Below are 60,948 nucleotides of genomic sequence, written 5' to 3'. Positions count from 1 at the left end.
TTATCAATTTCAATCTAAAACAAGAGACATTGCATGAAGTTTTTCCATTTAAGATGTGTATATGTTGATTTGAAATATTTTGTTAAAATAATTATATTTCAATAATACTAATATAATTATTAAATCACTTGACTCATTAAGGATGAAATTGTTGAGCTACTTTGAAAGTGTTGCATTTAAATCGTATTTTTAAGTTAAATTAAAAGAGGTTAGTTGAACAAAAGTCAAAATTGCAGTTCTAAATGTGGTACAATATAGCAACTACATTTTAGTATGAATGTATTGGACTTCAAATTAATGAAAGATGTAAAAATTAAATATAAAATAGATTACACATATCTAATTATTTTCTATCTTTTATCAAACATTATTTTTCATATTATTAAGATTCTAACAAATTTAAACCAATACACTTATATATATTTGATTTTATTATAATATAATTTTTTAAAATAAAAGCCTATTATTCTTTTAGTATTTCATCATTCCAATAAATGAAATTAATTCCATGGTTGTTTGTTCGTTCCTGCCCTATCCTTCCTATTTGCAGGCCTTCCATACCATACCATAAAATCTTAGGGCTAGGCTGGGGGGGCATAAAATTCTAAGGTAGGGTTAGGTCCTCATCCTTAATTAGGATGAAGGTTGTTATTATAATATCATCATCACGACAAGAACAAGAAAGAAGCCATCCAGGATGTTTCAACAAGAAAGCAACGTTACCGATAGGCAGGCCATGCCCGCCTAGGGCATATTACGTATAGAATATCCCCTCCCTCCGTAGAAACACATCGATCACTGGGACAGGAGAATCTTAAACGGGATATAATTGGATACTTAAAAAATTGCATCCATTGATCTACTAAAATAAATAATAAAGTGACATAAACAAAGTTTGCACTATTATTTCCCACTCAAAGTGAAATAGTTGAAAAGATTCTATAACTTACACTAATATTATAACTTACAAATATATTAATTCTATCTTAATTCATTCAGGGAGGGGGGAGATATCACATAAACATACACATAAAATAACTATTTACAATATAAATTTTAAAAATTGTAGTTAATTGAGTAGATTGATAATAATGGGCAATTATAATTTTGTATGAATATTAAAAAAAAAAGAATTGTAGGAAAAATGGACTAGAAAAATGAATGCATTTGTAGCAAATTGTGAGATGACATGAGTTGATTTGTAAATTTTCTTTCGATTGGTTGAATTTAAATTTAAATTTGGTAATAAGCTTTGTAGTTGATTGATGTTCTTCAATAGTTCTTTGGTTGAAGTCCTAAACTTTTGTCCTCTTGTTTTGATGGCTTCATCTATGAGCTTTGCACCTTCAACTATGGTGCTTGCAAGTTTTCATTGAGAAAGTGAAAAGCTATTAGGCAAATATCACGTGATAATAATAACTTGTTGAAGAGATATGTGACACATATCTCTTTGTTTGATGAAAAACTTTTTAATGCATTTTTACAAAGTATTTATATTATAAAAAGTATATTTTATTATCAAAAGTTAGTCAATTCTTGTGTAGTTGGGACAACTAATATATTTTTAGTTTAAGTGACATGTCTAAAATAATAGAATTCAAGTTTAATATCTTTTCAAAAGGTAATATGTAGAATGTGAGTTATTCTCCAATCTTGAAAGATTGAATTTTATGTTTCCTATCTTTGCCACCTAGCTTGAATAAATAATACTTCAGTAGTGATATTATTTTTAGGATTCGACTTTGTAATTTTCTAGTCAAACTCATTGAACCATGTTTTATGAGTAGTGGTTCACGAGATCCATTCTCTTTTCAAAACTGATGATCCAACTAGCACTCATTCTCAAAAGAGATGACTTCTTATGAACCATACATTTAAAAATATACGTTATTAAGTTTGACTAAAAAATTACACATTGAATCTTAATTCAATATCATATTTTAACTTCTTGTGTATAATATCTTTTACAAATAAATAATTAAATAATACTAAAAAGAATTGCTGAACACCCATAAGTTTTGTTGATGTAAATAGGGTTTGTTTTACAAATATCTATTTATTTAATTATTGCATAAACAAGATCTCATAACTCGCCCACCTTGGGCAATCACTGTACCAGTGTAGAACCACGCTCCACCATTAGCTCTCTCCCCCGTTTATATGTAAATGTAGCCACCAAGTTGTACAAAATAGTACTTGGTCCACATTCTTATATTGAAGTTTCCTGGCAATTATAGTTTTATTTGTTTTTATTTGTTACACACTGACGCCAATTCCTGTACTTTTATACCAATTTTGCAATGTGGGGAACCCACGACAGAATTTCAGTACTGCTATCCACTGACAATACGACAATCATCTATAGAAGTTTATGAGTTGTTAATCCTACAAATAGGAGCGCTATGAACTGGCCAATCACTCATCGTCTTTGTTTTTTCTTTTGATTTTGTGAGAGAGTTTTGCACAAAAGAAGTTTGAATTGAAGAATCAAAAGTCTGTTGGTTAGCGAGTTATGGAGATGGAAAAAGGGATATATTTGGGTACATGCTTGCTGCAGCATGCATTGCAGAGCATATGCATTGATTCAGAGTGGGTTTATGCAGTCTTTTGGAGGATCCTCCCAAGAAACTTCCCTCCACCCAAGTGAGTTCTTCCAATTTCCTTTCTTTGATTGCCTCATATCATCAAAGATTTAAGATTATAATACAAATCAATTGGTAATGAACAAAAGTGGAGGAAATTAACCTTCTTTAATCTTTTATGTATATCTGATATCTTGAACTAGACCCCATATATGTGGTAGAGCTTAGAATTAATCTTGAAAGGTTTTGTTTTGAACAGATGGGACACTGAAAACGGAACCTGTGACAAATCAGGAGAAAACTCAAGGAATTGGTAAGCCCATGTCAACGTTAATATATGTCCCAATTTCTATCTTATCTCATCCACACAACGAAATGCCCATGGCTTATAATTAGTCTACTTTAACAGGATGCTTGTTTGGGAGGATGGGTTTTGTGATTTCAGTTCTGGACTACAGCCTGGATTATTCTTCAAAATGTCTCATGAAATATATAACTATGGTGAAGGGTAAGTACTTGTATGTTGTAACCTTCTTTCTATTCCAATGCCTTTGAAGTAAGGAACACAAGTTTCATGAGAAATCAGGAGTTCGAGGTATATTTTTATTAATGTGGTAGTTCAGTAGGGTGTACATTTGTAAAGGTCTCATCTTTGAACATTTTTATATTTAAAATCTAATAGATTTGGTTTACACTATCTATATATACTTTTTCCTCGATTTAGGATCACACTCATGGTGAAGGTGATTCATCATCATAAAGGGAAAAGTGATTCAAAACGATTCATCATCATAAAGGGAAAAGTGATCCAAAACATCTAAAAGAACAAGATGCTTTTACATCTTAATCTAATATACTGTAAAAGTTTAATGCAAACTGTTCCCATTCTTTCTGATTCGAGTCATTGCCATTAACGTTTCTCTTTAGCCAAAGAGAAGTGGCAACTTGGGAAAAACTCAACAATTCTTTCAATGTTAGGAAACATAAATATAGTGACCATCTAAAATTTGAATATCCACACGAGGGCATCCAAAACACTAATTTTAGTAACTAATTAAGGCTTTACTGATCAAGTTTCTTATACTAATTAATTGTTCCATTGTGAGTGCCACAGAATAATGGGTAAATTAGTAGCAAACCAGGGTTATCAATGGATTTACAGGAACCAAATGATCCAGTCTGAAATGGAAAGTCTAAAGCGCTCTCTACACTTTGTAAGTTTCATTTATGTATTGAAAAAAGTTGTTAAACTCTTGTTAAATTGAATAACATAAATTTTACTTGGGAATGATAGCATCCTAGGACGTGGGAGTCTCAGTTTAACTCAGGAATCCAGGTAATTTCTACATTGAATTTTGTAGAGTAATCAGATGTAGAATTAATCTGAAAGAAATCATAAACTATTGGTTCTTTCAACTGTTACAGACTATTGCCCTAGTTGCAGTAAGAGAAGGGCTTCTCCAGTTGGGCTCTACTCAAAAGGTCATTATAACATGAGCTGATCATGTTAAAAATTCCTTATGACATTGACCCAAAAGGTCATAATGCTGTGAGATGGCATAATATTATTGAGCAATTTTGACAAGTTCAATAATGATATGCATTAGTTGCCTTGGGTTGCAGGTCATGGAGGATTTGAAGTATGTAATTTTCCTGCAGAGAAAGTTTAACCACTTGCTGAGCATTCCAAATGTGCTTTCACCACACCTATCTTCTCAAGGGATTGTGTCAAAGGATTCAACAAAGAGTACCCAACATAATGGAGATACAAAGTTGCCAAAGCACCCAAATGCCCCAACGAACTACAATCATCTACAATATAGAAACTTACGACACGAATTCAATCAGGACTACAATTACCAAACCTCTAGTGGAAGTCCGCACTTGGCCTCTAATCAGCATCAAGACTCACATTCTCTAGGGTTTATTGAACCAGATATTGTGGCCCCTTCAATGTCAAGCCTACAAGCACTACTTTCTAAGCTTCCTTCGGTTTCTCCCTCTTCCTTGGGCATTCCATTCAATATGCCAGCAGAAGACATTATGGATGTTGACTTACTAGATGCACAAATAAACACATAATTACAGAATTATATGATAACCTACAACACAAGTTTTAAAGAGCAGTTTGTTTGAGATCGAAACTCTTACCATCTGCTCCAACCTGCATATTTAAGTGTTGAGTTTAGCTTCTTGTTTGTAATGATGATCTTTAACAGCAGGCAAAAAGCTTGAAGTCTCAGTTTCAAGCCAAGATCTTGCCCATTGCTCAGCATAGTAACTGGATGACATCTTTGTTTACATCGATGAATAAAATAGGTCATTTGCTTTACACTTTGCCAAGAAGGGGATCTTCAGAGCTTTTAGTGGATTGTGTAGTTTCCATAAGAAAAGATATGAATGTGCTTCCCCAAATGGACAAGGTCATGATAATTTATGGTTACAGGAAGGAACACACAGAGACAACGTGAGGGTTTATTGATAAAGAGCATACTTTTTGCATTTCAGACTCCGAGAATGTATATTTTCTGTTTTGTGGGCAATAGTTCAAGATCATATTTTTCGTTTCTAACTATAACAACGTATATTTGTTTTGTACGCTGTAAGTCCTTTGCTTTCAGCATGAACTACTGTATTGCTGCTGTATTTGATTTTAGTTTATTTCATTTGGTGCTGTTTTGTTGTTGGTTACCTCTTCTTTTGTATTTTCTTATGTAATTCATTTCTTTCTTCTAATATATTCTAATATAGAAAGAATGAAACTTTAAATAAAAAGTGCACAAAATTTTATTGTTTAAAAGTACCAATTTAACATTATAATGAAGTTGGGAGGAAACAATTCATCTCTTCAAAAGCTAACCTGTGGTAAGTTCTAGGAATAGAGTTATATGAGCTGAGCCAAGAAATTAAAAATAGCTTAAGACAAAGTCATATGGGCAACACCTAGGAACAAGAGTTGACAAATAATAGGGCCAAGTTCAGTAGTGGAACACCTTCAAGCTGCTAGAGCAGTGACGGAAGGAGGCACAAGGTCTCAGTCATCCTTCTTTCCACCCCAACCAGTTTCGTGCATTGGTTAGGGGTCTGGAAGTGTAAATCCATCAACATTATCTTATTCTTCCTTGTCTTCTCTCCAAGGGGAGATTGACAAAGCAAGCTGAGGGAATTCTTTGAATGAGGAGGGTCAATATGAGTCATCGCCACCAACCTACGCTCCACGGAGTTTCCGGGACGGGGACGTTTTAGGCGACGAGGACATGTTTCCGGTACGGGGACGGGTCAAAGCCAAAATTTAGGGGATGGGACCTTAGGGGATGACAATTAAAAACATAGGGGATTTTTTAATATAGAGAGACAAAATTCAAGTATGCATATCATTACATTGATAAACCATTCACCATAGACATTTTAGAAGATCAATACATGGAAAATTATCAAATGACAATTATTAAGTACCTCCATTATAATATATCACATACATACATAGTAAAATCAAAATGCCTAAAGTTTCTCCAAGTATTATGCATGAAATCAGAATGGAATAAAGAGAAATGCAACTAATATAGTAAGTAGTAAATAGAAATACTAAATGCAATCTTTCCTCACTGCTGCTACTGCTGTTGTACATCATATCTTATAATGAGTAGAAGAGTTAGTGTTTTAGTGTTTTAATAGACAAATATGGTTTGCACATTTTTATTATGTTTTTAAGACAACTACGGACTTGCACAAAAAGTAAAATTTATTGTTTTGCCTTTACCTGACTAGTTGGAAAAAAGGGACAAAGCCATCCCCGGTACTTCTGGCTGTCCCCAAGTTTCCTACCTAATTTTTTTTGCCATTTCGGGGACATTTTCAAATTTGGCAAAAGGGGGACAGCTTTGGGGATGGCAAAAATCTGTCCCCGCATCCTCGGGATAGGTACAAGCCAAAAAGCATAGGGGACGCATCCCCGTGGAACACAACCACCAACTACTCAACTGATGGTAGCTGGTGGTGGCCAAATGGGTGTGATCAACACTGCCTAGCTTGAGGAAGAACTTTGCGGGCATGAAAGAACAACAGAACCTTGTGACAAATGATGACGAGGAGGAGACTCAACAAGGCAAAGGCTGAGAATGAAATCACCTTGGGTGCTGGAGTTACTTCTACCATGATGTTGATCATGAGAACTAGAATGAGCACCATAATTTGAGGCATTTGGGGGAACTTTGGCCACATTGCAAGGTGTATTTCCCCAATGCTGAAGGAGCTCCTATAAATGGAAAATCTCAAGGGCAATTTCATCAACCTGTACCTAAATCTATAACATAACATTATTGCAAATCAATTATTGTATTTGAAAAAAGAACAATATTTCTTTCTTTCTAAATTACAAATCAAATCATCATTCTAAAAGTATGCCAAAGTTTCAAGAATAAAAACGAGAATCTGGGATTGTAGCCTAAGAGGACCATTTGCCAAGAAAACATAGCAATGCGAAAGGGCAAAAAGAAATCATGAATCCAAGCCCAGTAATTTTGAACTCTTTGGAAAAACCAAAAGAGATGTATGAAAGATTTCTAGGATGATGACAAAAGGGACAACGAGGATTTGGAATAACCAAATGGTAGAGACAAGAATCCAAAGATAAGCCTTGAAATATAATTCATTGGCTAAAATATGCAAATTTGGGCTTTGTAATACTTATACCAAATGGTCATAATGAGAATACTTATAAGGCACTATCTTCAAGTAGAATGAGAATACTACAAGTTCCATATCTGATTCAAAACTTCCACCATTGGTGAATGGCTAGAGAGCCATAGATAACATTTCCTTGGTCAGTACTATTGGAAAGTTGTAATTGGATAATGTCTCTAGTCCTTCCACCATGGTGTATGACTTGACATCCCAATCTTATGCAAAAGCTTTAGAGGCAAAAGAGAAACACATAACTCAAACGTATTGTTGGTTTTTGATTTAATAGATTTGCATTTGAAACTAGGGAAACAACAAATAACATATTACCTAGGGTTTAGCTACTTCCCATGATTGGTATACCCTATGTCTTGGACCAAATAATGAACTTGATAGATTTATGTAGCAAGTAATGACCATTAAAGAGATCAGATTTCCACAATCCATTGAATAATATATTTGTTTCTGGATTTGATTGTGTAGAGATTTTTACCATCAAATCCAATCAAATCCAGAAACAAATATATTAAGTAATGACCAACTTTACACTTCATCATGTCAATAATTCTTTAATCATTTTGATTTATAAAATGTGTTCATGCTAAGACATGATTGATATTGCTTGATTTCTTCAACCTAAAGACTAGTGCCTTAATCCATTGTCAAAACAAAGTCATATTAGTCATCATTTAGATCTATTTAATTGACTTGCAATTAAATGTATCAACTGTTAATCTTCAAATCCTATACTTATCATATCCCTTTCATACCCTAAATGATCCTATCATTCCATGGAAGAATTTACTTAATTCTTTGACTTAAAACAACTTTGAAATGATACACAACTCATTAAATTGCATTTGAATAAAATGAAACTTATTCATTCATTCTCAACATCACAAAAACATGAAAATGGAGACATAATTATGAGACACGGATACCCAACAATTATTTCTTGTATTAGCTTCTTTGAAAATAATACATAGTTCTAACATGATATTCAATGACAAATATATAACACTAAAACTATACTTTCATTAATGTCAAACTTCTATAGAAAATAAGTTGAATACATCAACACTTAGCACAAAGTCTAGGACTTCCTCAAAATGATATGTATCAAAAAATAAGAATTTAGACCCTTCTTCCAAGCCTTGGGAATCCTTTTATACAAGAAGGACTGTAACAAGCTTCAAGCTAGAAAGGGTTTACACATGTCAAAATACAACTTGTGACAATGTTGTTTCATAACAACCAAAATTGCAACAAGAGAGAAATATGAAGATAGCCAAAATTTGGACAACTGTCATTGAAGGCATTCAACATCAACTTATTTATTTGCAACATGAGAATACCCACAATAGGTGAACCACAAATATAAGTTATCTCATTGAATTAGTTGTCCTTTCTCTATTTGCTAGTGGAAATTCTTTTAGCTTGTTCAATCGCTATCTCCAGATGGCAATGCCTTGATATTAGCTATAACCTCCCATATGGTAATGCCAGTCTCTATGTTTGGCTAGGTGGCTCCTCTAACAGTGTTTGGCTCATTCAAACATTTGTTCCATTTTGAATCTATTATAGCTTTAACCTCCGCAACTTTTTTATTCATATCCATTTCAATTTTGTATAGGATATCAATCATATCATATATTGTTGCCACATTAGTTTCATTGTTACAATAAGAAACAAACCTCTTAGTCTTCTAAATATCCTCAAAAGAGGTGGACCACTCTTGCCATTCTTTCAGGTTGTCCTCATTATCAACAATTTTTGGTACAAAGCTAGGTGTACCTTTAGTAATGGTCTTCATCTTATTTTGGATTATTTGCATTTTCCCAAGAAAAAGCCATCCAACTCCTTAACTTTATTTATTAATTTCCTAGTTGGAATAATAACTTCTTTTGGCAATTTTTTTTTTCTGTGTTAACATTGGAACAAGTTTATCAAAGAATTTCATATAAGGACCCCATTTAGTGAACATAGGGGAAAGAAAAGATAGCGCCTCTGAACATTGGTACTCAACACCTTGCAGTGAGATGCAACTGCTACGGATGTTCTGTGAGGTTTTCTTCAGGACACCTATCTTGTGGGTAAGCATATTTTCCATTATCCTTATCTTTGTTGTCTTATCTATTTCTTCTTGATCCACATCCATGTCCATTGGTTGACTTGCCATTATACTCATGTTTGACACATCTTCATCTATTTGTGTCTCTTTACCATTTACCTTTGTAATGGGTCTGGTAACAACCTTAAATGTTATTACCTCATATTACAAAATAGCATTCCTTTGCTCCAATACATAGGTCTTCTTCATTTCCTCATCATATTGTTTTCTGGTCTCTATATATTTTCCATTGGCTTGATATAATTTCTCTTCTAGTAAATCCATTTTACTCTTTCCCATAAGTGACATTGTATTCATCATATTAAAACTTTGATCTCTAGAAGTGGAATTGAAATTCCAAAAAAACATATTCCATTGTTGTGAATCTCTAACATCCATCAATGTTTGTTTGTCAGGTTCTTGAGCAATACTCCATATCATCATTGTTTGGACATCAATGTTAAAACCAGATCCCTTAAGCTCTCCACTCAAACTGACATCTTCAAAAGATATAGATCGTTCTTATCTCCTTATCTGGTTAAGCATGAAAGATGAATTCATTTCCCTACCAGGGAACAATATCATTCCACTTCTACTCACTCACTCTCTAGATTCTTCTACAGTGAGGGTTTCACTGTTAGGATCATATTCTTGTAGTTTTCCCACCAGTTCAACCACCTTTTCATCTGAATCTCTTGGCTATAATTGCAAAGTCAATTCATTTTGCTTTAATTTTAAAATAGAGCTTTTGAATTATTCATTTGTGATGAAATCATCATCATGCATAAATTCTTGAGCTTGTATGACTTTGTCATCAATCATCTTGGCTTCAAGCTCAATTTTGTTAGGGATCTCCTCATTTCAGTGGATTGCCTCATCAAAAATTTGTGTTAAATCATCAAAGTATTGGCTCCTCCTTGGCATGATTTGGAGAGCCTTTTACCTAACCTTATTTGGCATCTCAATAAATTTTTGTTCCTTTTTGCCTCCTTGGGCCCATGTTGATCTTTTTGGTTGCTCCTCTTTGTTGTCAACCTCAAGCACAATATCTCGCTTAGGAGAGTCAGGCTCCAATCTATCTCTCACTTCTAGAGGCAGCTGGGATATTATTTCTTAAAAATTCTAGGTGCATTTATTAGACCTATCCAAATATCTTTCTTCATGATAAAAGCCCTTGAATGAAGGGCTGACCCTTTTCATCTTCTTCAATTACCAGTATTTCTCTCCATTTCACAGTTCTATCCTTGCATACTTCAATTTCCAAACAATTAGTGATGACATCCTCCTCCCATATTTGCTTACTTTGGGGCAAATTGTATCCCCTCATTTGTCTCAACCCTATCTTGACAACACCATTGGGATCATATGTCCTTGCAAGTCTAGTTGGCAACTTAAACTCCCTAATGAATGCATCAAGTTCTTCAACTACATATTTGCCTATATTAAAATCACCCACTTTGAAATTTCTACAAACAAAAGTCCCCTTTTCGGATAGCGGGCCCAAAATATTCCCTATTCATCAAAATCAGTTGCCAGAAAAACTCAATGATTCCCAATCTTTCAGGGACATACTTGGGTAGAAGATGAGGTGGTTGTAAGCATCCATAAACCCTAATTATAGAACAATTTTCAAATATAAAAATTCTTCCCCAATCATATCCCAATTTTCTATCCTCGTCATAACACCTAGATGGTTTAAGCAATTTCCTCACAGCCCTTGGGACCCTCTTAGTTACATCACCAACATATTTAAAATAGGATACATAAAATCATTGTAAAAAGAAAGAGAATTTGCATAAGCGTAATATTTTTCCATATCCTTGTCCAACATTGTACAGGTAGATTTTCTCCCATCTCGTCTATATCTTTAATGAAATTTGGGTGTATATACCCCACATTCTTGTACAAGATCACATGCGTCAACAACAAATACTGGTGAAACTTAAAATTCTTCAAGTCTCCCTATTGTGCAACAAAAATATCATTGTGGATGACATTTATTATATGGGTGACAAAATATGTATCCAACATTTGTAAGTTGGTTCTGTATATCCAATGCCATTATATACATAGAACCAAGAGCATTCATAGTCACATCCAGTTCCATTACTTTGTTTAGAGCGAAGATAGTGTACTGGAGATATCTTTTGAAGTATTCAAGGACACGAAATACCCTACCTTCTTTGGAATCTCGCCCTTATCCTTCCTAAACATAGGGATATGTTTCCTCATGACCCTTCTAGTGAGAAAACTCTTTTGTCTTGAAAGTTGCTTCAAGTTTCTCCAACTCAATAATACGAGTCATAGGTCCTCCTAATCAAAAAATTCTATGAAGGTCTCCCTGTCCAATGTACACAATATACACCTATCTTTCATATGAAATATGTGGCTCACTAGATTATATGCTTTAATTAAAGCTTTTAATAGGTCTACATCCACAAAAACCTCTAGCACAATTAGCTTACTAGATTCCTATACCAAGGATTTGAAATTGGAGGTTTACACACCTTCTTGTTGTAGAAGATCTAGAATAATTCATTTCCATTTTTTTGGCAATGTTGCATTTTTTCAAAATAGTACAGGTCCTTCAAGACATGTAAATTTGTAGATTGTGCATTTGAGAAACCCAACAAGAAATACACTCACTCATCTACAAATGGACTAGGGCTTTTCATCTTTCCTTGCACAGTACTGGCCAAAACTCTTCAACCTCTATCTTAGCAATTAATTTTCCCTCTTCTTGTGTCAATTCTCTATAATTCAAATATTTCAGCAAGATTTTTGTGCAATTCAAACACTTTATCAAGCTCTCTACACAATTTCCTTCTTTGCAATATCAAATCCACTAAGACTAGTGACAAGGACTTTGTTACATCAACCTTTTAATGGTTTCTATGAGTTAAAAGTGGCATTAATGAAATTTAAGTTGACATGCATGAAATCTTTCAAAAGTCTAGAAAACACTTGCATTTACACTTTACGACATTCATACTACTAGTCATCATTCTACCAGCACCCATAAAAATAACCTTTTTCATAAATAACCCATACTTTTAAGAGCACCAACGTAATGAAAAACCACTTTCTTCCCTATCTCTACTTCTCATTAGTTATCAACAACTTAATAGCTCAAGTCATGATGGTGCAAAGACTCAACAACTTTAACTCCTCCTAACATTGTGAGTCTTTCATGCCAATATATTTTGCTTGCTATGATGTTGTGTGTAGACCTTATCTCCACCTCACGACTCATGTTTTCCATCTAACCTTTAGGCTGCTCCTCTTAATACCATAAACACATAACAAAAAAAAATAAATAACAACAATTTGTGAGAACAAAATATGAGCTTCTTATAATTGTTGCAAATGTGGAATTAGAGAATTTAGAATTACAATATGCTAACCCACATGGGTGCCTTCATTACAGTAATTTGCAAGACAAAGATGTTAACTATCACCCAGAGTTGTCCTAGATAATGTTCATGCATTTCTTAAATAGAAAATTTATTTTGCCCAGGAAGAGTCTAGATACTCAAACTTAATACCTAGAGCCGACAGACCTTAACAATACATATACAGTTAGCCAAATATGTTTTTGATATTTATTTTGGAAGTTTTGGTCAGCCCAACTTTGGAAGGCCATAACTCTCAAATCATTGCTCTGATTGGATATTATAACCACTTTTTGGAATTCTTGACTTCTGATCTACAAGCTCAAATTGACGTAAGCACCCACCTATCAAATTTTTGGGCCTCATCTAGGCACATTTAGGCCTTCAATGGTGAGCCTAAATTTTTTATACCAAAATTACACACCAAAAATCCACAATAAATCCATGAATACTTGTGATATGGCATTGAGAATCAATTGGTAGGCTGATATATCCAAGGTGGGAATCCACCTCTAAAATTAGGACAACAACTCTGCACTAAGACAACCCTTATTCAAGAGACAACAACTTTGCACTAAGGTAACCCTTATTCAAACAACTGAAATGAAATATTTTTGGTTGATGCAAGATTGCTCTTACACATAGATGCTCCTACATTAGATACCTAGGGTAATTTGACAAGTGATCTCGTCATGTCTAAGGTGTTCAGAGGAAAACTAAGACAATTAACCTCCTCCCTTACTAGCCATGATGAATATTCTATTGGCCTCCCTTTCCATTTAACTAGGTATTCTTCGTATAAGTTCTATTCCTTGTACTTTTGTGAACACATCTATCTGATATCTCCTCAATCTCCTTTGTAGCTGAACTAGCTACTAGAATAATCCACTACGCTTCTGCAGCTTCATCTCCATCACCTAGTTCATAATACTCTATCAAATATAAAATGTTAGATACTAGTAAAATATTCAATTTAGTGGGAAACTCCACTTCATAGGCATTTATAGAATCATGCCTTTTCACTATCTTGCATGGTCCAAACTTCTTTATTTTCAACTTATTATACGTATCTATTGAAAAATACTCCTTTCTCAAATGAGCCATGACTTCATCTCCAATATGAAATTCCTTATACCTTCTTTTCACATCTTCCATAGCCTTGTATTCTGTATTCATCTTTATAATGTGCTTCCTCACCTCCTCATGGATGTTCTTCAAATGTTCAACAAACTCTTCTGCTTCCACACTACTTTTCTCACCTCACTTAAGCATTTGAGGTCATTTTGCGACCAAAAATTGCGACCAAGTTTTTTAAATGGGTAAATTTTTGTTTTTTTTTAATAACTAGCCCGTGTTGGTCGCAATTGCAACCAATTAGTTTTGTCAAAATTGCGACACACAGGGAAGCATAAAACAAAAAAAAAAGGGCAAAACATTTCATTTGGATTTTGTGCAAGGTTCATTTGGCTTTGACGTGAGCGAGGGTCTCCATCAACATTGGCTCTACTACAGATCATTGGCTCTGCTACAGATCATTTTCATCTGGCTTTGGCGCGAGGGTCTCCATCAACATTGGCGCGAGGGCATGTCTGATATGGTGCATTTGATTGTAGAAATTTTGAGGGCACGTCTAAAATTTTGAGGAATTCCATGTGATTCCATTAGTATCCTGCCTATGGCAGGAACTAATATGTTTGCATTTCAAAGAAACAACTTTTATCTCTGAATTTCTAATATTTTACTTGAATTAGATGGTTGCATAGGCATTTATAGGAAGCCAAACAACATTACATAAATCTTTGAAGAGATTTCTTCTCATAGTATTGGGGAACAAATGAGTTGGGTGGCAGGCCACAACACTCATAGTTGAATGCCATTTACACCGCACATCTTTTTCCAAATCTTTTATTCAACAAGACCACATCACACACCATAATAAAAATGGACCTTCCTGAAACTTATTCAATATCTCAATTATATAGCCCATGCAAGACATCGTTTAACATCATAGTAAAAATGGTCATCATGTGGTCAATCTTTCAACTTATTACCGTATACTACGGGTATGTCTATTGAGGGAATGATTGGAAAATTGCACTGAAAAATGTAAAAAATTGTATAAAACATGGGTGAATACATAAATCTTAAAATGGTGAAACTAAGGGTAGAGATTTTAGGGAGTCAAAGAGATGTTTAGTGATATGATTAGCTTCCGACATAGATCAGATTACATAATTAGGGATGAGGATTGTAGTCTGTAACTCTTTTTTGGGGCATCCTTTTTATGATATGCAGTGTATCATCTCATTAGATTCTTCACTCATACTATGCGACTTTCCACAAACTTCCTATTTGGATTATGTTCATGATCTCAAATATTAGGGGAAACTCTGCACACTCTATCTTCTCTCAACTGTGTAGGGTTCTAGAATTTTGAACACTTTTGATCTCCTTACGGCTTGAAGAGCTTTATCTTTATCAGGTCTTCTTCCTTTGAAATGGATGTCATCTGAATTGACACTAAGTTTCTTATCAAATGCAATTAGCTACTTTGCATAATTCACACTAATAGAAACAACAACACCAACTACTTGTTACTCTGCAAGGAAAAAGTGAGCATCTTCTGCACCCCTTTCACAACTTTCATGCAATCTTTTGTGTTTGTTACAAAGTGCACTCCACATTTAATGATTCGTCTTGATAGAAGTCCTCTCCTTGGAAAATAACAAGCTTTTTCATTCTTGAATAGGGCTTGACTACTATTCTATTTATCCCAGGAATGCCATGTAAAACTCTCTGCCATATATTGACATATTCAGGTTGTATTGTCTTTTTTAATGGACACTTTTAATGGATTTCTACCAAGTCACTACTTTAAGAATATGCTCTCTTTCATCAAGATTACTTTCTAGGACAGTTACTAATCTTTTTATGTCAATACTTCAGTTAGAAATATGCTTTCTTGTTCAACAACACAAAATCTGCCTTGTCTTCATAATTTTGTAAAGTTCTATGATGCTCATCTTGCAAAATCAATCTTGACATTTTAAAAAATTCATTGAAACATAGTGCATATTCCTTGTTTCTTGTATCATATTTCATTATTCCACAAAGTTTTTCTCATGATCAAATCATACAGTTACATAGCCTGACAGTTCCTTAAATCAAATTAGCATACATATAAAAAAATGCATGGAGATGGTAGGTTGTGAAAGCAATCATATAGGGCTGCAACGTGGGCGGCCTGTATTAATCCTTGAAACCTGCCATCTAATTCTTGTCATTTTATCTGGAGAAATCTTTAATTCCACCACCTATTCAGAATTTGTAACTGCATGCCAATCAGGACAAAACAAAATTCTTAATAGAAAGTAAGGTCACTATGGTAACATTTTTCAATGCCAATTTTATAAATTCAATTGTGTTTATTTTTAATTTTAAGACTTTAGACTACTCATTTGTTTTTTCAATTTAAGACTGCCAAACACTTCAGTCATTCAAGTTCCTCAGTATAGCCACCCAACATAGACACAAATCTATAAGTACAATGGACCAGTGAAAATTTGAACCTTGATGATAGCCTCACCTATCTATTTTGACCCAGCTCTAAATAGATCACCACAATGTCAATTAATATTTACTTTAATATATTTTTATTATAGTAATATATTATAAGAAAAAATTAAATCTTTACAAAAAAAAATTAATAACAAAATATTTCTTATGAAAAAGATATAGGCTAGTGTAAATGTAAAAAAAATTAACTAAATTTTTCAGATGTTAAAACTAGCACATATGTGAATTTAAAAGATTTATTTATATAATCTATTAATATTTTCTTTAAAATTTATCTCGACTCAAAGGAAAAAGCTAAGGAGTGAGCAAACATAAATTTGAGTGGTTCATTCAAATCTAACATGCGGACCTCGTTCATACTCCTAATAACCGATCGAAAAAGATTTTAAATCCAACATTTTTTCTTTTTTGTCCCATGGTTTCATGTATGAGTTAGTGGACTAGGGTGCTAAGAGGGAAGTCAGTAACATCATACCTTGCATCAGCATCTCCGTCTATGGTGTAGGAGCACCTAACTCTTGTGAAGTACAACTCAGCAACTGTTTGACAAGCTTTAATAGTTGACATGTAATGGGTGATTGGTGTCAGGCTACTGCGTATGCATTAATCCTGGTCTTGAATGCAAAAGAAACTGTGAATTCACTAAATAGGGTCAAACTTATTTTTGTTGATTTAATAGATTTGATTTGAGAATGATGGTCTAATGATTTGAGAGAAAGAGTTGAGAGACAAATGGAGAGAGAGATAATACAAGTGATAGAAAGAATCCTCGATAATATTCTTGAGGACAATGTGTATTATAGTCCTTACCATGTTTTCCTTTGATCTACCAAAAGGATGGTGGCATCCTGCAAATGGCATGGCTCTTTCTACCACTTGTATTATCTGTCTCTCCATCTGTCTATCCATTCTTTCTCTCAGATTATTTGACCAACATTCCCAAATCAAATCTTGACCCTATTTAGTGGATTCACAACATAAACTTCAAATGCTTCTCCTATCAAATATGTAGATTTCACAATAGCTAAGAAACATAATTGTAGGCATCATGGTCACATTTTTTTGGAAACGTAATTGGGTTGTGTACCCAAGCAATGCAAAGCAACTTCCACACCTTCGATTCCAAGTCGAATTCATCTGTAAGAATGATCGCTTGCCAACAGTTGCTGAATACATCTGTAGCTCATGAATACAAGGTCCTCCAACAAATGTATTCAACAACTGTTGGCAAGCGATCATTCCTAGCTCATGAATACAAGGTCCTCCAACAAATCTATTTAACAGATATTGGCAAGCGATCATTCCTAGTTGCTTTTGTTTTATAAGGTTTCTCTCAATCCCAATAGGTTGTAGTTTCATTTTCTAGATGCACTTCGTTGCTCGGGTATACAACTCAATTACATTGATTCCAAAAAAATGTGACCATGATGCTTACAATTATATTTCTTAGTTGTTGTGTCCTAAGATCCCTTATGACCCTTTACGACCGTTTACGATCCCTAAGAATAAATCTTAGAGCTCTTAAAATGTCGTAAAGGGTCATAAGAGACTCCTAGGAGGGGCCATGATGAGCTTCCACCTTCACGTGGTTGACCCTGTTAAGTAGAGAATGCTATAGTTTTCACAAAACAAAGAGAAGCTCAATAATTTAAGGTCTTAGTCCATAGACAAATTAAATTAGACTTATTATCCAAAACACATAAAAAACATGCACATAAACATGGTAGGCACTAAATAGAGATAGTTGGAAGAGAATTAAAAAAAAGATTAAGGATTATGTTATTTTAAGAAATATTTAAATAACAATTATAAATTGAGTTAAATCAATAAGTATTCGTTTCTACCTTTTCCAATATAAATTTATATATTGAATGGTCTCTCCTTTATATCTTAATCCTTCAATACTCATAACTCTTTGTTGTATTCATTTTGATCATTCACTAAACTTAATTAAATTATAATTATATTACATGTTATTTTAATTTTTTATATTTTTACTTTTTATTTTTATTATTGAATGTCATGTCAAAAAGGGGACATTATAGTGAGATGCATTACAATATAGCAAAATAACAAGAACATTATTGAAACAAACTGATACAACATTCAGATTATAAAATCAGACTGCTGCAACAACACAAATTAACCTAACAGAAAGCATACAATACCATTCCCACAATGACCGAACATTTACCCACTGAACTACACCTCTTCTAAATAATGTAAGATGCTGATAACACGTTGATACTACCATCACACATGTCAAATTAGACTGATACACACTAAAAGCCACCCCAATCAATTGTAGCTAACATTTGGATGCACACTTATAATTGATGTCAATCGGAATACTGAAGGTCTGGAATAGGGCATAGTGGCTACTGATACAGCAGGTACAAACTCGTAGAAAGCTCACCAGATTCGCCAAAGTCTACATAACTAAGACTTAGCATCAAAGGTTCTCCGTAGGCACCTCGAAACCACCAAATATTGGCCCCAAAATAGGAGCCCTTCATCTTCAAGCTCTCACATACTTGCTCCACTTGGTACAACACCCCATAAAGGTCATCTATTCACTTTCAACTTGGACAGCCTACAATATGGTCTTTGTATACAATTCATTTTTTGTCGTTTCATTATATGGTTTGAACAAGTGTGGAAAAAAATCAGATTTTTATTATGAATTTTCTATTCACCAATCTATGTTAAAATAATCAGCAAGGTCACTTTCCTAATACTTTATGAACTGGATGCTATTCGCAAGGTCAGTTTCCTAATACTCACTATAGTACTTGCTATTCAATTGAGATAGACATGGCTCATTAGTTTGTTTGTAGTCTCTTTGGATTTTGTTAAAGAAGACAGCTGAATGCTATATGATGAACTAAAAGTTCTGTGGTCTCAACAGGCTTGTGCATCTCTTGAGCCAAATTACTAGCCCCAGTGACATTTGTTGTTGTTCAAAAGTGGCACCATACTAGACTATTTGCAAGCAACCATGCAGATAGGCATTCTATAGATAGACTTGGGAACATCTTGCCAAGTCTTCAGTACATAATAAAGCAACTAAATTTCATAAATTGTTTTTTTGATAGTTGATTTGTTTAAATATTTCCCATCAAAAATTACTTAGTACATCTCATCTTTTTTCTACACAGGAGCTTGCAGTTCTGAAGAATCTGATAGCAAAGAATTTGAAGAAGATATTGTAGCAAAGGTATATTTGGTGTTCTTTTTAAAGTGAAAATGTGATTGGAAATTTTGTATATTGTCATATTTCACTTGCAGAAAGGTCAAATTGTAAATAGAGGTGAAGTTGTATGGATTTAAATTTCTTCTTCATTATTTATAATGCTCTCGATTCCTCCTTTGTAGCTATAAAAATACTTGTTTATTTTCACCTTTCCAGATACCCTTTACCAGGTTCTTCAAGATTCCAAAATATCTTGGGCTGACCCCACTCTAGCATGTCCTAACTCCTACTTGGTTCAGAGACCTAACTCCTTTTTATATGTGTCTTCCTCTTACTACTCCATCTGCAGGTTGCAAACAAATCATCCTTCTTCCACCAATGAGTCATTCCATTCAAGAAAGACCATGTCTGACGATATCAATGCACAAAAAAATAGGGAGGCAATTGCTAGACTGTGGTCTAACTTAAAAAGAAAAGGTGATGGAAAATGTTATTGTCCTTGCAAAATGTGTAAGGTCTTAAAGACTCGAAGATATCTAATCACAACAACTGAGCAACATTGTAGGCAACATGGTCACATTGAAGGGGGAAACGAGTATCGCCCATTGGTATGTATTTTAATAGTTTATAAATTACATGAGACATGATTTGATGATGACATCATGGTCATGGTTAATATAAGGTCATCATTTTCATATAGGTCAACATCCCTGAGTTTCATGTTATGGACCATGACAATTCAGAGAATGCGGTTTTCCAAATGAGGGAACATGGAGGTGTGAATATTGAAGTAGAAGGTAATGATACCATGGAAGAAGATTAGGATGATGAAGATCACGATGATCAAAATGATAACGATGATCAAGATGATAATGATGATGATGATGATGGTGATGATGACGTAGAGTTTGATGTACCTTTACTTGAGAAGGCAGAGTAGCCCCTATATGAAGGCTCCAAAACAACTCTTCTTGCCGCTGTATTGCTATTAGTGAACTTGAAGGTAATGAATGATTTATCCAATGTAGCAATGACACGTATGTTAAGGTATGCCATCTTCTTTCATTATTTTACTCATAGTTCCCTTACAATTAACATTGGGTTCATGTAGCAATTAATATTCTTTAAATTAAGAAATTATATTTTTGGTCATAGGTTGATAGGTGAGTGTTTGTTACCACCATCAAACATTCTACCTCACTCGTACCGAGAATTATCTACCATCATGAAAGATATTGGAATGGAGTATCAAACAATAGATGCATGTCCGAACGATCATATTATATATTATAAACAACATGAATTTGCAACACAATGCCCTACTTGTCATATCAGTAGATATCAATAAGATCGATTAACAAAAAAGGTGCCTCGCAAGGTTCTTCGGCATATTCCCATTATTCCACGTTTGCAACGATTATTCAAGTGCAATAGCTTGGCACAATTTATGGATTACCATGCATGCAATAGAAGTCAAGATGACATTATGCGAATGCCTGCAGATGGTTCAACATTTAAGAAAATAGAGGAAAAATGGCCACACTTTAAAGAAGAACCTTGTAATCTCAAGCTTTCATTGGCAACAGACGGTGTCAATCCTTATGGAGAGATGAGATCTACTTACTCAGTGTGGCCTATTTTTGTTATAAAAAATAACATACCTCCTTGGTTGTCCATAAAGAGAGAGCACATAATGTTGACACTGATTGTTCCAGGTATTTTTTGATTTAGTGGTCATCTAAATTAATTTATTATTACTAATCCATCAAATGGTCAAAATAATTATGTAATGTTTTTGCTCATTCAACTAGGTAAGTACCAAGTCAAAGATATCAACGTATATATTGAACCCCTTATCGACGAGTTGGTGGTGTTACGAAATGGGGTTACTATGTATGACATTTGTAGACCAATAGGACAAAGACAATTTCAATTTCATGCAATGCTTGTATGGACAATACACGATGCCCCTGGGCTAACACATTTTTTTGGTATGTTCTCTTATTGACACCTCTTTTTTGGTATGTCAAAGTTAACACATTTAATCCAATTATACATGATCTTGTAGGTCTTCAAACAAAGGGGAAATTTGCATGTCCATTTTGTGGTCCAAAGACGAAATCTCGTCATTCAAAAAGTTTAAGAAAGTAGGTGTTTGATGAGAATATACACTTTCTGCACAGAAATCATAAGTACCAAATTACCAAAAAACATATTTTCAATGGTCTAGAAGAGACTACATCAAAGCCACAGAGAATGACACCTTGCCTATGGAAGTTGGCATACAATAAAATAAATTGTTGAGGTCATGTCATTCCATTTGATGCTTTTTGTTTCAAATTTATATTTTGATATTGTGTTTTGTTTACCGATGATGTAATTGATTGTTGTGAAGGTCGTCAAGACATCAATGTCCAACTTCCAAAAGGACTAAAAATTTATCCTATACAATTTACTAGGTTGCCGTACTACAAGCAACTCCCAATTGTGCATTTGTTTGATCCTATGCATATTGGAAAGAATGTAGCAGAGACATTATGGAAAATCTTGGATGGAAGGCGTGACAAAGATCAAATTGTCAAAACTTGTAGTGACATTGAAGAATCCAACCATGCAATGAAAAATGGTATTCGACCAAATAACAATGGAGACCGGATTGATACAAGTGCCCTTAGTTGGTTATTGTCAGAGCAGCAGAGCAATGCTATAAAATAAGTCATAAAAAAAATACAATTTCCCACAGGATTTGCTGCGAACATAAACAATGTCATATCAAATAAAAGTGAATTTGGGCTACGGTTGAAAACACATGATTGGCATACATTTATTAAGGTAATTCATGTTATTTTGTATTCACTATATATTTATATACTGCATGTAGTTTCAATTGCATTCTTTTATAAAATATTGACAAGATCATTTTAAAAATATTGTAGTACGTTCTACCTCTATCTCTCCCACACCACTTTGCCAACAATGTCAAATAGGTTATATATGATCTTGGAAAATACATGAGGTGGTTGTCATCTAAAGAAATCAATAAAGAAGATATAAAATATTGGAAGAGAAAAATTCCTCTTCTGATGTGTGAAATGCAAAAGTGTCTTCCTCCAAGTTTTTTCAATGCACAAGAACACTACCTCATTCATCAAGATGAGGAGATTGAATTGTGTGGACCTGTACCAACCAGGTCAATGTGGATGGTTGAGAGGCACTTGAAATTTTTGAAAGGCTTGGTTCAACAGAGAGCACATCCCGAGGGTTCTATGGTGGAGGAATATATGGTATACTAGGTCACCATGGTGTACATTACTGAATATCTTCCTAAGTTTGTAGCAAACATCGTATTTGGGATCCCAACTCAATTAACAAATTTGAAGGGGAGTACTTGATGGGAAAAGGTAGATCGAGGAAAGTGAGAGGTAAATCTAAGATTTTATTGTAGTTAATTAATTAATATAAATCTTCAATATAAGTTATTTTTAATTGGCATATTTATTTGAAACAAGTGGTCGAGAGTGGGATGCAATACATTTGTATATTGCAAACAATCTTGATAGGATGACGGAATGGATTGAACGATGTGAACAAAATGGTTGCTCATTAACATGGGAAGGTGTTGCTTCATTGGTTATAGAAGCTCATCGTAATGGAGATTCCAATGTTATGCCGATGGTAGTTGATCTAGTAAATGGTTTAGGAGGTGGAGAGGTACGTAGAAATTTATTAATGATCATAACTCGACGTATGTTTCGTATCAACTCACGATGCAAATAATTTACACAAACTTCAAAAATTGCAGGTCAAGCACCACAAAGCTATGTACTATCATGGCCACAAATTCCGCATAAAAAGGTTGGATGACACAAAGAAAACTTGTGATTCTGGGATAACTACAGTTTTCGAGGTCACCAATATATCATCTAGAAGCGACATACATCCGCAACAATCTCAAAATCAATACTATGGCATCTTGGATGATATAATTGAGTGTGAATTTAACACCTTCAAAGTAGTTCTATTCGTCGTCAAATGGTACAGGTTACGACTAAATCAAAATGATCCAGATAGAACGGTTATTCAACATGATAATGGATTTACAATGATCAATACAAGGTCGTTTGAGTCAGTTGGAGATGAGCCCTATGTTCTTCCAAGAAAATGTGAGCAAGTGTTTTACTTAGAGGTTCCAAATAAACAGGGTTGGTCATTTGTTGTTAGACATGATCCAAGAGGAAGGCTGATAAAGTATAATGTTATGGAAGAAGAAGATATTGAAGATGATGAAGAAGCAGATGATGAAGATCAAGATGATGGTGATGACGATGATGGTGATGGTGATGGTGATGATGATGATGATGATGGTGATGATGATGATGATGATGGCGATGGTGATGATGGCAATGATGATGGCGATGATGATGGCGATGATGGCGATGATGATGATGATGATGATGATGATGATGATGAAGATAATCAATGACCACAAACATCTTCACCCCTTCTGTTGATGATCTTGCATTCCATTTATAATGTAAATTTGTTCATGTTTATGATGTTGCATATTGTTCGTGTTGTCTTCTAAGTTATTTGTAGCATACATGTATCATGTAATTTTTAGCGAACTTAAGATAAATTATTAACATATGCAGGAAATTTGATTATATATTTATTGTGTTCATTTCTAATGATTACAACATATGTTATTTATAGTTACCAATGTTTATGTTGTGTCTGATTATGACCCTTTTTGCAAACAGTCAATTGACTACAGGTACATCATGACCCCTTCTGTTGACATGTTTGCGATGTTGCCTATTGTTCATGTTGTCTTCTAAGTTATTTGTAGCAAACATGTATCATGTAACTTTTAGCTAACTTAAGGTAAATGATTAACATATTTAGGAAATTTGATTACATATTTATTGTGTTCATTTCTAATGATTACAACATAGGTTATTTATAATTACCAATGTTTATATTGTGTCTGATTGTCACCCTTTTTGCAAACAATCAATTGACTACAGGAGATTTGACCCGTTTGGCGTGGATTGTGCACAGTGACATGGATCAGCAGGTATAAGTCAATAAATAGACATAATTTTCTTATATTCTTCTTGTTTATCATTGAGCACGTATGTTATAAATAGACATTATATAATCATATAATGTATATATAGACAAAGAAGGTCCGTATAGAAATGTAATTGTATAATCACTTTCAACTTACTACAGTTTATATATGTCACTTTCACTTTCCATTTGATGGATTGCAGGACCCACCAAATAGGTACTTGTCAGATCTATCTACATCAAATGAGAGAAATGAGGAAATGGTAGATGAAAGCTCTACATGTAGTATGGCTAAAAGAGGGAGATCAACTAGAGGTCAAAAGAATAGAAAAAATTTGATAAACGCATGCAATTTTTCCTTGCTAATGGGGGGTCATGTTCTTATGATGATGAGACCAAAGGTGACATCAAGGTGCCCTTTCGGTACTCACACATTGAGAAAGAATGGATACCCAATGAGCTACCTCCAATTAACACAGATTTTTGTGTTAATGAGAGGATATATCGCATTGCTCCATCCTCATTACATGGTTTGGGCCTATTTTCCATGGATGGGATAAAGGTATGTTACAACAAAGTTGTCGAATTGTTCAAGTATGTCGGTCCATGTTACAATTACAATGATTGGATGTGGATTGTTCGATATTAAAAAAGTATGCGTAGGTATGGGGTATCAGCTAATTATATACAACGGAAAGAAAATGATCAAAGTAAAAGATTTTCTATGTACATTGATGGGAGACCAAAAGAAATAGGTAATATTGCAGGTTTTATAAATAGTACGCGACCTGCTTCAACTAGTAAGCAACCCAATTGCATATTTGAGGTGCGTGAGGGGAATGAAGTTTTTGTTTGTGCAATAAAATCAATAAGTGTAGGGGAAGAACTGCTAATTGATTACCATTTAGATCGCATAGATACAAACAATGTTACTATCATGAGGGCTGTAAGTACTATTTACCATTTTGTTAATAAGGTTTTTTTTGCTGTCTATTGCTTTCAGTTAGCTGAATTTTTTATGTTTAATCTTTGTGACAGGATGATATGGATCCGACAGATGATAGAGGTTAGCAGGATGCTACTCCCACCCCTTCTTCAGTGAGGGTAAACCTTTTTGAAATTGTACAAATTAGATAGTTGAAAAATGCTATATTATTACGTTATTTTATTTACGGTTTTTGAGTTTTTATGATAGTTTTACTAATATTCCTCTCACAATTTGATGTTCAAGATAAGGGTAAAGCAGTAGTAGTGACCACCGAGCCACTAGCTATGCATTCTGATGAGGCCGATATTGCTGATACTCCCAATTTTATAAAAATGTTGAAAAAAAAATTAGGCAAATTAATTTAGAAGCAATGAAAATTTTGGATGAGGCAAATATGGAACCCGAGGAGATGAGGAAGAGGCTATCAGAATTGAAAGCGCAAGCTTAGCGTTATGAAGTAAGCTCCAATGAATATTTAGTTATAACAAAAGTTCAATAAAGATTTATATTTTATAATCTTTTATGTTGTGAAGTAAAATATGTAATATGTGCAAAAATACTTTATTGATGCAATTTTTTTAAAGAGTTGTAAGAAACTTTAACTACTAAATTCTTGTTATAGAGGAATTTTTGGGAATTGATCCAGAACGTGGTCAAGGACAACGCGGTGAGGGCGGTAGTAGTAGAGTTCTGGCTGCCAATGGTAAAATAATCTTTTAGTTGACAAGTTAGAAGGAATTTTTTATTTCGAACATTCAAAACTTCTTAACTCTTACTTTTATTATTTCAGAATGTCTTTGCTAACAATGTATTGTTGAAGTCATCTAGTGTAAGAGACTCCTACGAGGTTGACGGATGCTCGTACGAGATTGCCGACTGCAATGTCGGCAACAAGGGGACATCCAGCTGGTAAATCCTTGTTTTGCTATATTTGGTTTTGTGTTAATTATGAGTTGATAATATGTACTTTAATCTTAGGATGCATCACATAGTGTATTGTTCTTTTTGTGGTAGGAGATGCACCGTTTGGTATGCCACCAAATGCGGATCATAGTACATCTATTGGTGATAATTCACTGTCATTTCCTGGAGCTACCCGTGTTTCTAGCACGGGATCTATGGAGACATCGTTGTTGATTGACCATAATGAATTAATGCCTTTGAAATGTCCTAAGGTTCCAAGTACTTTAAATAATTATTTTTTATATTGTAATAAGGATTTTCTTGCAAGATGTAAACATGATAGGAAGTGGTGAATGCAAGGGCTTTTGATGTGGAGTGATGCCTCATGACCTTTAGTGTGTCGTATTGTGCACGTTGTTTAATTATTCTGGAATTCCTTTTTTTTAGGGGTTTGGTAGGATCATCTGAATTATCAATGACCTTTTGTCTACACCAGTAATTCTCTAGTTTAGTAATTTGGTACATTGCAATTTCATGCTTTGAGTAGAAGATACTAACTATTTTTTCTACAGAGAACCAAAAGTGGGAGTCTTCTTTCATATGATTCATTTTAATGGTTTTTACTATTAATTATCCCATGACATTTTTTGCAAGAAATGATACATTTTATAGGAGGCTTTATGAACTCATGTTGCGAAGATTCGGGCCCACCATACATACTAGGTTGCTGTACATCATAACTGAACTAATTTTATCCCACTATTTTTTTTCATATCATTAATTGGTGCAACATTTTTCCTTTCATTCGAGTCTTTTCTTATACTAGCTATATCTAACAATTTTGTGTTTTTTCTTAAAAGGTGGAACTACCAATCTCAAAAATTAAAAGATAAGCTCATCAAAGATATAGAGCATGAGTTTGGTAGTAATATTTTTGATCGTAAGAAATTGTTACAAAAAGCTACCAGACATCTTAAGGTTGTGAGGGACACATATAGAAAGAGCCTCGTCCACAACCCAAAGTACGAGCATCCTCCCTTTATTTCAATGAGGGACTGGAATGAGTTCATTTTGGATGCAAAGGAGAAAGGGCAACGTCCGCCAAAAGAAAGTGCACTAGAAAATCCAAAAAGGTATGCAATAGTATTAACTACTAGTACATTAATGAGCAAATTTAGGGTTCAAATTCAGTATCAACAATTTCAACTAGCTCAATTTAATCTATCTATTGATGAAAGGTATGTAAGTCATATGCTGACACAATTGCTTATAAATCTCAATCTCAATCTGGGCATAAATCCTACATAAGATATATTGACAAAATGAAGCCCTTTATTCATATTTAGTGACAAATCTTAGAGCCTATGTCTCCTATGGGTTCTTTTCTCAAATTTTATCTTCACTGAACTCAAACTCTAATTCAACTAAGAAATTCCTACTCAAAGTTGTGACAACCGAATCTTGTGATATGATGTACAATGTTAGATTTTGAGTCATAAAAATAGGTAAGGCCTTGACCACTATACTTGTTGACTTTCCCTTTCTTTTACAATAATTGCTCGCTATCTTGAGTTTCCTATCCCCTGTTTTCTTTTGGGTCATGTGTGCATCAAATCTGCACTTAATCTGCATGTAAATCCTGATGAAATCCATCATTGAAGATATCAAATCCCATATTCTATAGTATTCTGTTAACTATGATAACAGTATATAATGTTGTCATTAGTGATTTTTATTTTATACTGTCATCAATTCCATTTTGTTCTTTGTTGCATATCAAAAAAGAAGTGCATATACACTATACATTAGATCTAAGAGTGAAGCATCACAAAATCTAATCTCTATCTTTAGATAACAATGTAGTCTGAGAATCTTAAAGAATTTAAAGCTGAGCATTTCCAGCACATCTAAAATCCATTCTTCTTTTTTAGTATTTTCCGATTTGCTACTGAAGCTTTGATCACATGGATTATGTGTCTATACCCAACCAATAGATTATCCTTTTTAGGGAATCCCTGCTTTTTCTCCTGTGGAAACTGTAAAGATGGAAACTCATTAAGAGATTTTTCCTTATATCACCCTGCTTCCAATATTTCTCTTCCATTCCTTAGCTCTTTGCAAGCTCACAAAAGGCGTATCAGCTTTGGTAACATGTTAATTATTTGTGTGTAGACTAATTCAAACACATATATCAGTGAAGTAAAGAGACAAAGTACCAAGCCTAACACATCTACCTTGGTGGAGCACTCTTAAAATACAACATAATGTACAACAAAATTCACAGTGTGTACAAATGACTTTTCATGTGATTTGAACCTTCACCTGCACCTCTTGTTCCTTCACATTCTCATACTTTTGAATTCAATATTTCTCGCTATGCTGTTTTGTCAAAATCCCTAAAATAGGAGTTATTTCTCCAACATACTACCACGCATAATCCTCAATTTTGGTATTTAAATTTTGTTATTGTAAATATGAAAGGTATGTAATTCATACGCTGACACAATCGCTTATAAATCTCAATCTCAATCTGGGCATAAATCCTACATAAGATATATTGACAAATGAAGATATATTGACAAATGAAGCTTCTAATATGTTCTCTCTGTGACCAAAGGCACTCACTCTTATAAAAACTTCACCTGCGGGTCCAAACCCACTTCCTGGAGTTGTAACTATATGTGCTTTCTCAAAGATCTCAGTAAAAATATCCCATGAATTTTGACCAGGAAATCGAACCCATACATATGGCGCATTTTTTCCTCCAAAGACATCAAACCCAAGTGAAGTAAATGTTTCCACAACGATTCTAGTATTCTCTTTATATCATCTAACATATTTCAAACTTTTCATAGGTTTCAGGACACATCAAAGGCAACAAAGGCGAGGCTGGAAAAGGTTGGGCAACACAAACTTGGCTTTGGGGGATATTCGAAAATCAAAGCACGCTTGTAAGTAGCAATAAATGAATTGCAAATAAAAATTATTTATAAAATGCAAATAATTTTGTTAATTAATAAAAAAATGCAGGGCATTGATTTTAATCTGGAGGCCACAGAAGAACACAAAAAAATTTCCTTCAAGCAAGGCTATGCAGCGGTGGCTGAACGCCTACAAAAAGCTTCCATTGCCCCAACCGAATAGTTTCCTGCATCATGTGCACATGTAAATATGCCAAAAAATATATTAGAAATTGAATACTTGAGCAACAATTTATTTGATAATAATGTGCATGACATTGCAATGCAGCCTATTAATCTTGACACAGATCATACGCAACATCATGAAGCCCTTGATGTGCATCGTACCGTCGATGGAGGTGCTCATTTGTTATTTAAAACTAATTATGTAATTATTAATACAATTTAACATCTTTAATTGAACTTGGTGTAACCTTTCTGTGTTGAGGATATAGAATCATGTCGTGCTGAATGAGTGCCAGAGGATGTTCAGACTGATCAACAGGTAGATCATGTGGCACATTCAGGTAAAGAAAATCTATGTTTTGTTCTTTTAAATTAATTTTTTGATTTATAGTTCTTTTACTTAAATAAAAACTCGTAATTCACTAATATAAAATGGTGGGAATTTAACCTCATGAAGTCCTTGTTATTGCAGTGGACCCCCCTTTGGTGCAGCGGCCTCATGGTGTTCTTGAACGAATGAGGAGGAGACATGTGTTAGAACTAGTAGAGGAGGGGGATCCTAACGAGGACATTGATATTCCTCTTAGAAATTTTATGAAAAAAAGAAACGGCAAGAAAGCAAAAAAGAGATGATTATTCATGAATGACTTACTCTTGAATATTGTTAATGAATACTGTGTTAATGAATATTGTGTTAATGAATTATTCATGAATGACTTACTCTTGAATGTTGCGTGTTAATGAATTATTTGTGAATGTTGTGTGTTTATGAATTTTATGTGTTAATGAATGTTATCATGTGATTATAATGATTGAATGTTCTATTTCAAAAATGGATGAATTGAATGTTATTAAATGTTAATGGGGAATTTAGAGTGATGTTGGGGGGGGGGGAGGGGCCAAATGAGCTTCCACCTTCACGTGGTTGGCCCTGTTAAGTAGAGAATATTTAACTATTCTCGAAACCAAGTGAAGCTCAAACTTTAAAGATAAGCTTATAGTTAATAGTGACAACCAATTAGCAAGTCGAAATGAAGTTCTTCATTACAGGTACCTTTTTAGTTTTTAAAGCATGATATCATGTTTTAATATTGTATAGTTTTTTTTCTCTTAAGTTAAAGTATTCTTTTACTATAACAACATAATTTATGACCATTTTAGTAACTATTCTAACATCACTTTATGAAAAATCCTGTTTCTCAGATGTTGAGCATGGCTGCAGTTGTGCAATTGGCGTTTTAGAGTATTGGTGTGGTTTATGGGGACATAGGAACATCACCACTTTATGTGTATGCGAGTACTTTTCCTGATGGCATCAAACATCCTGATGACATTCTTGGGGCTTTGTCTTTGATCATATATTCTCTCACTCTTTTGCCCCTCATCAAATACGTCTTCATTGTATTGTGGGCCAATGATAATGGAGATGGTAAGATTATAACAGCTCTAGTTTCACTTTGTTTTTAGGTCAAAGTTTGATCTTTTTGATGTGAAAACATGTGTTCTAAGTTTAAAGGGACGGTTTCTTTTGCAGGTGGAATGTTTTCTCTTTATTCTTTGATTTTCCACCATGCAAATGTCAGCATGATACCCAATCACCAGGAAGAAGACAGGAAACTTTCCTCATATACACTTGAAGTTGTAGGTAGACAACCCAATAGAGCCATTAGGATAAAGGAAGCTCTTGAACAAAGTAACTTTGCCAAGAGATGTTTGTTAATACTAGCCCTTGTGGGGGCTTGTATGGTTATGGGAGATGGCGTCCTCACCCCTTGCATCTCTGGTACATATTATTGTTTTTACAATATGTAATGCTTTTTGTTGTTATTTTTCAATATATTGTATGCTTGTTATATCAATGTTTCAATAGTGTGATCTATTATCATATGTTAGAAATCAAATGATCTCGAAGTCTACTTAATTCACAATAAATCCCTTAGATTGTACAAAATTTGTTAACTTTTCCCTTTCATTTGTTCAAGTAGTTTCACTAACACTTAATTTGTTGATATATTTTAGTTCTTTCAACAGTGGAGGGAATCAAAAGGGTGGACAAGTCACTCAACCAAGGTGAGTTTTCGGCATTTGCTCACATTATAATATTTGAGATGGGTAGGAAGGTTATGGTGAGCAGAAAACATGAACGCGAAATTAGATTGATAAACTAATGACATTTCATTCTTTGTCCTATTCCTCAATTTCATGCTTGGGTTTTATAACCCCAATTGATCTTCCTTAAAACATTATTCCATTTCTTTTATGAATTTCTGAAGTTAGGAATCTCTGAAATTGTAATGACTTTGCAAGGTATCCCAACAAATCTCAAATTCACATTCTTTTTTTTCTATCTTAAAGTCTTGCCTGTAGGAAATTGTGATCTTGTGTTGAATACACATGTTAACCTGTGAATTTATCTGACTTTCTCTTTGGACCTGCTTTTGGTGTAATCTTAGAACCCATATTGTTGTACTCGAATTTGGAAGGCGCACTGGAGATGGCATAGCTGTGAAATGCCTGTGTTTGGAAAGCTGTTTGGTTTTTATCTTGATTGATGAATAGTTTACTGTCATTATGTGGATAATGGCTTTAGTTACGGGCATCTTATCTTTCCAAAAGATGTCATACCTAATGACCTAAGAACATCCTAAAATTTTGACATGTTATATCTGATTTGGAGGAGGAAGAAGTACAAACGATTCAAAAGGTTGTCTAGAATGAGAGAGTAGTGTGCTTCCATAGTTTTCATCTGTCTTATTTTTGTATATTGGAATGACTTGAATATTTTTAAATGCAGGAAGAACTGTGCCAAAAAGAACGTAAAAATCGGGATGAATTTCAAAGATTGCTGGAGGATCATAAAGCAAATGCCCTGCTTACAGCAAAGACACACTTCATTTGAAGCAGGCTCTTTGCTTTATGATCCTCCAGTTCTTTGATAAATCAAAGAACTGGAGGATCATAAAGCAAAGAGCCTGCTTCAAATACATCTGGTTCACCACCCAAGGATTTGTTTGAAGATGTTGCAGAAGGGATGAAAAAGCAGGTAATAAAGTTGCATATATTTTAATGATTTGATTGTAGGATTTAATTGCACTTTCACAATCAGGCTTGCAATCATTATTACTCAAGGCAATGTATGTTTGATTTCTTTGATGTAACCATTTTTTGAATATGTATCTTTGGCAGTACCTGCAGGAAAAATCAAACATAAAAGATGCTATGGAGTCAGGAAAGGTGTGCCTTTTGTGCTTTAAGATTTTCCATTGGATGTAAAATATATTGTAATCTTTTTGATGTAATGATTACAGCTCGCAGTAACATCAGCATGGACTCTTGAAAAGTTCAAAGCCTCCATTGGGGAACTATATGATTTGGCTGCTGCATCTGAAACAAATCTTAAGGTTTGTTCTGGTTACATTTCTAGATTTTTTGTCTCAGCTATAGAAGACTTCATAATAAAAGTATTTGGTATTTGCCTTTGAACAATGTTGTCACATATTGTTATGTTCCTAGTAACTACTATTTATACAAAGAAGGATCTTATCCTTATGTTCCATATGACTCTGGTTCCTAACTGATTCGATCATTGCATCAACTATATTATGTTTTGACTCATTTGCACTGGTAAGTAGTTGCTGGAAGTGAATTGCTATCACAAATGCATTAGTCTGTTCTCATTAGTGGATAATGGATTTTTATTAGGTTAAACTAAAACAATTGCAAATGTTGAAAGTAATGCAAGTTGTTTTGGGATATATGATTTTGTTAGGTCTTACTGACATCCAGTGTATTGCTTGCAGCTTGTGTTTGAAGAAGTGATTGAACAAGTAAAGGAAAAGGAAGAGAAAGAAGCAAAAAAGAGGGAAAGGCTGGCAGATGATTTCACAACTTTGCTTTATTCTTTGAAGGTTTACATTATTCATTTTGGAAAAAATCCTTCTAATGCAGTCTCTTTTCCTCTACTACTTTTACACCTGGAGTAAAATTTCACAGAGTTTTGTACATTAAAAATCCTGAATATGAATGAATTTCTATTCTTATCATAAACAAATTTCTATCTATGTAACGATAAATTAGTTATATATTATTTTTCCATTTCAGGAAATTGTTGCTTCCTCAGAATGGGAGGATTGCATACCTTTTCTCAAAGATGCGGAAGCATACAGGTAAAAGAGCCACTATCAGGAATTAATCTTATTGTGAGTAATTAAAGGTAGTTATCATGTACCTTACACTAGTAGTAGCTATTAATATATTGGATATGAATATTCAGGGCAATTAGTGATGAAAGCTTCTGTCAGGAGATATTTGATAAGTACATTGCAAATCTTCACGAAAAGGTTAAGGAAAACAAGCGCAAACGAGATGAAGAAGAGGTACATGACTTGATTATCATTTCCACTTTCATATCTAATTTTGTCAAGATCTAATTGTTGTTTAAATACCTTTTGAAAGCATATTTGGGTGAGTGTTGTACTGAGAATGCAAATTAGACCTCCTTATGAAGATAATTGTATTACGAACAAGTTATTTTAACTACTTTTACAAACTAGCTATTAGAAGTTAAATTGTTACAAACTAGCCTTTATCAAGATCTGATATGACCTAGATGAGATGAGTTAGGGTTAGTAGACTAACCAACATGAAAGGTCATTCCATGTTGAACTAGAAAAAAATAATTTTAAAATTTAATATGAGAGGCACCCACCAGATAAGATTTGGATGTTGTCTACAAGCACGACTCTTAACTATGAAATTGTTATAATATAGTGTGTTAAGATTTGGATGCCTTAGTTCAATTTCCTCTTGGTAGAGTTTCAAACATTAGCTCAATGCAATCCTTTTGGTTTAAAATTTGACAAAAAAAGTTTCTTAAAATTCTTATAAATGAAAAAAAGTTTGTAAAAGAAGCCCTCATATTTCCATACAGTGAAATTTCTTTTTAATTACAAATTAGATTAATTGAAACTGTGAACTTCACTGTACTATGACCATTTCTGCCACTTAGGATAGCCCATACATTGCGACCAGTCTTTTTCTTGTATTTGCAGCTTAAGTAGTTCACCGCCAACAATTTTTCTCTTCAATTTTGCTACTATTAAGTTAATCCATACGACTAATTTATTTTTATCCGAGCTTCTCTTCAAGGCTCTCATACATGAGGAAAATGGGGCAAAATTAGTGCCTTGGCTGTATTGATGTTTTCCCATATTTTTCACCAGACCTGATTAGAACTAACCTAGATGAGAACTTTCTGCCGCAACAACATTAGTAAGCACATTATTTGTGGAGTAGATACAAGGTTCTGTCTCCAACATTAAATGCTTTGTAGATGGAGAAGAAGTCTAGTGCCAAGGTTTGTACATTCCATAGAGATTTTTGCTGTCTTGATCACATGGCACCATCATTTTTTTGTTTGAGGTGTAATACAAAATGACGACGTACAAAATGTAAGGTTGCTCAATCAAATTATATTAAGTTCCTCATTTGTAGGAATAATTTAAATAGTTAATACTACAATATATTTCATTATTATTGATCAGTTTCGGAGGATGATGAAAGATTTTTAGGATAAGCAATCTATGGTTCAGAACATTTTGTTGTGTCGTCATAAAAAAATCAACTTTTCAATGGGCAAGTGAACTACAACAGTTGTCATCCTGACTATAATGATTACAAATATATGTATACATTATGGTTAACTTCAAAAAAAGTCATTCTATTGGCACAAGATTCATATACATCGGCCATTTGTGAAGCAAATATTAGCCCAAAACAGTTGGAACACAGTCATCAATGTTAAAGCCAAAAGAAATACAAAAGTTGTCAACAACACTCTTGACATTCTCTATGTATATCCTAAACAAATGTGCTATCATCAAATGCACTTAACGATGATGTCAGCCATTCCAATATGCATGCAACTTTAATGTTTAATGAAGATAATTCTAATGCAACAATCAATCATTCTAGCAATTCTTTTGGCCACAACTTCTTCCAGGCTAAAATCTCTTCCTTTGTAATTAACTTTCGAATGCCTCCATAAAATCCTTCAACCTCACCTCCTACTTCATGATGACATTTCCTATTGATTGGAGCACGTCTCCATCGAGAACCAGAGGTATATTGATGAAGAGATATTGAATCTTATTAATATAACAAATAACTTGATAGCATTAATATACATTATGGATGAATAGATATTGAATCTTATTATGGACCTTATCCTTGGTGGCTATGAAACGACATCTAACTTGATAGCATTAACTTTGAAGTTTCTAACTGAATGCCCTAAGGCATTGGAGCATTATTAAAGAAAACATCAATGGATAATATTTGAATTGTGGGTATTTGTAAATTATGTTGGTTTTAGACAGTTATAGTTATAGTTATATATGCGCTCTTATGATGATGTGATTGGGACTGTAAGTTTTTTTGTCACGTTTATCTGTTTGAAAAATAGATGAAATTATTGGCTTTCATTCCTGATAAATAATTATTTCTTAATTTTATTCTTCCCTGCAGGAACCAAAATTTAGACGTGTTGTGCCAATTATTGCAAAGCCTTTGCTCTCATAGGAGCCTTCTAAACTCCACAAAATTTGAGTTGTAAAGCATAATTGCTCAGTGGAAATAGGATATCGTGCACATTTCTTCCTCCTTCCCATTGTTTTGTATAAAATAAATCATTTGACGAATGAAACAATGGTGTGGAGGAAGAAATGTGCATGATACCTTGACTCTCATGCATCAAGCAATTACACTTTATAATCAAGTTTTTTGCAGTTTTGAACGCTCCTATGAGAGCAAAGCTTTAAAAAAAAATGGGACAGGGCGTCTCAATTGCGACATATGTTGGTCTCAATTGCGACCAATATTTGTCGCAATTGAGACACCAAACTGGCAACATTTACGTTGCGAGTATGGCTCTAGCGTCAAAAGCTAAGGGTTTGTCATCGAAATTCTGACTCAAAATTGGGCAAGTTTACGTCGAAATTGGGAAAATAACAGTTTAGGTTGGATAGAGAAATAGACGAAATTTGTGTCGGTAAATTGACGTTTATGTAGTCAAAATTTTGACGCGTAATGAATGTGGCAAAAAACCAACCAAATTTGTCCGACGACGACTTTGGTAGCTTTAGCAACCAACTTGTGTCAAAATTGAGACCTTTTTGCGTCGCAAATTAGGCCTAAATTTACTAGTGCCTTTTTCCAATTGCCTTAGTTCAGAATAATTTTTGGGACTTCTCCCATATACAATCTAGAATGGTGGTTTACTAGTACTCCTATTGAAAAAATTATTATATACAAATTCTGCCTGTGGTGAAATAATATCTCATCCTTTTGGTTTAATTTCAACTAAACATTTCAACAAGTTTCCCAAACTATGATTCACAACTTTTGTTTGTCCATCAATCTATGGATGATGTGATGAACTAAATTGCAAATATTTCTTCAATTTCTTCCATAATATATGCCATAAATACCCAACAATTTTGGTATCTCGATCTAAAACTATACTCTTTGGTAGATCATGTAGTCTCACCACTTCTTTGAAAAACAACTTTGCCAAATGAACAACATCACTAGTCTTCTTGCAGGGAATGAAATGTGCCATCTTTGAAAACCTGTCAACCACCACAGAAATAGAATCATGCCCTCACTGAGTCCTTGGTAAACCAAGAATGAAATCCATGCAAACATCCTCCCATGACTTCTTTGATATAAGTGATGGCTGATACAATCCCATATTCTGCTTCACCCCTTTCACCATCTGACATAATTTGTAACTTTGTACAAACTTCTTCAAATCTTGCTACAAATGTGGCTAGTAATAATTCTTAACAACTAAAGCAATGGTCTTATCTCTCCCAAAGTGTCCAGCCAATCTTCCACTATGCTTCTCTTTGATGAGATTCACTCTCATTAAACTTCTTGGAATGCACAACTGGCTCCCTTTGAACAACATACCATCTTGGATTATGAAATCCAACCACTTCACATTGTCAAGAGTAATAGGTTCTATACAAGCCTTCCACGATTCACCAAAACCAGGATCCTCTGTATATAAATTATCGAGTTCTATGAACTCAACCACCTCAATCTACATTTCTGCCAACAAAATGTGTCTTGTACAAAGAGCATCTACAACTTTATTAGACTTCCACTTCTATGTTTCAAAACAAATATATAACTCTGCAAAAACTCAACCCACTTCAAATGCCTTTGGTTTAATTTTTGTTAACTATTAAAAATTTTACAAAGCTTGATGATCAGTATAAAAGGAAAACTCTTCAAGAAGAAGATAGTAAGATCTATTAGATTTCCACAATCCTACTAATGCTTTAAAATTTTTGGATTTGATTGTGTATAGTTTTTTTACATCAATGTTTCAGATCATACTACATGATCCATCATTAGGATGCTAGAGAGAAAAGAACATGATGATGGTTTCGTGTTCTTTTCTCTTTAGTATCCTGATGATGGATCATGTAGTATGATCTGAAATGTTGATGTAAAAAAATATACACAATCAAATCCAAAAATTTGAAAGCAAGAAGATAGTGTCTTTTTTTACTCATTATTCCCTCATGTCTTTTTTTACTCATTATCTTTTTGGTGGGTGGTTTATTTTGTTTCTAATGTTTTATCTTTTTAATTTCTTTATTTTATCCTTTTTAATTACTTTATTTAAATGATTAGCTTCACCATTATTTATTAAGATTTTAATTTTAGTGGTATATGTTGATTGTTATTATTATTAGTTTTGTTTCTTTTACTCTCATTATTGCTGTTGTTGTTTTGATTTTATTGTTAACTTTTAGTTTATTTGAATAATTTCCCCCCTTTTTAACTTCATATTTTCATTCTTTTTTATGTTTTCACTTTTGACCTTGTAATCTCCTCTAGTGTTCCTTATTTTTATTCTTTTCATGTTTTTGACCAATTTTTATTGTTTTCTCCTTTTAGGTTACATTTTATTCCTTATCGTTTTTCTTTCTTTTCTAATTATTTCCCTTTTTATCTTTTTATTTTCTTTCCCCTTTTTACTTGTTAGTCAACTACTAGCTTTTGACCTTTGCTCATTGTTTGTTCACTTCATCCCTTTTCCCTTTTCTTATCCTATTAGATCTACAATTAGAGATTATTTTTCTCTTTATGCTTTCTTCCATTTTGATGATGGATCATAGAGTTTCATCCAAAACGTTGATGGTAAAACTACATACACAATCAAATCTAGAAGCATTAGCAACTAAATTTTTTCAAGAAGTAAGGTCTTCAATATTTTCTGTAACTTCTTCTATTTTTCCTCTAAAATCCAAGACATTTTAAAAAATTGTAATCAACTAGTCATAATTTTGTGGTAGGTGATTGAAATCCCATTGGCTCCCTTATTTCTATATAAGGTATATCATAACCATATGATTAGGTTCTTGATTAGTCATCTAGGTTCCTACAGTTTGTAGTTTTTGCAGGTTGGAGTCAAGCAAACTATTAATTCTTATATTGAAAATGAAATTACATCATATGCATTCTATAGAAGCATTAAAATCTTTGAAGATAATGGAGTGTGGATTCATTTTGAAATTGTCTCCTAATTGTGTGTGTTAAGTCTTTTTAAATTATGAAGTAAGCTTTTGTTGTATTAGGATTTTTAAGGTTGTTTGCAATATCATTCTTGTTTTTTACTTCATCTTGAAAGGAGATACTTAATTTGTTTTAAATCAAATACAAGGGTATAATTTCATCACTTACAATCTTAAAGGAGAATCTAGTCATGGATATACTAGGTAGTTTAGTGTGAGGTGTCAAATATGATTAATCCTAGGCTTTTGAATTCTTATTTTGTAATTTTTTGGGGTTTGGTTATCTTGACTTTATTTTCTCTAAAGGCATTTATTTGCATAGTTTTGAAGGATAAAGGTGCAAAGTTGTTAGAATTCATAAAATAATAATATTAAAAAAATTACTTCCATGTTCTTGTTTCTACTTTATCAGGTTAGAGATTTTTAAAGGTGTTCCTTGGTCTTGAAAAGGACCGATGTCCATGAGATCTAGTTTGGATTAACATCATATGAACATGGATTGTATCAAGAGGAATAAATCTTGTAAAATACAATATCCAAAAGTTTTATAATTGCATAATTATGACATTGTCACAAAACTACCATCCTTAGTATATGAGACACAAAAGTGCAAGAAAATTAAACCATACTGTTTAACCTTGATCATTTTTCATTATATTAAAATCCATTAATGATAAAATAATCAATCTTTTTGAGGGTTTCAAGGAGCCTAGTGGAAAAATACAACATATAGACAAGATAAGAGCACCTAGGATACTAGTACCCAAGAAAAATAGTAACATTCATATTTATTGGGCTCCAATATAAATAATCTAAACTAAAGATACAATCATTTTAAGGCTTAGTTGCCAATGACACAAGCAAATAACAATTAGTTTCCAAGACATTCCAAGAACCAAGCTCGACTACCTATGAGATGTTGGAAATGATTGAAATAATTATAAGAAAAGTTGAGGGAGATTGCTGGAATAAAATATGGAACTAGTAAAGAATGTCCTCAATCATTGTTTTGTCATTGATGTCAAACTTGCTACTTGCAGGGATGACGATTGCTTTAGTGATCCAAATACTATCAATTAGTTGATTGTCAAGGTGGAGGCAATTAATAAGATGTAACTAAAATACCTAGAGAAAGGTTGAAGTTATGATGTTGGAATGAAGTACAAGGATCAACTAAGCCATTGATGAAAGAATGTATTTGATGACATACTACAAAGAATGGGCACACTGAAACATATCAAAGATTTAAGGTTTTAACCAAGTCTTTTGTGAAGCTCAAACTAAGTTCATTAGAGAGAAGGAGCCGGGCAAGCTAGTAAGAGCCGAGCAAGTTCTAGTTAATGCTGAGTAAACTTCAAGTGCCGAGTAAGTTCAAGTGCCAAGTGAGTTCAAGTGCCGAGTAAGTCCAAGTGCCGAGTAGGTTCAAGTGCCGAGCAAGTTCAATGCCAAGCAAGTTCAAGTGCCGAGCTAGTATAGGTGCCGAGTAACACAGAGGTGTCGAGTACCAGTAAGTCAATAATGCCGAGTTGCTACATTATTTAGGAAATCGAAGATTCGCCAGATCTAAGCCGACAAGGTTGTTATCTAGAAATTTGTGAATTAAAAGAAAGATAAGAATGATGAGTTGGTGGCATAGAACACCATGTAGAACGTTTTTAAGATACAACTGGAAAAGTTTCAAGAAAACAAGATATGGGGTAGATACATTGTATCCTACCTAATCAATTTTGAAACCCTAAAATTGAAGAGGGAAAATTGAGCGGTAAAGGCAAATCAAACTTCTATATAAGAAGACATAAGTTAATAAAAAAAGGTGAGAGAGAGCGAGAGGGGACATAAGGAAAGGAGATAGTGGTCAAGCATAAAAGCATGAAATGCTGAAGAATGTGACTAGGAGAAGATAGCACAGAAATTCTATTTGTATAGACGACCACAAAGATGATTGCATTGGCAGAATGAGTGAGAAGACTCAAGAAGACGAAGCTTTAGAGGAAGACAAGCCGTCAGAGCTAAAGAGATTAAAGCCAAGCATAAGGATTGAACTGAAAGTGTGATCTGAAATCTGCAAAGTATGTTGTAAGTTATATCAGATCAAAAGACCATTATTGTTACTTTCTAGCAATTGTAACTATAAGTCTAAATCCTATGGACTTAGGTTGGTTTAACAGCCATTAGAAAAATCCTTTAACAGGGTGACATTCCAAGTGAATGTTCTAAAGACCTTTAACCAGGCCCATTCCTAACAGTTTGGTGAAATCCTCTAACAAGGTCACATTTAACAGTGTGTTGTAAGCCTTTAACAAGGCAGGCTTTTAACATGGCATCACTTCAAAAGAGTAGAATCAAGTAGCATGTTACTGGTGGTTTTTCCCAAATTGGGTTTCCACGTAAATCATTGTGTCATGTGTTGACCTTGAGTGTTTATCTTTGCATGTTGATTTATTGTAACTTGCTTATATGATTGATTTAAGTTTGAATAGATGAAAAGGATATGGATTCATTAAAAGTAGTAAAAAGGTATTACTAGGGCATTTGGACCTTGAATAACTGATTCACCCCCCCCCCCCCCCTCAGTTATTTTAAACAATTCTAACATGAGATTCTATAACACTAATTGGACCTTGAAACATTATAAGGCACTAAGACTAAGGTCAAATAGCGATTCAATCTCTCTAAGTACAAGACACCCAAGATGCACATATGTTGAAAGATATACAAGGGAATGGTATCCTTAACAAGGCTTCAATTCTTCCCTACCTAAGATGGAAAAATTGGATGTGGATTCCACACTTCTTTTTTTATCAAGGGACACTCACGAGAACCTAAAACATATTGAAATGAGTCAGTTTTCTTGAGAAGGAATACCTATGATCTTACTAACCACTTAGGACTTACAACACCAAATGAAACCAACATGTCATTTAACAAAAGATCATTTTAACCCCAAAATTAAGATGTCCAAGTTCATTTCAAGATAAAGTGTTAAAGAATTTAAAGCATATATTAGACATGGGTTCTTGACTATAACATCAATGCATATAAAATAGATACAATATTGTAGGGAACATAAAAACCATCCTTAAAAGAAGTTAAATTATTAAATTTTAGTGAAAATTTTATATGACTCACATATCATTCAATATATTTTTTACATTTTAATAAAATAAGTAAATATTAAAATAGGGAATTCATACCACATGAGCACACAACTAGATCTCTTTTAAAGTTCCTTAATCCTCAACATTGGTTTCTTCATCACCCAACATCATGGTACCCTTATGTCTACTTCTACTATGCTAGTATACAGCCACAAGGTTCATAAATAAACTAATGCAAAAAATAATGGGAGAAGGATTAAACGTATCTCATACACAAAGTATGCACTTAACATGCACATCACAAAAAAAATTTCAATCAACATCATATCTATGAATTAAGTACAAAATGCCATTGGGAATAAACATAAGTGATAGAAAAAAAACTCTCATTGGGCACAATCACCAGTGAAAAATAAATAAATTTCAACTGGGTAAATTAACTAATGCTATAAACATACAACCCTTATTAGACTCAATCATCAAAAAAAAAATAAAAATTCATCACTGGGGACAATCACCAATGACATAAATAATACAACCCAAGATACATGTATAAATGCATTACTTCTAAGATGTTAGAGATGAGGCGAGGAATCATAAAGATAACTAGTATTGCTAAGAAAAGTATTTAGTATGATCAATTGGCTCCTTGAAGAACCTAACTTATAAGTCCTAATGCCACTAGGGTGGGTAAGCTCTCTATGCTCATGTTTATCTTCTACAAACACTCTAGCCATGCTATATATAGATCAATGTCTTAATTAATTTTAACTACCCCAATTCCATTAGTTTTCACTTATATTGTTTCTCCTCTTATCAAATTTGTATAAATTTAGGTCTCATATCATATAAAAAAGGTTGTTTCATATGTACTACATGCAAATATAAAGGAAATCTTCACTTAATAGGAAACATCTTACAAAAATATTATAATAAATAAATGAAATCCAAGAATAATCAATGCACATAGAGGTGAAAATTGTAAAGTTGGTTGGAGGCTTCAACGAAGCGAAACTAGTGGTAGATACAAACTTGGATGTGATATACATTCTTGATGTAAGTTTTGAGATAGAAAATACCTCTTATCCTTTAGAAGTTGATCCATGGTATAATTATGCAATATTTTATTGGAAAACATGAAGTTTCCAGTTAAGATGAAAGATATATTGGTGGAGATATTGATGATATGTCAAATCAATATAAACTTGGTGGAGATATTGAGGGGCGATAAAATGGTTTGTAGTGAAATTTATTTTAGCACCATTGCAACTTGAATATACAGATGTTAAGAAAACAAGTATTGTAATTATATACATCTATACTTATGCTCTTAAGGCACTTGAAACATGTATAAGGTTTTTTATATAAGGTATTTCACAATCAACTTAGAAATCTTCAAAATTTACCAAGTTATAATTGTGAGATGAAGAAGTTATTCTAAATGAATAGGGAAAACTTGGCTCGCTCTCAATAATATTTCTCATCATATATCATGCTCATTTCAGAACTACCGTGTTAATGTGATGCCATATTTGTTCATGTCATGCTCTCTATAAGATTTTTGGAAATAACCTATAATTAAGTAAATGACTTTTTTTTTTGTTAAAATGGATGAAATAATTGCATTCAACCGAGCTTGTATCTTCTACTTACATGAATTATATTGACTTTGAATTTTTTTGGGTAGTAGCTTGTATAAAGTTATATTTAACTGATTTTTTAGGAATGAAATAGAATCCACTTAGCAAATGCACCTAAGATATTCATGATGTAAGTTTTAAGCTAGTGTATGCCCTTGACCCATATTATAAGGATTTGATACTTTACTTGGAAATCACCAATTGTCCTCTTGGAGTGATTTAGAATCAATCCAAAGAATACAATCTTGGTAAAGAAAGGGGGAATAATAAACTTGTTTAAATTGCAATTTATTTTAGCGTCATTGTAACTTGAAAGTATAGGTGACAAAAAGGAAAAAATTGTATGTATATACAAACCTAATTTATACAAAACAATTGAAATCCCTACACATATGCTTACCCATTCTTTAAAACTTTTTTCATAACAAACTGAAAATTCCGTAAACTAAGTGACATCAATGCAAAAAATAGACCAAGCTTTGATAGTTATAACAAAATAGACACAAAAATATTCTGGCTTACTCTTAATATTATTTGATATCACACATCAAGGTCATCTATTAACTATCATGCTCATGCAATGTCATATTTGTTCACATAATGCTCTTTGTAATAATATCTTTGAAAATTGTTGAAGATTTGGCAAATGACATATTTTTATAAAAAATGAATGAATGCATCTAGTCACTCTTATATGTTGAAGTACCTTTTATTATTATGACTTTGAATGTTTTTAGGGAGTACATGACTTTGAATGTTTTTAGGTAGTACATTGGAAAAAGATATATTTAAATATTTTTTTGAGAAGGAAAATCATTTGAAAAATGTTTGGGGAAAGACCAACCTTAGAAGGACAGATCAAACACCAAATCAAGAACAAAGTTGATTGGGTAAGGACCTCAATAATGTTAACTTCAAATCTGCTTCAATACGGAAGAATACTGTATCAATATAAAATGAAAACTTACATCATAAGTACAACATATAGTAGCTAAAACTTTATTCCAGAAGATATTTTATTCCACAAGTTGTGATCAATCGCTTCCAGTGAACAGGAATACGTTTTGAAGAGTTGTGGGCAACTTCACTTAACTTCATGCGATTGCCAAGTGTTGGGTGGGCTGAGGTGGGATTAGACAATGGATTGATAATGGTATCAAAAAGGCTTTGCCACATGAAATAATCTCAGAACAAGATCAGTTCCACGTGAAATAGCACTACTTGATCATTAAATGATCCTTTAAGAGTACAAATTTTAGTATAGGACTTACCACCTCTTATCACATTTCTTTATGAATGTGTCATATGTGCATGACACCTATTAAAGTCCTAAAGATTAAGGATATCTTCTCAAATGAATTTTGTCCTTTGCCGTATAAAGACTTACGAGATGACATGAGTTCATTGAATGTCCAATCTAAATTGAATTTTATTCACAGTACCCCACTTGTACGTAGAATTTTGTAACCCCACGTCTTCCATGAGAGAAATTCAATGTGATTTATGATTCCACTAAGAAATGAGATCTTTTGGAGAAGAGAGATTGGCCATGTCTATATATAGGACTACCAACTTCACTCTGTATCTATTGAAAATTGGAAGGAGTTCATATGGAGATGGAAAAAGAGATACGCTTAGGCACCCACATACAGCAGCAGCACGCATTGCAGAGCATATGTATGAAATCACATTGGGTTTATGCAGTCTTTTGGAGGATCCTTCCTAGAATCTTCCCTCCACCTGAGTGAGTACTGTTATTGTGTTATCATTTTCTGAGTTGGGTTGATGGTGGAGAATTTTTTCAGTTTAAATGTTAAGAAGTAAGGTATGTACACGAAATTTGAAATTTGTAGTACAGTTATGTGCTTCAGACTGAGACTTTGATAGACTTATATACAAGTGACCTAATATTTGAAATATAAAAACAATTTTAATTGTTTCTTTTATATTACTTTGAAAATATAAAATCATTTTTAATTATTTCTTCTATATTACTTTGATGAATCGTAGTTGTATTAATGTATAGAGAAACATAATGGTAAAATACAACAGAGAGCAAGGTGTTGAAAATTTCCAGTAATCACCCTCTAACCAATATAGTGATAGAGCAAATGACTAAGAGGGTTTTGGCTATCTTTCATTCTGGCTCGAGCTTGAAACATAAACCTTTACATATTGATAATATTCTGCATTCGTTAATCTTTTTAAAATTATTAGTATATGCTGAAATAATCATCACTAGTTGAAATATAACGATAGATCTTTTGAACTAGGTGTTACTTTCAGAGAGTTCAAGATGTTAATTTAGAAGTTTATTAATATTGTGAGTTTACTGGAAAGGGTAATTTAAAATATAGATATTGCTATTAAGAATTAATTGAATTGTTTTTTATTCAATAATTGATTTATATTTGTGAATAGTGATCAGCAAAATTCTATTTTTCATAAGAATGAATGGTATACTAAGTATTCATTGCATCTTAATAATGTTTACAGTGGTTAAGGTCTTGAATTTCAATACTTTATTTCTTGAAACATCATCTAGATGCAATGAGTGCCGAGTGTACCATTCATTCTCATGAAACATGAATTCTTAAAGACTATTATTCATTGAAAATAAATCATTAAAATTAATTTTTAAACAGAATTTAATTCTGACAACAATATTATAATTTTGTGTAACCCTAAACTAGTTGTATTACGATGAAATATGATCTTATCATTGTATATTACTATAGAAATTGAAACATTCTCTTTTCACAAGATGGAATACAGAAGAGCAGATTTGTAACAGATCCAGGGAAAACTCAAGGAATTGGTTAGTCCCATATCCAAGATTTACATGTTTCTCTCTATCAAATCTACCTAATTAAATGTAACAGCTTTTAGGACCTTCGGGGTTATGTTTCTACTTGGTCAGGATGCTGGTGTGGGAAGATGGATTTTGTGACTTCAATTGTGGTTTGCAACCTGAGCTGTTCTTCAAGATGACCCACGAGATCTACAACTATGGAGAAGGGTGAGCATATTTTACATTGTATCCATCATAGAGACTTAGAAGGAACCAAATTTTCATAAAATTTACTTTCTATAGAAATGTTTTCGATGGTAAAAATCTTATCTAGATAAGATCGTTTCTTAATTCAAAGTTTTCGGTCCACATATTATTTTTGGGTTAATGGATCAATGATTATTGTAAAACATTAACTTAGTAACACTGTTGAATTTAAAACAATCATTTTATATCTACATATAGAAAGCTCAATCTGATCTTTTAAAATCTAAACCTTGATTCTATTCTTTAGAAAAATGAGAGACCATACCTGTTACACTTGTTAATGCTGTTTGAACAAGGGAAAGAAAGTATAGTTAAGTAATCAGCTTCCATTGGAGTAGTACATCAGATTTTTATATTTTAAAAGGGGGGACCACATATTTCAGGATCTAGAAATAAACTGTACTTATAGAGATTTCTGTATCTAACGGATTTTGCATTTTGGAGCAAAGTATAATGGGCAAAATTTCAGCCAGTCAGGGTCATAAATGGATATTCAGGGGCCAATCAGTCGATCCTGAAATCAATGTTCTAAGAAAATCTGCATATTCTGTAAGTTGTATTTTACTATTTAGAAAACTTAATGCCTTCTACTCTGACCTTTTATGTTTAGTAACTTTACTTCATTGTGATCCTGATAGCATCCAAGAACATGGGAGGCACAGTTCCATTCAGGCATTCAGGTAGTTGATTAAACTTGCAGTCTTAAGTATAATTGCCATGGAACTTATCATAAACAAGTAGAGATGACTCTTGAGAAATTTTACAGACTATAGCTCTGGTTGCTGTAAGGGAAGGACTCCTCCAGTTGGGTTCCACCTTAAAGGTGACAGTATATTGCTCAAGTGCATTTTGTATTTTTTTAATCATATTATATACTTGAATAAATTTTGTTATGCTATGGCCCCGGATCTCACTGATGTAAGGACAAGTTTGATGATCGAATCTTCATGCCCCACTTGCTACTTGTTCTTTATGATTTTTATGGCAGTGGCTTTGTAGTCATGACTTTAGTCATTTATACAAAGGAAATAGTTAGTCATCTTTTTCTTAAACTTGTATTTTTCTATGGTAATCATAAATTTAGTTATTCATAGTCATTTTTTCTTCAACTTATGAAAAAAAAATATAAAATATCAAATTTGTAGCTTCTCTACTACTACTTTACCTATCTAATAATCTTATATTTGTTTCTAGGATTTTGTGTTTCAAAAAATATAAAATACAAAGTTCGTAGCTTCTCTACTACTACTTTACCTATCTAATAATCTTATATTTGTTTCTAGAGTTTTATGTTTCAACCTTTTGCTACAAATAGGTTCTAATAATATCACATTTTTCATATATTGTTTTTCTTCAAATATATGTAATATTATTTATAATAATTTTGCAGGTCAAAGAGGACTTTGAGTATGTGGCTCTTCTTCAAAGAGAGTTCTACTACTTACATGCCATTCCTGGAGTTCTCCTACCCCACACATCTTCTCAAGCATTTGTGGCACAAAACTCTTTTGCCAAAGCTCCCTCAATGGAATCGATGTGCACAACTAAAGGTAATATAGACAAAATGTTATGCCAGGATTCAAATATCCAAGAAAACTACTGGCCTACACAACATATGAACTTAGTAGGAGGATCCAATCAGGGTTCCAGCTTTCAAGCTTGTAATGAGAGTCTGAACACAGCTTCTCATGAGCAACAAGATCTACATTCCCTAGTCAATTGTGTTCCTGGTACAGTGGTCCCTTCAATGTCAAGTCTACAAACCCTACTCTCCACACTTCCCTCTGTAACTCCTTACTCTTCAGCCATTCCATCCTACATGGAACAGCCAGGGGAAGAGAATATGGATGCTATACTACTAAATAAATACAGGACCATTTAATGAAATTTCTCATGGCAGGTTTCTTTACCAATAATATTACAGCTTTCTTCAAGTTCAATTATTTGAATTTAATTTATTATGATTGATTAAATATATTCAAATAAATTCAAATATAAGTTAATCACTTTTAACTAATAAGTTAATAATATGCTCTATCAAAGTTATCGAAAGACAAATCTTAATCTGAATGTATTTTGAAGAGTTTGACTCTGATAAATAGTCTAACATCACATACCTTTATTCTAACTAGTCATACTCAACTAAATAAACCACAACCATTAAACAAGAAATTATATTTATATTTCATAAAAATTATTCTTTAAATTCTTCACACCGAACGTAGCATATTTATTTATGAAAAAATTATGTAAAATTATGAAGAGATAGCATGTATCGCCATAACAAAAACAACCTGTAGTATCTTGTACATTATGCATTATTTGTATGCCGTGTCACATACTAAGGAAAGCAATGATTTGAAGTCTTTCAGATATATATTCTTTCATTCTATCAGAGGATGTCCCAGCCAATATGAATCCTAAATACAGTCATATGGTTTAACTTGTAGTGCTGCAAAGTAAGGACATATGATACTTTTTGGGTCCACTTCTAAAGTATATTGAGTGTGCCTGCAACCTAAATACATGTCATTCATATATTTTTGTACGACAGTGAAGCATTTCCTTTCTCCTGCAGTCATCGTGGTAGTTTTCCTATCCCGTCTAGTCATAATCATGTCCTCGACCTAAAACTTCACAACTACAATTGCATGGCATGTATTTTGTTGTTACCACATCTTAATGCTCTATTTCTCACTATGGTGATCCTTCACCAAATTTTATTTGGTACAAGATCATTTAAGCAAATATCTTAGTACAACCATTTTATTATTTTAATAAATAACTAGCATTTGTGGAAAGCAATATTCCAAAAATGTGTCATTGTGGAAGGGCAGCTTGTAGTTATTAACATTCACTTTGGATGAATTGAAGTTGAAGTTTAGACTAACTGCATATTTTGAAGGTATAATTTGAAAATAGTGGAGCATTTCAATTAAATCTATTACATTAGAAAATGTTATATTTGTAAAAAATTCATAATAGATATACTAGAAACAAAAAAGGAAATTGTGGTTTCTTTTTGAACAACGATAGATGAAAATTAACTTTGCACAAAGAAAGTATAATTGTTTGCATGTCATTGGATTGAAATAACTACATATTGAGTACATTATTTTTTACATATTCCATCATTAGAACCTAGGAATAGTAGATGTGGGCTACAAAATACAATAAGCCCTAGAAGGAGATAAACATTTCCTTACATAGTACTTACTATAATTTAAAGTATAGAAAAGTAAAGCCACATAAAAATACTCTAGGCTACAAATCGAAGCAAGTGAAAACTTCCATAGATACAACTTGATACTTGAAGGAGAGGAAATATAGTCAAATGTAAAGCATGTACTTTGAGATTTAAAGAGTGAAGTGCCACTCTTAAAAAATTATTCAATTTGTAACACTACACAAATTATTTATCTGCATGTTAACCTAAAATTATATTTGAACCTTTGCAAAATAGAAGTGTATTAAGTGTCATTTACACAAATGTTTTCTTTTTGTAGAAGGTAGTATTGCACACAACAACATCCACTTAAGGATGAATTAATAGTAGAGTATTCAAGGACAATTGCTTTTTTTGGATTTCTGAAAAAATGTATCATTGAAATTATTGAAACACAATGACTTTATCTCGCTTCTAATTCTTCATCAGGGAGGAGAACTTGTAGAAAGTAAAAATTATAAATGGTTAGCAATACAAATATAGTTGCAATGAAAGAAAGGGAAGACATGAATAGTAGAACTATAAAAGAGGGTGTGCAAGAAGCCTCACATACATGAGAAACATGTGAGAGAAACTATAGGCAAGCCTCTTCTTTCTTTCTAATAATGTTTTAAGAGTTCTTTCTCATTTTGCAACATAAATTAAAAGAGAAGGCAAGTTCAATGGATTGTATGAATTTGACTCTTTAGACCGATGTAAAGGTCTAGCCCTATCTTTCAATTTTACTTATATCAATGGTAGCTCTATAAAGGGTAAGCCCTAGCAATTTGTGTACAATGGTGGCCCATGCATTAGCTAGTGGAAGTTATGTGTGTTTGCCTCGTGTTATGGGTTATATTGGAATAATTCTTGGATGTCATTCATCCAAAGGTGGACCACAATAGTCATCAAATTCAACAATAACAAATGTTGGGATTTGTGGGGGCTTATATTGAAATGGATATTCAATATCCATGACTTCTCTAAGAGATCCATTGACAAGGCCAACTTCTATCCATAGATTTATGATGAGCATAACACTTTGAAATCTATATAATAAGGTTTCTTGTGAAATTTGGTCATCAAATTCTATAGATTGACATTGTGTATTGAGTGCAACATAGAGTGCAATAGGTACATGTAGCTATTTTAGCCTTTTCTAATTATGTATTCATACTTGTTCATTGATAGAAAATGAATGTATTAAACTTCCTCAAACTTTTTTTGTTCAATAATAGTTAGTTTCTTGTGTGTGTGTGTGTGTGTGTGTGTGTGTGTGTGTGTGTGTGTGCGCATCATTAAAAACTACCAATCATGTTTTGTTGGTTCTATGTTATGCGTGTTTTCTAACACAATGATGATGGGAAATTAGGGCCAAAGGAAAACCTAGCTATCCAATCACTTCGCTAAGTAAACACAATGAAAACAATAACACAAAGAGAATCACCAAGGAGTGAAGGAACAATAATATCTTTATTGATTCATCACATTATCCTCATAAATGCCTAGTTGTGAAGCCTTCTAGGTTATGACCAACAAGATCATGAATTATAGACTCAAATCTCGATCCATAGATCCTTGATTCTAATTCTTCTAAGTGATTCCTCTCTCTCTCTCTCTCTCTCTCTCTCTCTCTCACCTAAACCTATACACCCCTACTTATACTTTCCAAAATGGCTTACAAGAGAATTCTAGATCATTACATAATAGAAGACCAAACTCAAAATAATTTACACACATCCTAAGACAAGATCCTTACATAAAATTTATGATCCAAATTAAATATATAAGTCAACTCACACTAGGAACCAATCATAGAGAAACTCAATCAAAGAATGAATTGAGCATCAACAAACATCATTTTTTCCTAGCACATGAAGGAATTCAGGAACAATACAACTCAATCCTCACTACACTCAGCCAATACTAGGATCTCAACCAATATTGAACTTAGCAACAATTACGACTTGAAAACCACTAGAGCTTAGAAATAACTGAAACTCGACACTAGTAGGTAGAATAAACAAATTAGATGAGCATGATAGCAAGAAAACCTAGGATGCTCCTACGTTAGACAACTAGAGTTGAAAGAAATGATTATCCTGAATCATGCAAGTGTCACAACCTGAGCTGAGTCCAACTCAAATTATGAAACCCATGTATGATCTTCAACTGGTATGTTCTTCTACTTCACCAAATATTTGAATAGTAACTATTTTATATTTTCCTCTTGCCAACTCTTTGCTTCATATCTGTTCAACCTCTTCAATATGCTTCTTAGGATAATCACTTGGTGCACCAACTTCATCTTTTGACTCGTGATACTCATATAAATTAGTAACATTGAATATAAGAGATATATCCATGTCATTGGGCAACTCAACTTCATAAGCATTACCACTATCAAAATTCCTCAAGATCTTACAAGGTCCAAACTTTTTCATCTTCAAATTACTATATGTACCAACAAGAAATATACCTTTCTTCAAATGAACAATAACCTCATCATCAATTTCAAAAAAATGATGTCTTCTAGACTTATCAATATTCTCCTTATAAATCTAATTACTTTTTTCCAACTTCAACTTTACTTCCTCATGCAAATATTTCATAAAATCAAAAAATACTTATGCTTCAATACTTCTCTTCTTTTTGCCAACAATATCTCTCAAATCTAATACTCCTCTAAGATGCATTCCACTAACAATTTGAAAAGGTGTTTTTCTAGTATTCCTATTCACAAAATTATTATACGAAAACTCAGCTTGTGCCAATACCATATCCCAATTACTTGACTTATCTCCAACTAAACATCTCAAAAAATTACCCAATCCCTTATTCACAACCTTTGTCTTTCCATGGAATGTAGAACTAAACTTCATCTCAGTACCTATGTTCTTCCACAAAGTCCTCCATAAATTACAAATAAACTTTTAGTCTTTGTCAGAGATAATACTTCTTGGTAGTCCATGCAATTTAAGAACCTCTTTGAAGAAAAGCTCTACAACATGCAACATGCACTACAACTCCTTACAAACTTCTAAACATCCTTATAAATTTGTGACTAATAAAACTTATCATGACGAAAACTTAAGGTCTTATCAATACCAAAGTGTCCAACTAATCCACCACAATGCGCATCCTTAATCAAATTTACTCTCATAGAACTTCTTGGTATACACAATTGAACCCCTTTGAACAACATACCTTCTTGAATAAAATAATCTTCATACTTACTTGGTTGATCTAATAGGTTTTATGCTTTGCACCCTCTCTGTGCCTTAGAAAAATTAGGGTTAGTATCATAAAAATCCTTCATTTCATCAAAATCAAGAACTTCAATCTTCATCTTGGTCAACACACAATTTCTTCTACTCAATGCATTTGCAACTTAGTAACTCCACTCTTATTATTTATCACAAATGTAAGACTCTACAAGTATTCAACCCACTTCATATACATCTCTGATTCAACGTATGTTGACTTCCCAATATTGTAAAGCTTTATGGTCAATAGAAAACACAGACTCCTTAGGGATCAAATAATGTCTCCATTTCTTCAAGAATTTAACAATAGCATAAAACTCTTTATCATACACAAAATATTAAATTTTTTAACATCATTCAACTTATCACTAAAGAAAGTAACATGTTTACATTCTTGACTCAACATAAGTCCTATTGCATTGCTACTTGCATCACATTTAACTTGAAATACCTTATTGAAATCAAGTAAAGCCAATACATGTAACTCAACAACCTTTTGTTTCAAAGTCTCAAAACTTTGGTTAGCTCCATGTGTCCACTTGAAATCCTTTTGATCTCCTCTAGCAGTCTCAACCATAACATTACAAACATAACTAAAATTCTTTATAAACTTTTTGTAGAATCTAGCCAACCCATGAAATGATCTTACTTCACCCACATTCTTAGGTTTAGGCCACTCAAGGATTACTGTGGCCTTCTCAAGATCCATCCTCAAACACTTGGCTAAAATAAAAAATCCCAAATACACAATATCGTCTTGCATGAATGAACATTTATTAAAATTAATCAACGATTTCTCCTCCTTCAATATGTGTAATGCTTGTCTAAAATGTTCAAGATGTTCTTCCTTAGTCTTAGTGAATATCAGAATATGATCCAAATAAATAATCATAAAATTACCTAAGAATATCTTTAGAACCTCATTCATTAGGCTCATGAAAGTAATTGGTGCATTAGTCAAACCAAAAGGCATTTAACCAACCACTCATACAAACCATGTTTTTTCTTAAAAGTATTCTTTTATTCATCATCTTCTCTTATTCTAATTTGATGATAACCACTCTTCAAATCAATCTTGGTAAAATATTTGGCTCCACTCAAACAATCCATTATGTCATCCATCCTCGACATAGGAAACCTATATTTTACTATTATCTTGTTAATAGCCTTGGAATCATTACACATTCTCCATTCTCCATTCTTCTTAGGTGCCAATATAATAGGTACAACATATGGAATCAAAATTTCTCTAATCAAACCTTTCTACAAAAAATCCTATACTTGTCTGTCAAGTTCTTCATTCTTAGTAGGTGTCAATATATATGGTGCTTTATTTTGCAAACCAACTCTTGGAATTAGATCCATACAATGACTTATGCTCCTAACTAGTGGTAAAACATCAGGTATATCTTCTACAATAATCTCCTTATATCTATTCAGTAACTCTCAAATTTCTATTGGTACTCAGCTAACACTATCAACTTGTTTTGTCCTTCAACCTCTATTACTCTCTATTACTTGGCCATCACTATTTTCTAGCACTCGACTATTGTTAGCACAACTCAGTTCTCTATAGATCATAAAAAATAGATGGGGTTCTTCTTCATTTCTTTCTCAAATTGTTTCCCACTAACCATACAAATTCTAATAGTAGTACAATTTATCTCATTAGGAGAATTAGTCAAAGGCATTAATGTATTCTTAACTCCATTCATCTAAATAGTATATTGTTTCAATCTCTTATCATACACAACATATCTATCACATTTTGAAGGTCTAACCAACAGAATGTGGCAAAAATCCATAAGTATAATATCACACAAAACTTCATCAAAGTAATATACAATCGTGAATTTCACAATGCATTGCTCACTTACCAACAACTTATGCTCATATTTTATCCATGAAACATGCTAGGGTTTAAGGTGCTTTAACCTTTGCAACTGAAACTTTGTAACTATCTTCTCTATGCCAAATGTTTTGAACTTCCACTGTCAATGGTCATCTTACAACACTTTCCAACCATATTATATTTGGTCTTGAAAAGACTTCTTCTTAGAACATGTTTGTTGTCAACTTCCTCACTACATAGAGTTCTTCTCATCATCAAGTTCTCTCCAACCTTAGGGTTACTCTGAGGATTCACAAATTCACCTTGTACAATAATATTTCTATTACCACTTTTAGATTTTCCAGAGTACTTACACTCAAAGGATCTTTCCCTTCTTATACATGCTAAAATGGATTATAGGAGATTCTAGATCATTACATAATAGAAGGCCAACCTTAAAATGGTATGCACACATCCCAAGACAATATCCTTGCATTAAATTCATGATCCAAATTAAATACATAAGTTAGCTCACACTAGGAACCAATCATAGACAAACTCAGTCAAAGAAGGAACTGAGCATAAAAAAAAAATAGGTTCACTTGACATATGAAGGAAATCGACAGCAACAAAACTTGGTCATCATTTCATGAGTGACCAATATTGAACTCGGCAACAAATACAACTCAACAATTAATGGAGCTCAATAATAGCTGCAACTCGATACCAAGGGGAAGAATGAAAAGAAATGAGAAGGATAGCAAGGCAACCCAAGATGCTCTTACATCATTTTCTAATGCTTGAATTTTTTTTAATTTGAATCAGATCATCACCCTCCTATTAAAAAATTGTATACAATATTACAACAATACTAAATATGTGCTAAATATTTATTGCATGCTTGTGTGATTCATAGATAGTTTTATCCATACCATGTGGGATTCAGGCAAGGTTTCCTATTAGAATAATGGAAATGCTACAAAAAATAAAGTGTTATTAACATGGTATTACTTCACATAATTGACTATCATATTTATAATAGCAATTTTGGTCCTATGTATAAAGCTCATCTCATCAATGAGAATGTATTGTATAGTTTTGATGGCTCCTTTGAATATTGTCAATGTTTTTCCTTGTAGTAGTTTTATTTCTCTAATTGGAATCTTGAGTGTTGCATCTATGGTTGATACTTCCATATTAAATGTTATGATTCTAGTTTGAGTGAGAACAAGGATTGTGTTTACTCTTTCTAGTGTGCAGGTCTGAAGTAAATTTCTTATGCAATTAATTATATATGATTTGTTAGTTCCATTGTTCCTTGTATGACCATGTACAAAGGTTGTGTTGCACAATTATCTATGGAGCAACCCTTGGTGACAAAAAGGGATTTTTTTTTTGAGATGATAAACTATCTAGTTTTAGTTGCAAAGATTAGTGATGGACTAAATATGTTGTTGAGAAAACTTGGTCCTACGTGGACAAATTGAATTGTGATTTTATGCAACTAATAAGGAACATTGTATTTTTTCCATTTTTCATTTTTTTCAAAATTAGTTGCAAAGATTAGTGATGGACTAAATATGTTTTTGAGAAAACTTGGTCCTACATGGACAAATTGAATTGTGATTTTATGCAACTAATAAGGAACATTGTATTTTTTCCATTTTTCATTTTTTTCAAAATTACACTTTCCCAAAAGGTCAAGTTCATCTAAGTTAAAACTATTAGTAAGACCTATTTGGTATAATAAATCTTGCTTATTCATTGGTATAATGTTGAGTCTATCCATATCAGTATTAGAACCATTTTTATCTTGAAAGGGAACTTCATTTTGATCTATACGGTAAGCATGATATACATTATAGTTTATGTAATCAATTGCTTCTAGTTACTAATGATTTCTTCTTTGGTTAAATCAACATCTCAATCTATTTCTAAAAAAAATTTGTACAAAAGAAGTTTTCTCCAATAGAATGTCTCAAAATTATCATAATTTTCTTTTAGAATTAAAAAAAGAAGGAGGAAAAACTTGGACTATTGCTCTATCTTTTTAACAATGTCATTTGCATCCTTTGCGACTAGAAACATACATGTAAGATCTTGTTGATTCAATTAGAGTAAATAGTTCTAAGTGAGTTAGATGTTGCAAGTAGGGTTATATGTAGCTAGATTGTATCTCATTCCTATGGATTGTGTGCCTTAGGTAGTGAAAAATTCAATCATATAAATTGGAAATGTAAGTAATGAGAGGCAATTTTTATAGCACGTGAAAAGTTAGATTGTGCACTAATATCTCTCTCAGCAACAAGTTGGGCCATGAAATTTTGGTATTCTTTGATGACATGATCTTGTAGGATTTCAAAAAAAATTATTTTGGCCAACATCAACACAAATTTTATATTTTTCTCATCTTCAGACGCATACTTGGAAATATTGTATCTAAGAACAAGATGTTGTGAGGTGATAGCTTGGAAATCTATATTTTTTCTTCACATGAAGAAAATATGTGAGTTATGGATGTTCAACCTATCATCATTTCCAAATAGTTCAAAGGATTTATGTCTAGAGTCATCATAAACTAATTTTAATTCTTCAAGTATTTTCCAAAGATATTTATATCTACATTCCTTATGCATCCCATTTTCACATAGGCAAGTCTATCAATACATTTTATGTGTCTCTATACATGATTAACAAGATCTCCATAATTAATATGAGGAATCATAGAAAATACTTGAGATGTCTTTAATAGGCATGTAGCATCTATTTGGAATTCGTGTATCATGTTTCCTATTTCAGAGTTGGATTGAGGGTTCCAAGTTGTGACATATTAGTCAAAGAATGTTCTTGTTCTATTTACTTCGTTAGGGTTTAATTCATAATTGGCATATACATGTTTGGCATATTTTTTGGCCAAATAAATCCATCTAGATATGTACACATCCTCAACACTTCCATTCATATTAGTTAACTATGCACAAGACTTTCTCAATTACTTCTTTGAAATGAACCATTGATGAAGATATAGTGCTATTATGCATGGGTTTCTAATAATATTTTCTATGCATTGTTTGTTGGAAAGGAATGAAGATATACCATTTGGAAAAATAATGCAATATAGATTAGGTCATTTTGTGTCAATTTCACTTAATATAAAGAAAAATATTAGAGAACATATTTGTGTTATCATATTTATGAGTTTGGTGCAATACTTGTTCCAATATTAGTGTGTCCCCCATAAGGTTGATCCAAATTGCATTAGTTCTTTTACTTATTGATTTTCAAGAAATTTGGACAAGTAGCTACAAAGATCTTCAACATTGTTTGGTATATTATCTTTGAATTTTTTTGTTTAGTAAAGAACATAACCAGAGATTGGCTATGGTGATTCATGATATGGTTAAGAAGAAAGTATCTAAAGTATGGGTGTTTGGCCAAATACTATAGATGCTCAAAAATGGTTTGCATCTACGGTTTCATCACACTTTCATACTAATTCATACCATTTTCTTATTCCACTAATTCTGATCTTTTGGCCAACTTGATCACATCTCAACAGTGTCCATCATCATTTGCATCCTCTTTCACATCAATTTCATGTCATTTCGAAACCATTTCAAATCAACTCAAAATCACCCAAAATCAGTCCTAATCAACCCAAAATATGTCAAAAACCCCAAATCAATCATCATCTATCCAATCCTAGGCATTGTTGTGGCTTTCAACACCTTGGAAACCTATCATTCTATCAAATCTTATTAATTTGACCTTAGTACTGTCATGGCTCTCAGTGCTAGGTCAAGTTATCATTCATGTCATTCGATCTTTGACATTGTTGAGTCTTTCAATGTTGGATCATGGCATTATCAATTATTTTAATAATATTGACTACGTCCATCGATATTATTATGATCAACCTTATCAATCAATCTCGATCCTGTAGCATTTACAATATCAATTAAATGTTACATGTCTTTAATTCATGTCATGTGTCCTTGGCATATTATCAATTTCAGTCAATCAATCAATTTGACCATGGCTTTGGTCTATCCATCATCATCCTAGTCAATCTATATTATCATCACATTTCATCAAAGGATACTATCACACTTATTTAATCAATTTGTGTCATGTCCCCTTTTCAAATAATTAAAAAATAATAATCTTTGCTAAGGCAGGCAGGCCCAAGAAAGTGAAGTTTCGGAAAAAGGGGGTTAATCTTTGGAAACTGTTGGACTAATAAATGAAAATTATTATTAAAATATGTTTCATTAACCTCTCTTGGACGTGAGTTACAGTTATGCCCTATTTTAAGGGGTTTGGAGGCATTTTGGGCTCATTCCTGACTTGATTTTCGCTCATCCTTTGTTATTCTTCAGAGGCTGCCAAACCTGTGGAGAAGGAGACCCAAGAACGGGAGTTTGCAGGTTTCCAGGGAGAACCAAGAATGGGAGTTTGCAGGTTTCCAAGAAGGCTAAGGATGAGATTTTGAAGCCATTCCATGTGCATGCTCATACAGAGTTTGCCTTTGTGCTGAACAGTGTAGATTTGTGAGTTTTTGGGTGTGTTTTTTGCATGAGTTTGGTGTTTTCAGTTGAGCATTTCATATCGGTTTTGGTTGCTGCTGTATTTCAGACTTTAAGATATTAAAATAGAGCTGAATATATGTATTGGGATGTGATTAAACTTCTGAGATAGTTTATTAGTGTTTTTGTGGTGTTTCCGAGCATTTTTGTGTTAATTTCGAGAGCCCGATGAGCATAGTTTTTGTCCTACATTTGTGAGCTGTTGTGTAAAGGCTATATAGATCTGGAAATGTAATTTTGTAGGCTATTATGCTGCTGAAATTTCTGTAAAAATGTCCATTTTCAGATTTATTAATAATAGGTGAAGCTGTGAAGCTTTTGGCACCATTTCTGGCATACCCGATTTGGGGTTTCTTGAGAAATTTGGAGGATCTTTGTGATATCAGTTGTTTGATTTTGAAAATCTGATTAGAGGTGTGAAATACCATATCAAATCAGAAAAAGGGGACATTACAGTGGTATCAGAGCCATGATCTTGCCAGCCTGAGGGTTTGTAGAAGTTTGCAGGTCAGTTTTGACAACTACCCAGATCTTGCATTTCAGTTTTGAGAACTACCCAAATCTTGCATGTCATTATTTATGGTTGCATGTTGCTTCTAATCAGCTACATGTCAAAATTTATGGTTGCATGCTACTTCTAATCATTTTCATGTTAGTTCCTAGTGAATTTGGTGGTTGTAGAAGTTTGCATGTTAGTTTTGACAACTACCCAGATCTTGCATGTCAGTTTTGACAACTACCCAGATCTTGCATGTCATAATTTATGAGTGCATGTTGTTTCTAATCAGCTACATGTCAAAATTTATGGTTGCATGCTACTTCTAATCATTTGCATGTTAGTTCTTGGTGAATTTGGTGGTTGCATGTTGCTTCTAATCAGTTGCATGTCAAAATCTATGGTTGCATGCTACTTCTAATCATTTGCATGTTAGTTCTTGGTGTTTGAAGAAGTTATATCCTATTGGGGTTACACTCTACTTTATCCAGAATGGACAAGTATAGTACAGAGTCTCAGAGGACACGATCTTGGACAA

General features: G+C 33.1%; 1 protein-coding gene across 1 annotated transcript; it reads left to right on the top strand.

Annotated features, from left to right (window-relative positions):
* Positions 1 to 2,378: 2,378 nt before the first annotated feature.
* On the top strand, positions 2,379 to 48,913 carry LOC149566208 (uncharacterized). Its single transcript, XM_089816439.1, has 17 exons — positions 2,379 to 2,643; positions 2,842 to 2,895; positions 2,992 to 3,090; positions 3,697 to 3,796; positions 3,877 to 3,918; positions 4,008 to 4,064; positions 4,206 to 4,658; positions 4,802 to 5,049; positions 5,204 to 5,225; positions 5,765 to 5,848; positions 45,564 to 45,712; positions 46,733 to 46,786; positions 46,889 to 46,987; positions 47,476 to 47,575; positions 47,665 to 47,706; positions 47,793 to 47,849; positions 48,417 to 48,913. Exons 1-17 carry the CDS (start codon positions 2,513 to 2,515, stop codon positions 48,906 to 48,908), a joined length of 2,283 nt encoding a protein of 760 aa, XP_089672565.1. The 5' UTR covers positions 2,379 to 2,512; the 3' UTR covers positions 48,909 to 48,913.
* Positions 48,914 to 60,948: the final 12,035 nt, after the last annotated feature.

Source organism: Cupressus sempervirens, chromosome 3, assembly GCF_028749045.1.
Source record: "Cupressus sempervirens isolate cs-2001-9-10 chromosome 3, ASM2874904v1, whole genome shotgun sequence".
In the NCBI taxonomy this organism is placed as follows: Eukaryota; Viridiplantae; Streptophyta; class Pinopsida; order Cupressales; family Cupressaceae; genus Cupressus; species Cupressus sempervirens.
Note: the sequence above shows the minus strand (reverse complement) of the source record. Positions and strands in the feature narration are given on the sequence as shown.

Bases quoted from the DNA above. Each gene is read 5' to 3' on its own strand.
- LOC149566208 (XM_089816439.1), top strand. From the start codon at position 2,513: ATGGAGATGGAAAAAGGGATATATTTGGGTACATGCTTGCTGCAGCAT. The intron at 5,050-5,203 runs GTGAGGGTTTAT...CTTTGCTTTCAG, and splicing joins AAGGAACACACAGAGACAAC to CATGAACTACTGTATTGCTG. The intron at 5,849-45,563 runs GTACGGGGACGG...ATCTATTGAAAA, and splicing joins GCGACGAGGACATGTTTCCG to TTGGAAGGAGTTCATATGGA.